Raw genomic sequence first — 61,313 nt, 5'->3', positions numbered from 1 at the left:
CGGAGGTTGGTGGGGTGGTACGTGAGGACGAGGGGGATTCTTTTTTGGTTCTTATTGCGTGGACGGGGTGTGAGGGATGAGTTGTGGGAGATGTGGGAGACACGGTTGAGGGCGTTTTCGACCACTGAGGGGGGGAAGTTACGGTCCTTGAAAAACGAGGACAACTGAGATGTACGGGAGTGGAATGCCTCATCCTGGGAACAGATGCGGCGGAGGCGAAGGAATTGGGAATAGGGGATAGCATTTTTGCAGGAAGGTGGGTGGGAGGAGGAGTATTCTAGGTAGCTGTGGGAGTCGGTGGGCTTGAAATGAATATCGGTTTCTAGGTGGTTGCCCGATATGGAGACAGAGAGGTCCAGGAAGGGGAGAGAGGTGTTAGAGATGGTCCAGGTAAACTTAAGGTTGGGGTGGAAGGTGTTAGTGAAGTGGATGAACTGTTCGAGCTCCTCGTGGGAGCACGAGGCGGCGCCGATACAGTCATCAATGTAACGGAGGAAGAGGTGGGGTTTAGGGCCGGTGTAGGTACAGAAGAGGGATTGTTCCACGTAACCTACAAAGAGGCAGGCGTAGCTTGGGCCCATGCGGGTACCCATGGCCACCCCCTTTGTCTGTAGGAAGTGGGAGGAATTGAAAGAGAAGTCGTTGAGGGTGAGGACGAGTTCGGCTAAGCGGATGAGGGTGTCAGTGGAGGGGGACTGGTCAGGCCTGCGGGACAGGAAGAAGCGGAGGGCCTTTAGGCCATCTGCATGGGGAATGCAGATGTGGAGGGACTGGACATCCATGGTAAAGATGAGGTGTTGGGGACCGGGGAATTGGAAGTTCTGGAGGAGGTGGAGGGCGTGGGTGGTGTCACGGACATAGGTAGGGAGTTCCTGGACCAAGGGGGAGAAAATGGAGTCCAGATAGTTGGAGATCAGTTCGGTGGGGCAGGAGCAGGCGGAGACAATGGGTCGACCAGGACATTCAGGTTTGTGGATTTTGGGAAGGAGATAGAAGCGGGCAGTGTGAGGTTGGGGAACGATGAGGTTGGAGGCCGTGGGTGGGAGTTCACCTGAGGTGATGAGGTTGTGGATGGTTTGGGAGATGATGGTTTGGTGCTCAGGGGTGGGGTCATGATCAAGGGGGCGGTAGGAGGAGGTGTCGGAGAGTTGGCGTCTGGCCTCGGTGATGTAGAGGTCAGTGCGCCATACTACAACTGCGCCTCCCTTGTCCGCGGGTTTTATGGTGAGGCTGGGATTGGAGTGGAGGGAGCGGAGGGCTGCACGTTCTGCAGGGGAGAGGTTGGAGTGGGTGAGAGGGGTGGAGAGGTTGAGACGATTGATGTCTCGACAGCAGTTGGAGATGAAGAGGTCGAGGGAGGGTAGGAGGCCTTGGGGTGGTGTCCAGGAGGAGGGGGTGTGTTGGAAGCAGGAGAAGGGGTCAGTAGAGGGAGGGTTAGGTTCACGGTTGAAGAAGTAAGCGTGGAGGCGGAGGCGGCGGAAAAACTGCTCTATGTCCAAGCGTGAGCGGTATTCGTTGATCTGTGGGTGGAGGGGGACAAAGGTGAGCCCTTTACTGAGGACTGACCGTTCGTCCTCAGTAAGGGGGAGGTCTGGAGGGATGGTGAAGACTTGGCAGGGCTGGGTTCTACTGTCCCCTCTGGAGCTGCTGGCTGTGGAGGCGGTGGCCGGAGCGACATCGGTGTCAGCTGTGGGCGGAGTTGTGTCGGCGTCGGCATCAGAAATAGAGAGATATGGACTATGTGCAAGCAGATGGGATTAGTTTAGAATGGCATCGTGGTTAGCACAGACATGGTGGGCTGAAGGACCCATTCCCATGCTGTATATGTTCCATGTTCTAATCTGGAGGCCCAAACCAGGATCATTGATTCAAATCTCACCATAACAGCAGATAAACTTTAATAAAATTGGAATTGAAAGTTAATCTCAGTAATGGTGATCATTGATTTGTTGTAAAACCCATCCAGTTCAATAAGGTCCTTTGGGGAAGGAAATCTATCGTCCTTACTCAGTCTGGCCCAAATGTGACTCGAGACCCACTGCGATGTAGCTGATTCTTAAATGCCCTCTGAAATGCTGTATAGACCATTTAGTTAAAAGGCAATTAGGTATAGGCACCTACGTTCCATGAACGAATCACAAAAAAACAGAATTTGATTTGGGGAAAATCAAGCAGAATTGCTTCCTGAATTCATTCCTTGATGATACATCTAAGATCATGCTGCCTTATTTGGATTCTTCCACTGTAGGAAATAGAGGAACTCAATCATTTCTGTCACTTTAAACACTTCAATTAGATCATCTCTTAGTCCTGATATTATCTTGGTGAATTTGCAATCCATACACTCGAAGGCCAAGTGTCCAGAACTGAACATAGTGCAACAGATAGGAATGGACCAAAGCTATAAACATTTGAAATCTTGAAATGCACAAGTGCTGTTTCCTCACTTTCATATTCCATTACCGTTGAGATAAAAGCTAACATTCCATCACTTTTTTAGCACCTATGCAATGGAGAACTGACATCCTCTGCAGACATCAGTTACCGTTCCTGGACAGGTATCTGCAAACTGCTGTTGACTGCACCATCTCCTTTTGTGATGAAATTTTTGTTCTGGCTTTCTTCTCACGGCTTAAGGATTCTAGAGCGCCCAAACCCTCAAATATGAGAATCACTTCTGAAGCAATGGTCCTTGCTGGCTGTCAGCACTTTTAACTAGAGATGTTTGTTTTTGACTGATGCACTGAATTCAAGTCAATTTCATTTTCTGTAGAAAGATCAATTAAATGGTCTGCCGCACAGATTTGCTCCTTCCCTTAAAATCCTTGTCCTCCTTTAAGGGCTCTGAATTATCCTTGCAGAAGTTACGTTTTTTTCAGATTAATGGGTTACAATCAAGGATTTTGACCTGCCCTTTATTGATAAACTGCGGCCACCTTGAAAACTCAGGAATAAATATGCAGCACCGTTTAATAATGAATCACACAAAGTTGGATGGTTATGCGTCTAGTCTATTTGTACTGAATGAGCAGTGGTTGGGTAGTTCAATCGATCTGTATCCCGATACTCTCAATGGTTTTTCTTAAGTCTTGTCTGAATTTTAGACTTGTGCATTTCAACATTTCAATTTGGAATGTAGCCCATTTCCTGTGGTTGGATAACCTGCTGGCATTTGGCACTCACTTTCTAAGGTTGAACCAGCCTGTTCACACCCCTATTTGATCCTGAGATGATCTTCTGAATCATAAAACATCCATTGCAAAGACTGTTTAATTCCAGTTCCCTGACATCATCCCAGTAGTTGAACTGATTCTGACGCTTTCATCTATGCCTTTATTATCTCTAGGCTTTTCCTATAATACAAAAGTATTGCAGTCATAGAATGGTTACAGCACAGAAAGTGGCCATACAGCCTGTTGTGTCTGTGCTGGCTCTTAGAAGAAGTACACCTAGAGTAGTTTCCTGCATTCTCCCCATCGCTTATACATCTTCAAATAATCCAATTCTCTATTAACACCTCCACCCAGAGCTTTTCAGATTCTAATCACGCACTGAATGAAAAAGATTTTCATATTGCATTGCATTTTCATCAATTACCCTAACTCTGCGTCCTCTGGATCATGATTCTTCCATCAGTGAGAATAGTTTCTCCCTATCCACTTCTGTCCAGATCTATCATGATTTTGAATACTCTACCAAGTCTCCTCTCAATCTTCTCTTGGACTAAAACAGTCCCAACTTCTCCAATCCATCTACAGAAGTAACTGAAGTTGTTCAGGCCGGAACCATTGTTGTGCATTTTGTCTGCACCTTCTCATATGCCTTTCCAGATTAACCAGTTGAAGCCAAATCAGGGTTTTATACAGCTGTGTCACAACTTGCTACAAAAGTACTTCAATGACTGTACAGAGCTGAGTCATCTGCTGTTTGTGAAAAGTAGGTCTTTCTTTTCTAAATTTGACTGTGCCAATACACTGGCCAACCCAACACTTCCCATCCTCTGCAAATGTAAGCTCATAAAAAACTCTGCTGTTAATATCCTAATGTGTACCAAGTTCTGTTCAACCCTATTCTTGCTTCCCTCCATGGTTTTCAGATTTCTCCATGGTGATGCCCATCCCTATTTGGGTGACTGGTCTGGCTTTACAGACCTCTGAGATCTGTGTGCTGTACCATTTCTGGTCTCGTTATTCCAGATTCTAAAGAACCTTTAGATGCCAAAGCTCCAAGCTCTGGAATTCTGTTCCTAAACCCTACCACCTTTCTACCTCTCTCTACTTCTTTAAGCTGCTCCTTAAAACTTGTCTCTGGACAAGTTTTGGTCCACAGTTCTAATATCTCCTGCCGTAGCTTGATGTCAAATTGTGTTTGATAGCAGTTCTGTGAAAAGCTTTGCAAGTGCCTTGTTGAACCTGCTTTATAATTGTTAGCATTTTTCTCCACTAAAGCATAGTTTAATTTGTCCTCTGGTCACCGATCAGTTCTCTAGTGAACCACCATGTTGAGGCTGATAAAATCAATTGTTCATTTTAATATATATTTCTTTTAAGACATTGATATAATATGAATCAAACACTTAAGTTTCTGTTTTCAGCTCATGAACACCATGGATGAAAGACATTTGAAGAAACTTGAAACTTGGAAGAATGTGTTCAGACCATCCATTTGACAGACGTAGTGCAGACATTCTGAATTATCCTCATGGAAATTTACAATGGTTTTCAAATGGATGATCAACAGCCCAATCAATGAATTTAAACTTGAAAAGCTAAATTTCATGAACTGTACTATTTAAGAGGTTGTACTTACCCATTTGCTGCAGTACAAATAACTCCAAATAGTTAAAGTAAATGATCCATATTCACAGAAACTGTATACACTTAAACAGTGAATAACCTTTACTTCATTAGGTGCATTAAGCAATCCTTACCTCACAAAATAAACAGCAAATTGTAATTTTGTGCCCAATTTTTATGCTGCTAAATAAACAAGTTAGACCCTCTCCAGCCTGTCACCATATCTAGACATGCATTCACCAGCCTGCAGACATCCATGGGGTTCTATCCAATTTTCACTAATGGTTTCATCTGAATGGACAAGATCTTCTACAAAACATTGGCATATGTAATTCAAGATTAATTCAACAACACAGGATATTATTCACGGTGCTGCACCCAGGCCAGTGAATTCACGTGAAGAACCCAAAGAGAAATCTTCATTTAGAGGACATAGCTTCACATTGGTGATGGGTGTTCAAATGGGGAGAAACATTCCAAATGGAGGTCAGAACAGATGAATGTACAGTCATGCACCTTGCGAGAATGAATATAGAAAGACAAAAATGGCATAATGTTGAAAGCATATATATGCAGAGAGTGCATGATACCTATTATTCAGTAGTATTACAGCAGACAGAAACTCCAACTATGGGAAAAGCTGGAAGAGTTAGGATTATTTCCCTTGGAATTAAATTGGTTGAAGGAACTTAAGAGTGATGAGAAGTTTTGATAGAGTAAATAAGGAAAAATATGCCCACTAATGAGTGGATCCATAACTAGATGCTTTGAAAACAGTTCAACTTACAGAACAGGAAGTGCTGGAGGTCTTAGAAAACATAAAAGTGGATAAATCTCTGGGACCTGATCAAGTGTATTCCAGGACATTGTGGAAAGTTAGGGAGAAAATTGCAGGACTCTTTGCAGAAATATTTGTATCATCTATAATCACGCAAAGTGCCAGAGGTCTGCAAGGCAGCTAATGTTATGCCTTTATTTAAGAAAGGTTGTAAGGAGAAGCCTGGGAACTATAGATCTGAGTCTGACATCTGTGGTGGGTAAGTTATTGGAGGTGATTCTGAAAGATTGCATTTACATGCATTTGGAGAGGCAAGGAGTGATTAAGGATAGTCAGCATGGTTTTGGACAAGGGAAATCATGTCCAACAAACTTGATTTGAGTTTTCTAAGGAAGTAACCAAAAAGATTGATGAGAGCAGAGCAGTAGACATTGTTTATCTGGACTTTAGTAATGCCTTTGACAAGGTTCCGCATGGTAGACTAATTAGTAAAGTTAGATCACATGGGATTCAGGGAGAGCTTGCTAATAGGATACAAAACTGGCTTTATGGTGTGAGACAGAAGGTGGGGGTGGAGGGTTGTTTTCAGACTGGAGGCCTGTGACTAGCGGTGTTCCACAGGGATCCCTGCTGAGTCCACTTCTGTTTGTCATTTATATAAATGATTTGGATGAGAATTTATGAGGCGCAATTAGTAAGCTTGCGGATGACACCAAGTGGTATAGTAGACAGTGAAGAAATATAAAGTGATCTTGTTTGTATTACCAAAATGCAATACCTCACTTTTATTCAAATTAAAATTAATCTGCCACTCCTCAGCACATAAACCCAATCGATCGAGGACAGGACTTACACATATAAGGGTCGTGCCCTAGGTAGTGTTGTAGGATGGAGCGACCTAGGGGATCAGGTAAATAATTCCTTGAAATTTGCATCGCAGGTAGACAGGATGATTAAGAAATTGTTTAACACGCTTGCCTTCATTGCTGAGACCTTTCAGTATCGGAGTTGCAACATCATGTTGAAGTTGTACAGACCTCTTCTGGAGTAGTATGTGTGCAGTTCTGGTTGCTGTGTTATAGGAAGGATATTACCAGGAATGAAATGTTTGAGATATAAAAATAGAATGGAAAGGCTGGGCCTTTTTTCGCTGGAACACAGGAGATTGAGGGATGACCTTATTGAGGTTTATGAAATCATGAGGGACATAGATAAGGTGAATGACAAAAATCTTTTCCCTAGGGTGGGGGAGTTCAAAACTAGGGGGCATACTTTTAAACTGAGAGTAGAAAGATTTAAAAAGGACATGAGGGACAACTTTTTTACACAGAGAGTAGTTCTTGTGTGGAATAAACTGCCAGAGAAAGTGGTGGCTACAGCTACAGTTCCAATGTTTCAAAGACATTTGGATAGGTTCATGAATAGGAAACATTTGGAGGGATATAGGCCAAATGTAGGTAGGTGCGACTAGTTCAGTTTGGGAAGATGGTTGGCATGGACTAGTTGGACCAAAGGGTCTGTTTGCATGCTGTATGACTCTATGACTATGGTTCTAGAGGTCATAGAACACAGAACATAGAACAGTACAGCACAGTACAGGCCCTTCGGCCCAGGATGTTGTGCCGAACTTTTACCCTAATCCTAAGGTCTATCTAACCTCCACCCCTACCTTATACTATCATCCATATGCCTATCGAATAGCCACTTAAATGCCCCTAATGAGGCCGACTCCACTAGCCTCTCCGGCAATGCATTCCACGCCCCTACCACTCTCTGAGTAAAGAACCTACCTCTGACATCTCCCCTGTATCTACCTCCACTCACTTTAAAACTATGCCCCCTCATAATAGCTACCTCCACCCTAGGAAAAAGTCTCTGGCTGTTCACCCTATCTATACCTCTGATCATTTTGTACACCTCTATCAAGTCACCTCTCATCCTTCGTCGTTCTAAAGAGAAAAGCCCTAACTCTCTCAACCTTTCCTCGTAAGACCTTCCCTCCATTCCAGGCAACATCCTAGTAAATCTCCTCTGCACCTTTTCCAATGCCTCCACATCTTTCCTGTAATGAGGCGAGCAGAACTGGACACAATACTCCGGATGTGGCCGAACCAGGCTTTTGTATAGCTGGAGCATAACTTCACGGCTCTTGAGCTCAATCCCTCTATTAATGAAAGCTAACACACCATATGCCTTCTTAACAACTCTATCCACCTGGGTGGCAGCTTTCAGGGATCTGTGAACATGAACCCCAAGATCCCTCTACTCCTCCACACTGCCAAGAATCTTTCCATTAACCCTGTATTCTGCTTTCAAGTTTGTCCTTCCAAAATGAATCACCTCACACTTTTCAGAGTTAAACTCCATCTGCCACTTCTCAGCCCAGCTCTGCATCCTATCAATGTCCCTTTGTAACCTAGAACAGCCCTCTGCACTGTTCACAATGTGACCCACCTTCGTATTGTCCGCGAACTTGCTAACCCACCCTTCCACTCCTTCATCCAAATCATTTACAAAAATCACAAATAGAAGAGGACCCAGGACAGATCCTTGTGGTACACCACTCGTAACTGAGTACCATGTTGAATATTTTCCATCCACTACCACCCTTTGTCTTCTAAGGGTCAGCCAGTTGTGAATCCAATCTGCCACATTTCCCCCGATCCCTTGCCTCCTTACCTTCTGCATGAGCCTACCATGGGGAATCTTATCAAATGCCTTACTTAAATCCATGTATACCACATCCACTGCTCTACCTTCATCCACATGTTTGGTCACCCCTTCAAAGAATTCAATAAGGTTGGTGAGGCATGATCTACCCCTCACAAATCCATGCTGACTATCACAAATCAAACTGTGCCTTTCCAAGTGATCATAAATCCTATCTCTCAGAGCCCTTTCCAATAATTTGCCCACCACTGAAGTAAGATTAACTGGCCTGTAATTTCCGGGGTTATCCCTATTCTCTTTTTTGAACAAGGGAATGAAATTTGCCTCTCTCCAATCTTCGGGCACCATACCTCTGGACAGTGAGGACGAAAAGATCATCGCCAAAGGCCCTGCGATCTCTTCGCTCGCTTCCCATAGAATCCTTGGATAAATCAGGCCCGGGGGACTTATCTATCTTCAACTTCCTCAAAATTCCTAGCACATCTTCCTTACTAACATCGACCTTCTCTAGCCTACCAGCCTGTTTCACACTGTCCTCCTCTACAACTAGGTCCCTCTCAGTTGTGAATACCGAAGAAAAGTATTCATTAAGGACCTCTCCTAACTGTTTAGGCTCCATGCACAAATTCCCTTTATAATCCTTGATCGGCCCTACCCTTTCTCTGGTTATTCTCTTATTTCTCACGTACATGTAAAAAGCCTTGGAGTTTTCCTTGATCCTATCTGCCAAGGTTTTCTCATGCCCCCTAATAGCTCTCCTAAGCTCTTTCTTCAGCTCCTTCCTGGATAACTTGTATCCCTCTACAGCCTTTTCCATACCTTGTTTCCTAAACCTTACATAAGCCTCCTTCTTCCTCTTAACCAGTCGTTTGACCTCTCTTGAGAACCAAGGCTCCCTCACTCGACCGCATCTTCCCTGCCTGCTAGGGACAAACATATTGAGCACACTCAGTATGCATTCCTTAAACAATCTCCACATTTCAATAGTGCTCTTCCCTGACAGCATCTGTTCCCAATTTATGTTACCCAGTTCTTGCCTAACAGAATTGTAATTACCCTTCCCCCAATTATAAACCTTACCCTGCTGTATGTATCTATCCTTTTCCATGACTATTGTAAAAGTAACAGGGTTATGATCACTACCGCCAAAATGCTCTCCTACCAACAGGTCTAACACTTGGCCCGGTTCATTGCCAAGCACCAAATCCAAAGTGGCCTCTCCTCGTGTTGGTCTATCTACATACTGTGTCAGGAATCCTTCCTGAACGCACTGGACAAAATCCGCTCCATCTAAACTATTACAACTAAAATGTTTCCAATCAATATTTGGAAAGTTGAATTCACCCATGACTACAACCCTGTGACTTCTGCACCTTTCCAGTATCTGCCTCCCAATCTGCTCCTCTACTTCTCTGCAACTATTAGGGGGTCTGTAAAAAAACCCCAACAAAGTGACTGCCCCTTTCTTGTTCTGGACCTCAACCCAAACTGACTCTGCAGACATATCATTCTCGAACTGCCTTTCAGGAGCTGCTATACTAGCCCTGACTAGCAATGCCACTCCCCCGCCTCTTTTTCCACTCTCCCTATTTCTTTTAAAGCATCTAAATCCCAGAACTTCCAACAACCATTCCTCTCCCTGAGTTACCCAAGATTCTGTAATGGCCACAACATCGGAATTCCAAGTACCGACCTATGCTCTAAGTTCATCCGCCTTATTTCTGATACTTCTAACATTGAAGTATACACACCTCAAACCATCTCTGTGTCCACAATTATGCTTCATCGACCGCATTTCTTTATAAACAACCTCACTCCCTGTTGTGTCTGTTGGAAGGCTGAATATCTCATCCTCTGAATTATAAATCCGGTTCCCCACCCCCTGCCAATCTAGTTTAAATCATCCTGTATAGCTCGAGCAAACCTCCCTCCCAGGATATTTGTGCCCTTCCGGTTCAGGTGCAACCCGTCCTTACTGTACAGGTCCCACCTTCCCCAGAATGTGCTCCAATTATCCACATAATGGAAGCCCTCCCTCCTACACCAGCCCTGTGGCCACGTGTTTAGCTGCACTCTCTCCCTATTTCTTACCTCGTTATCACGTAATCCAGAGATAACTACCCTGTTTGTCCTGGACTTCAGCTTCCAACCGAACTCCCTGTACTCGTTTTTCACATTCTCTGTCCTTTTTCTACCTATGTCATTGGTACCGATGTGTACCATGACTGCTGGTTGCTCCCCCTCCCCCTCAAGGATCTTGAAGACACGATCTGAGACATCACGGATCCTGGCACTCAGGAGGCAACATACCATCCTTTCATCTCGTTCACGTCCACAGAACTGCCTGTCTGTGCCTCTTACTATCGAATCCCCCACTACAATTGCTCTCCTATTCTCCCCCCTTCCCTTCTGTGCCATAGGTCATAGATTCAAAATAATTGGGAAAGCATCTAAAGGAGTTGATTAATCTTTTTGTCTCCATTCAGAGTTGTTGGGATGAAGGAACACCATACTTAAAAAGGTGGTGGTAGCTGATTTTATAGATTCAGAGAATTTTAGAAGGAAGTTGGGTAGGTTCTTGAGAATAAGGAACTTACAGGATTATGGAGAAACAGGAATTTGGAATAAATCACAGCATTCTTTTCAAATTCAAATTATCAGCACAGGTGTGACAAGCCAAATTGCCTCCTTCTGTTCCCATGATTTTAAAGAGCCCATGTGATATTATTATTTGTATGGATTAGAATGAGCCAAGCCTTTGAAACCAGCTGATTTCATAGTCCGCAATTGTTTTGGAAATACCTAATGGTTTTCAAAGTTTAATGAAACTGTTTACACAGCAAAGTATTTCAAAAAATACACTGTATGCAAGTAAGTATTGCCAAACACATTATATATTTATTTACAAATGTCTAATTGAGCGTTGGTAAAGCACTATAACTGTACTTTGTTCTTACATTAGAATTCTTTTATAGCCCTTAAAGGAGCCATTGTTAAACAAAATTAAGAATTAAATCTCCAACTTTAAAAAGTACCGTATATTTCTGACTTATTCCGATTGCTGTACTTCCAGGCTAATCTTGACCCAGTTGCTTCCCTTCAAAGCAGTTAAAGAAACAATTGTAGAAATTGACCTACTGTATCTGCCCTACAGAAATCCAGAAAATGTGATTTCAAATGTCACTGTTGGAGCTTGAGAACACAAATTCCGTTTTTGAAAATCTGCAAATATAAATGTTATTACCAAAAGGGAAAGTTGTTTAGCATCCAGCCTCTGAGCCAAAATCTCCAGGATTAAGGCCCACTTTAGGATTTGATGACCCTGGAAGGCATGTTCACACAGTAATTGACTGTAATTCAGACAATCAGGTTTATTATAAAGTTACAAATCCTTCCAACACATGCCAATCAAGAGATTGCTGGCAACCCATGTGATGGAAAGAAATTGGAGCTGCTACCATCACTATCCATAATTCCAGGCTGCAACATTCATGTCAAGGTATATATTGCCTTAACAATTTGGTGTCCGTGAGTGATCTGTAATATACACTTATCAATAAAAATGAATCACGAAACTGTGGAATATTGTAAAAACTCACCTAGTTTCCAATAAGCCTTTAGGGAAGAAACCTGCTTTCTTACCTGATCTGTCTAATTACACTCAGTCATACACCAACATAGTTATCCTCTGATGGAGCCCAGCAAGCTGGTGGTATCAATCTCTACAACTCAGTGGATTAAGATTGCCCACCATTTGAATGCGAGGTTAACCAGGGTTGGGTAATAAATGTAGCCTTGTCAGCAGTATCCATACTCTGAGAACAAATAATAAAAATCATGTATTTCTTAGGGATAAAGGATACTGTATAACATCATACAGTACAGAAAAGGCTCTTCAGCCCATCAAGTCTCCGTATCTACACTAATCCCATTTTCCAGCACTTGGCTCATAACTTCGAATATTATGGCATCTTAAGCATTCATCCACATACTGCTCCATGCAGCAGTTTGCGTGGAGTAGTATACTGCTTGCCTCTTCAGGCCTTCATCCAACTTCTGTCTTCGTCACAGCATCTCTGCATGTAGACACTGTTCGCCATCTATGTAATTCAGCAATGGCAAGCCACTTGTCTCACTGTAGCATCATGCCTGCTTTCGGACCAACTCTCTCCCTTCAGACCATCAAGTCTATTTTGAAGCTCACTTACATGACTTATATGATTAACTTGCATGATTCTGTGACATCACTGCATGTAGGGACAAATATGCATGCCATACATCGACACAGGATGCCTTTTACAGCTCTTAGTATCAATTTTTAGCACTCATTCAATTCACACTTTCTTGGAGGCTCCCAGCCTCTCTGATTTGCACTGCACTTTAGCTATTGTCTGGGTCCAAGTTGGCTGAGTTTTGTAGCATGCCCTCCTTTGCCAATCAGCAGGAAAAGGGACTATTTTTTTTCACCACTCTATGTTCCTCTAAGCAAACTGAAGAGCTTGCTTGCCCTTCTGAGCCATTCCCTTTTAGGTAATGGGGCCACCATGTGAAGGACAGTTCCTGGTTTGCGGTGGCATGCAGCTTGGGTTTAAAAATAGCATCAGCAGCATAAACTTTGCAGCAGAGAAAGCATTGAGGAGGGTGCAGAGATGTTCAGTGTGCTCTGGACAAGTTGAGTGTGTGGATAGACGAAATAGAATGTGAATAAATATGAGGGTTATCCACTTTAGTAGCAAAAACAGGAAGGCAGTTTATTATCTGAAAGGAGATAGATCATGATAGAGAGGTATGAGACCTATGTGTTGTTGTATATACCAGTTGCTGAAAAGCAAGCATACGGGTGCTGCAAGCAGTGAAGGCAGCAAATGATATATTGGCATTCAAAGCAAGATGATTTGAGTACAGGAGCAGGTTTGTCGGGCTGCAATTGTACAGGGCTTTGGTTAGACTGCGCCTGAACTACTGTGTGCAAATTTGGCCCGCTTACCTGAGAATGTTATGGTTATGGAGGGATTGCAATGAGGTTTTACCAGGCTGATGTCTGGGATGGCAGGACTTACTCATGAACAGACACTGGATCAGTTAGGTCTACACACACTGGAGTTTAGAAGAATGAGGGGGACCTAATAAAACTAAACAAGGCAAACTTAAGAAAGATGTTCCCAATGATTGGAGAATCCAGAACCAGGGATGACAGTTGAAGGGTACAGGGTAGGCTGTTTAGAACCGAGATAAGGAGAAATTTCTTCAGCCAGTGAGTGGTGGGCCTGTGCAATTCTTTGTCACAGAAAGCAGTCGAGTCCAAAATAATAAAGAAGTGTCATAGAATTATAGAAACAAACTCTTCAGTCCAACTTGCCTATGCCAACCAAGTTTCCCAAACTAGACTAGTACCACTTGCCTATGTTTGGCCCATATCCCTCTAAACCTTTGCCATTTATGTACGTGTCCAAACGTTTAAAAAACATTGTAACTGTATCTGCATCTATCACTTCTTCTGGTGGATTCTTCCACATACAAACCACCCTCTGTGAAAACATTACCCTCAGGTCCTTTTTAAATCTTTCTCCTCTCACCTTCAAAATGTGTCCCCTAGTTTTGAACTCCCTCACCTTGGGAAAAGACCAATGGTATTATCTATGCCCCTCATGATTTTACAAACCTCAACAAGGTTACCCCTCAACCTCATACGCTGTAGTGAAAAAATTCCCAGCCTATCCAGCCTCTCCTTCTAACTCAAACCCTCTAGTCCCAGCAACATTCTGATATCTTTTCTGTACCCTCTTCAATATAATTTAGGGCAGCACAGTGGCTCAGTAGTTAGCACTGCTACCTCACAGCCTGGGTTCGATTCCACCCTTGGGCTTCTGTCTGTGTGGAGTTTGCACATTCTCCCCGTGTCTGCGTGGGTTTCCTCCAGGTGCTCCGGTTTCCTCCCACAATCCAAAGATGTGAAGGCAGTTGGATTGGCCATGCTAAATTGCCCAAAGTGTTCAGGGGTGTGTAGATTAGGGGGATGGGTCTGCGTGGGATGCTCTTGAGTGTCAGTGTGGACTTGTTGGGCACAGGGGCCTGTTTCCACACCGTAGGGTTTCTATGAACTATCCAGGACCCTACCATTCATCTGCCCTTGCTCACTTTACCAAAATGCAATACCTCACATTTATCCAAATTAAACTCAGCCCATTGGCCCAATAGATCAAAATCCCTTTGTAATCTTAGATAACTTTCTTCAATGTCCACTATACCACAAATTTTGGTGTCACCTGCAAACTTACTAACGATTCCTCCTAAATTCTCATCCAAATCATTTAAATAAATGAAGGCAAGTATGCTAAATACTTAATAGCCATCCACCTGCGATGCAACTTTCAAAGAACTATGAACCTGAACCCCTAGGTCTGTGTTCTACAACACCATGCCTAGGCCCAACCACCTTCAGTTGCTTCATTAATGACCTTCCCTCCATCATTAGGTCAGAAGTGGGGATGTGCGCCGATGATTGCATAATGTTCAGCACCATTCGTGATTCCTCAGACACTGAAGCAATCTGTGTCCAAACGCAACAAGATCTGGACAATATCCAGGCCTGGGCTGACAAGTGGCAAGTAAGCGGCATCACACAAGTGCTGGGTTATGACCATCACAAATAAGAGGCAATTCAATGGTGTCACCATCATTGAATCCCCCACTATCAACATTTTGGGAGTAATCATTGATCAGAGGCTCAACTGGACTCACCATATAAACGCGGTGGGTACAAGAGCAGGTCAGAGGCTAGGAATACTGCAGCAAGTAACTCACCTCCTGATTCCTAAAAGCCTGTTCATCATCCACAAAGTACAAGTCAGGAGTGTGAAGTAATGAGTGCAGCCCCAACAAAAGTCAAAATGCTTGACATCATCAAGGTCAAAGCAGCCTGCTTGACTGGCACTGGATCCAGAAACATCCACTCCCTCCACCACTGACGCTCAGTAGCAGCAGTGTGTACTATCTACACGATGATCTGCAGAAATTCACCAAAGATCCTGTGATAGCACCTTCCAAACACACCACTACTTCCATCTAGAAGGACAAAGCCAGCAGATATATGGGAACACCATCACCTTCAAGTTCCCCTCCAAGCCACTCACCATCCTGATTTGGAAATATATCACCGTTCCTTCACTGTCTCTGGGTCCAAATCCTGGAATTCCCTCCCTAATGGCATTATGGGTCAAATCACAGCAGTTGGACTGTAGCGGTTCAAGAAGGTAGCTCACCACCATCTTCTTAAAGGTAACTAGGGACAGGCAATAAATGCCAGTCAGCCACAATGCCCACATCCTAAAAAATGAATAAAAAAAAGACAAACAACAATGGACCCTGCACTGATCCCAGTGGAACACTGCTGATCACAGGCCTCCAGTCGAAAAAAAAAAGTCCTTCTGTCTTCTACCATAAAGCCAATTTCGTATCCAATTGACAAACTCTCCCTGAATCCCATTTGATCTAATTTTACCAAACAGTCTACCATGTGGCACCTTGTCAAAGGCTTTACTAAAGTCCATGTAGACCACGTCTATTGCTCTGCCCTCATCAAACTCCATCAAATTTATGAAATACGAGTTCCCAGTCAAAGCCATGCTGACTATCCCTAATCAGTCCTTCAAATTCATGTAAATCCTATCTCTCTCAGAATCCCCTCCAACAACTTATCCACTACTGATGTGAGACTCACCAGTCTATAGTTCCCAGGCTTCTCCTTACAGTCTTTCTTAAATAAAGGCACAACATTAGCCAACCTCCAGTGGTATGGCTCTTAGGGCTAAGGGGATCAAAGGGTATGGGGAGAAAATAGAAACAGGGTAATGAGTTGGATGATCATCCATGGTCATATTGAATAGTGGAGCAGACTCAAAAGGCCCTGTTCCAAGTTTCTAAGTTTCTATTCCACGAGACACATATGTTGAATTGGTGTGGGAATACCCAACCTCTGTCCACGTCGTGCTTGGTAACAGAGTTATGGTTAAGTTTGGAATTCAAATACTTTTTAAAATTCAGATATTATTTTAACTAGAAATTGGCTCATTTCCTTACCTTGAACATAAGATTCAGGCAAAAAGATGATTCTGAAAATGATTGACTTTATTGACACTGCACAATTAAATAATCTTCAATAACCCAATGGAGCATTGCCTTTATTCTGTTAGTAGAATCTGTGCTGCACCATAATTTACAATAGTAAAACTGAACAAAATGATTCCAAGTGACTCTCAGCGACATCTGCATTCAGAAGGTGTTCAGCGTTAGTGGCTGCAATCTGGTTCCAGTGAAACGATTAAACAATTGGAGAGTGTTGGACTCTTTTTGCAACATCTGAGGAAGAGACAAAGTTGTAGAGCAACAAAACATGACACAATCTCTTATTAACACGTCAATGCTTTAAATAAGTAATGGGTAACTTTAGAAGAGGTTTGAAGTTTATTCCTGTGTTAATTTGACTTATTTGGTAGCACTCTCACTTCACAGTCAGAAGGCTGTGAATTCAAGGTCTTGAATACACAAATCCAAGCTACTGCTTCAGTGTTGCAAGGTGAGACAATATGCATAGATGTAAAAGACCCCAAGGCACAATTCTAAAAGATTCTAAAACATTGATTCTCCGATCATCTATAATTTACACACAGATTTGTACATTCAGGTCCTTGACTCCAACCATAACAGATGATCTGGTGAATTAAAACAGGAAGTGTCAGAGAAACTTAGCAGGCCTGGCAGCATCTGTACTGTGAAAGACAGGGTTAATGTTTTGAATCCAGTGACCCTTCATCAGAACTGAAAATAACTGGTAAAGAGTGATATTTATGCTGATGATGTGCTGATGATGTGCTGATGGTGGGTGGGAGGGAGGGTTGTGGTTTAAGAAGGAGGAGGAGGAGGAGGAGGTAGAGAATAGAGTGAATGTGGACCGTGCCCAGAGAGAGAAAATAAACACAGATAGACAAAGACATTGCTGATGATAAGCTGACAGAAATAAATGCTAGGTAGAGTGCTAATGAGAAGCATAAATGATTGAAAATGGTGTGGTGGGAGCAATCAATACAAACAGGACCTAAGGGTGTGGGAGTAGGTAATGAACATGGAAGAGTGTATTGACATTCTGAAATTTTTAAACTCAATGTTGAGTCCTGAAGGCTGTACAGTATCCGAACGGAACAAAAGAACCAGGACCAGGCGTAGGCAATTCAGCCCTTTAAGCCTGTTCTGCTATTTATTGCATTTACGGCTCAACTCCATTTTCCTCCCTTCTCTCCAAAACTCTTTAACCTATTACCAACTTAAAATCTGTCAATCTCCTGAGCGCAAATAGAATGACAGTCTTCATTGCAAAAGGCTGCAGTTCCAAAGTAGGGAAGTCTTGCTACAGCTGTACAGGGGATCGCTGAGATTGCAATGGACTGCTATGTATAGTTTTTATTTCTAAACTTCAGGAATGATATTTTTCCTTTGTAAGGCTCATTACTGGGATAGAGGGTGGTGCAGTGAGGAAAGACTGAGCCTCTACATATTGGAATTGAAGACTGAGAGGTGGGCTTAATGACACATAGAATTCTGAGGGGGTTCGACAGCTTAGATGTTGAGAGGATGTTTCCTCTCAACGGGAAAGCTAGAACAAGAGGATACAGTTTAAAAATAATTGGTCTTCCATTTAAGACAGAGATATGGATTGATCAACAAGAGAGTAGAGTGTTATGTGGAAGACAGGACAGTAGAATCCAGGCCACAATCAGATCAGCTGTGATCCTATCAATGGTGGAACAAGATTGATGAAGCAAATGGCCTACTCCTCTTACTTATACTAATTCCATGATTATGATTAACGATATACAGCTAAAAGGCATTGACTGACTGATTGATTGGTTGGTTAAGCTTGAGAACAAACAGATAACTTTTTCAAAAATGTGAGACAATGGCTATTGGCTTGAGAAAAGATAAGTTCTGCAATGTTTCCCTCTGTAAATAAATCCAATTTTAAATTAAAAATAAGGCTTCTTCACCAGCTGACTGGTGTTAGCCAGCTTTGTGGTGATGTCAGAGCTTATGTTCCATGCCAATTCTGGTTGATGGTCAGAAGATGCTGGATGAAACTATAATTAGAATTAAACAATGATTACATCATGGAAGAAGGCCATTTAGCCCATCATGTTAGTGTCAGCTCTCTGCAAAACTGGGAATCAGTTAGCTAGGTTGGTTGGACAGCTGGTTTGCAATGCAGAATAATGCCAACAGAATGGGTTCAATTCCCACACCTGCTAAAGTTACCAAGAGGGTTGCTCCTCAACTTCTCCCCTCCTCTGTGGTGTGGTGGCCCTCAGATTAAACCAGCACCAGTCAACTCTCTCCGATAGAGTAGCCCTATGGTCCTCTGGTTACGTTACTTACTTTACTCTGCAAGAGTAACTCAACTCTCCCTGTTGACCTGAAATTTATTTTCTCTTCAGGTGCTTCTCCAGTTCACTTTTAGGGGAAGTTACATGTGAATTAACTGGAGGTTCACTGCATAAAGAAAAGTGAGACCATACCTGTTTCCATTCAGCTTCTGTGCTATGTCTATAGCCCAGTAGATGGCAAATTCCATGTAATGTAGTCACCTGCACAAAAGTCCAAGTAATAGAAAATCAGAGAAGGGAGTCACTCCCTGTGTATCACCCTGTCACAGAGGACACTGATCAATCTGTTAGGTTTATTAAATTTATAACCCAAGACATCTTCTTCCTAAAGTATCAATACCCTGAAAATGTTAAAAAGGCTTCCCCACCCAGCGAGGTTCAGTTCCTAAGGAGGACGTTCAGAGATTGGCAAACTACCATGTACCAATGTCAGAATAAATGTGTCATTTTCAGACTGGCAAACTGATTAGTGGAGTGCTGCAACAATGTTGTTGATTTGGATGAAAGGACAGACTATTTTGTAGGCAAATGGCCAAAAGCAGGCAAATGGGACAGGTTTAGTTTGAGAAGTTTGGTTGGCATGGACAAGTTAGAACTAAGGTTCTGTTTCAGTGCTGTATGACTCTATAACAGAAAAGCACAATTTATTTAAAGAGATACTTATAAAGAGAGGGAGTATTTAAAGAGGAATCACAAAAGGTTAGCATGCAGATACAACCAATAACTAGGAAGGCAAATGGAATGATGGTCTTCATTACAAGAGATGCAGTTGAAAGTCTTGCTATAGCTGTACAGAGCATTACTGAGACCGCAGTAGAGTGCTGTGTACAGTTTTGATTCTGGGTTCATGAGACTCACCAGGCTGATTTCTAGGATGAGGTGGAGTTGGGTGATGAGGCTTATCTTAGGGGGAAAAGGTTGAGCCTCTCCTCATTGGACCTTCCAGTAGAGGTTTCATTTGCAAATTCTTGGGGGACTCAGCCAAGGTGGCAGTTCTTCATTTGCACGAGTTACCTTGACACTGTGTTTGAATAGGACAGCACATTGACTTTCATTACCTAACGGCAGCAGAAATACTTTCCAGATGAGGTTACTGAATGGTGAAGTGGAAGAAGAACTCTGGCAGAGCTTTTCTTAGCCAACTGATGATGAGACCAACTGGTTGAGGTCAATATAACTATGGCACGTAAAACAAAAACAGCTGGAGAAACCTCAGCCTTGCAGCAGCTGTGGAGCGAGAAACAAAACTGAACGTTTTAAGTCTGACATGACTCCTCTCTTCAGTTCTGAAGAACACTTCAAACTTTGTTTTATTTAAAATGTCCAGCATCTGCAGTATTTTGTTGTTTTTCAGCTATGGAACATGTTGGGAAGTGACCCAGTTATAAATTTGAAATTTGGTAAGGCAATCCACTGGTACCAGGTTGATAAGAACCGGAGAGGCAACAACATACACAGGTTATACTCAGTGATCCAACTCATCATCTTGCAATTGTGATTTTTCAAAATGGGACAAGGTTGTTGTTTCACCATTTTCAAATCTTAAATCTTCAAATCTGGAATAAAGATCAAACTAATTGATGACACTGGCAGAAAGGTCAGATTATGTCCTGAACAGAAAACGGAACAGTGTTTCCCTTGGGCCAGGGTACATCTTTTCAAATTTGAGCCTCAACTTCATTGTAGGAATAGAGAGTTTTTTTTACATTTGTCTTTGCTGAGCACATGCTGTGCTTTGTCTGCAAGGAAAGGTGTCAAATTTATACACAGACGTTAAAGAAATTCACACAAACACTGTTGAATCTTATTCACAGTGATGTAACTCACTAATTCACGTGGCTACTTTTGCAGCATTTTAAAACTGCTGTTTACACAGGTCTGGTTACATTTCAATTAAGCACAAATGTACTGGAGGAGAAATTAGATCTTCAGTGAGAATGCACAACAAGGATTAGTGAATCAGCTGCCCTTCTGCACCTTATTTGTTTTTTTTTGGTCATAGAACCATAGAGTCATACAGCACAGAAACAGACCCTTCGGTCCAACCAGTCCATGTCAAACATAATCCCAAACTAAACTATTCCCACCTGCCTGCACATTGCCCATATCCCTCCAAACCTGGTGTGACATAAAATGGACTGCCAATGTTGTAGCCCATTTTGTACTTCTGGCAAAGATTAATTTTACTCCTATACTGTTTCACAAAATTACTTTAAAATAAAAAGCACTAAGATCTGCAAATCAGTTCAGTGCTGCTCCCATAAAATTCATAAATTGAATTAGAAAAATTCTGTAAATTAAGTAGAGGTAAATTTCTCCATGGAATTCCTGTAGATTGAGGACAACTGAAAATCATTCAAAATACATACTGTTAGTACATTGTAGAAGTCTTGTCTGTGTGCTTGGCTTTCTCCGTAGATATATTCCACTCCTAGGAAGATGTCTCCTAGATTATAATCATCCTGGTGTAGAGGTTTGGGAATATCCCCTGCTCTCAGATCCTGAAAGAAAGATAGAATGGTTCATCCATCTGCTTATATAATTAATTACTCACAGGACCTTCATCTATGAGTTTCAGTCTATGATAAGGTCAGAAATGGAGCTATTCGTTGATGATTGCAGTGTTCATAATTCCTCAGATTATAAAATAATCTATGTCCATGTGCAACAAGATCAAGACAACAAGCAGATATTGGTTTGGTCATGGAAAGTAACATTCATGCCACACAAGTTTCAAGTATTGTCCATCTCCAACAAGAAAGAACCATCTCTTTTTTTACATTCAACAGTATTACTATCATTGAATCCCCCACAATCAACATCCTGGAGGTTGCTATTGACCAGAAACTGAACAGGACCATCTACACTAATACAAAAGCCACACAGCAATGTAAAGGCCAAGTATTCTGCAGCAAGTAATTTGCCTCTTGATTCCCAATATCTTTATACCACCTCCCAAAGCACAAGTCAGGAGTGTAATGGAGTACTCTCCATTTGCCTGGATGGGTGGAAGTCATGGGTGATTACTTCACTGAGAACCTGAAGTGGAAAGCTAATCTACCTCTCAATTCAAATTATATTAAATTTGTTTGAAACAGTGTGAAAGCTTCTTGTGTCATCTTTCTGAAATTGCCTAATTTACACTATCGGAAACTCCCTTTATGCAGCAATAATGAACCTAAATTAACGGCGGACCAAACAATACTAGCTAAAAACTTCCAAAACTCATGATTCATCCCAACAGCTTGATTAGCTAGTAAACAGAAATGATATGGGGAGTTTTTAATTAGGTAACCTTTTGACTTGCTCTTCAGTCCAGAATCTATCTCTGCCTTACAAATATTCAAATATCCTGATTCCACTGCTCTTTTGGAAAGGTAATTTCAAACTCATGACCCTCAGAGAAAACCATTCTCCCCATCTGTCCTAATGACAATACTATATGACACTCTTCATTGTATTTTGTAACAAAACACGGGACAATAAGTAAATAAATCAAATAAAGGGGAGACCCTTGTTTTAAAACTGTCTCCTAGCTCTAGTCTCTCCCACAAAGAGAAACACTGTTGTAGAATCTACCTGTCAAATCTCCTTTGGATCTTATATATTTCAACAAAATCACCTCCAATTCCTCAAAACTCCAATAGATACAGGCCCAGAATGTTCAAACTTTTCCTCAAAGACAAGCCCTCCATTCTAGAATGAATGCAATTGTATTGTTATGGTCCCAGCTGATGTTAATATTGGACAAGTCAGATCCCAGAGCTTAATTGGCCCAACATTTATTTTTAATTTGTGGATGTCAGTTGCTGAACAGTGATAACAATTTGCAACTGTAGTCTTAACACAAAGAATAAAAGGTTTATTAAAACAAGAAAAAACACAAACTACAATAGATTAAAAAAAAGTTTGGAATGATTTCATTCCATATACTGAAAAGGATTCAAACTCACACTAGTTTCTTTTTATGGGGTTGTTGACTTGCTCACCAAGGAGGCTTGTTTTTGTTCAGACGTTTCGTCACCATGCTAGGTGACATCATCAGTGGAGCCTCCAATGAAGCGATGTTATTCTATTCTGCTTGAAATTTATACTGTCCAGTCTGTTATGGCGAGTACTGTCATTTCCGGTTTTGATCTGTACGGGTTTACATATGGGGTCCAACTCTATATGCTTGTTGATTGAAGTATGGGTGGAGAACCATGCCTCTAGGAATTCCCACGCATGCCCACTTAAACTGATGGCCTTCATTGTCTGAATGTACAGATATTAAGGAGAGTTTATTGTGCTGTTTTGCTGCTAGCTGATGTTCGTGTATTCTGATGGCTGGTTTCCTTCCTGTCTGTCCGATGTAATGTTTGCCGCAGTCGTTGCATGGTATTTTGTAAACCACGTTCGTTCTGTAGGTTGTGGGAATGGGGTCTTTAATCCTTGTAAGTGTTTGTCGTAGAGTGGCTGTGGGCTTGTGGGCCACCATGATTCCTAGTGGTCTTAGGAGTCTTGTTGTCAGTTCCGATATGTTCCTGATGTAGGGAAGTGTGGTAAGTGTGTTAGGTCATACTGTGTCCTCCTGTTGCTGTCTGTTATTTAGGCATCTGTGGATGAAGTTGCAGGGATATCCATTTAAAGCGAGGATCTTGTATAAGTGTTCTTCTTCTTCCTGGCATAGTTTGAGCGTTACAGTGTATCCTGGCCCATTTAAATAGTGTCCTAATGCAGCTTTGTTTGTGGACATTGGGGTGGTTGCTGTGGTAGTTGAGGATTTGATCTGTATGCGTTGCTTTTCTGTATACTGAGGTTTGGAACTCCACATTTGTCAGTCGTTCTACCTTAACATTCAGAAACGGAAGTTGATTGTTGGTTTTTTTCTTCCCTTGTGAATTTAATCCCTGTGAACACGCTGTTGATGAGGTGGTAGATCTCTTCTAATATGTTGCGTTTGTCCACAAACAAAGCTGCGTTAGGACACTAAGATTCACTGTCTTTACATCCAAGTCTCTTGCTAAGGCTGACACATTCAGTTTCCTTCTGCCAAATTTCAGTGCATTAACTAAATGCTATTTCTTCAGTAGGTATCTCTCCCCAAGACACCTGAAACAAACTGCAAACTAAATTCACTATTATTTTAACAAACATACAAGTTCTCTAAACTCTTGTTTCCAGCAATTTTGTAGGATTTCTTACTAGAGAGGTTAATACTCCTACCTCATGTGGTCTCACCAATGCCTTGTATAACTTTAATAAAAAGGTCCCAACTTTTATATGTTCCATCCTGCTTGCAATAAATGACAACATTCCATTTGCCTTCCCAGTCATTTACCATACCACGTACCAACGTTTGGAATTCATGTACTAAGACACCTGGATTGCTCTGTATCTCAGAGCTCTGCAATCTTTATCCATTTAAATAGGATGCTGTTTTTCTATTCTGCTTACCAAAGTGAATAAATTCACTTTTTCTCACATTAGACGTCATCTGCTTTTTTTGTCCACTCTGACAACCTGTCTACGTCCTTTTACAAACGATTTATGTGGTTTACAACTTTTTATTCCCTATTTTTGGTGCCATCAGGAAATTTAGCAACCATCCACTTAATCTTAAACTTATCTGAGTATCTTAAAAACTGGGACAATACTTTCTTATTACAAAACATACTGTCTACAAGTAGTTGAAACAGTTGAAATTTGGAAGTATTTTAAAACATGAATGCCTCCATCAATTTCTATTCAATTAAAAACTTGAAGCAGTACTCAGTGTTACATATAATATAGACAGTGCACCCTGAGGATAAAAACAGTTTTCCATTCAGAGAAAATGCTGGAGTTGGTCAGGCAGTCTCTGTGTTGTGGGGGGTGGGTGGAAGAGAGAGATTGAACCTTCCACGTGGCTGGCCTTTCTCCAAAAGCGGTCTCCCTTGGGGTTGGTTGTGGGATCCGGCTGACAGTTTGGAGTTCGCGGGATCGGGACAGGGAGAGGAGCCGCACACCCCGGTGCCCGTTACCTGATGGAAAGGGAAGGACAGCACATCCGTAGCCGCCTCCTGCCCCCGGTACCGCCCGTTCAAGGCCTGTATCCGCTGGTCGTCCACGCAGATCAGACCCAGGTCGAACCGTGCGAGGCCCAGAATGTGGAGCAGGGTTTGAGTGTCCCGCCGGAGCCGGGCCCTACGGAACGGCACCACTTTCTGTGCGTTCCTGATCACCAGCGCCATCTGGGCCTGAGTTCTCCATGGGAACCTGAATAAGTCGGACCGGAAATGAAGACGAGAAATAGCTGCACCGGCATTTTATTTGTTCCAGGGAAGGTGACCGGAAGGGAAGGAAGAGGAAACGGACTGTGTTTATGCTGGGTGGTAATGGCGGCAGCGTAGTGAGTTTCATTGCTGGGAACTGGGCTTTCGGGCTTGATATACGAAGCCGGGCGCACTTAGAGGAGCCGATTCACTGAGGGTGGTGCCATGGATCCCGCGGGCAAGTTTCCCCCTCCCCCCTTCTTCCAGAAAGGGGACAGCGGTTTTCAGGGCCAGCAGGATGCTCCTTTCTCCAAGGCGGGGGAGGTGGGAGGTCCGCGGGCTCCGTCCGTCCTTGGTCCCTCCTTTAGCTTTAAACCTCACGGCACCTTTCCGGCTTCTGTAAACTTCGGCGCCCCGATGGCCCCCGCGTTTGGACCGGCCGAGAGCAGCTTCCGAGGGTTTGGGAAGCCGGACGCCCCAAGGCCGCGGGTTGGAGGGCTGGACAACAAACCGCCGTCCAACAAGCGGCCCTCGTTTCACTTCTCGCAGCCGCTAAGCAGCGGGGAAACGGCCCTCCTCACCGCTCCACAGTCCGTAGGCGGCCCCTCCTTCAGCTTCTCCCAACCGACCAACAGCGGGACTTCCTCCGGCCTCTACAGGATGCTCCGGCCGACGGCCACTGTCAGTTTGCCAAACACCTTCAGCTTTTCGCAGCCGGCGGCTATGAGCAGTGCTCCCGGAGGCTTCCGGTTCGTCCATCCCAGCCCCGGCAGCAGCTCAACCCCATACACCTTTTCTCAACCGAGCTCGGCCGTCTCGCTCGATCACTCTGCATCCAACAAGAAAGTAGTTGGCGAAGAAAAACAAACTCCGAAGCCAGGCTTTGGAGGGACTGATACAACACCGCAGGGCTGTCATGAAGGTAGACGCAGTGCAACGGCAACCACTGCAACCCCAGCAACGTTTGGGCTCACTTCGAAGCACGAGGGGCAGGAAGGACAGCTGACGCCCAGGAAGGGGATGAAAAGGAAAGACAAGCGAGACAGGTCACCATACCAGTTTGAATACAGTCCTGCTAAAGAACAAGTTGCAGTGCCCAAACACAGTCCGTCTCCAAGGAAACGGCTGTCGAAAGTTACGCCATCGCCGGGCGTCTTCAGTCGCACTCTTCAAGATGTGTTGAAGGGCAGTAGGAGGGAGTCTAAAAGAGTCAGCACATCTTCAGAAAGTGAAACGATTGAAAAGTTAAAGCTGCTGTCTGAGACAAGCATCCCTTTGGAGTGGCCTGCTCGATTGAGAAAAGAAGAACCAAAGAAGAGAGTCAGAGATGGTGAGTAGAAGTGTGTGAGGGAGGTGTCATTTTTGGGATAAAGACATTTCCTTGTACAAATGGAGTTTCTTTTAATTGTAGGATCTTTCCTGCTTTGATTCAGTGAAGCTACTTCAGTTGGAACAAAATTCAAAATGGCATGAAGTGGAACTGTGTTCTTAGAAATTTCTGGGAAAGAAATTCTTTCCTATTTCTGCCCTGCCTGTCCTCAAACCACAAACCAAAATGGGCAGGACCATTCTTTTAATGTCTCACTTACAATGCAGCTTGAGATCAGCTCAGCAGAGCAGTGCAGTGCAATATCAGCTGAATTTAGGAGCTCAAGGCATTACCACAAAATAAGCTTCAATATGAACATAGGCCCCCTTAGAGTGATCAGACTGTGGAAATATTAATAGGAAATCAGGAAACGACAAATTGAATAAATACTTTCCATCAGTCTTCAGGGCAGAAGACATGAACAGCATTCCAATATTACCTAATAATCAAGAACAAAAGGAAGAGAGAAAAGAAGTACAATGTGGGATGGCATGGTGGCTCAGTGGCTAGCACTGCTGCCTCACAGCACCAGGGACCTGGGCTCAATTCCAGCCTTGGGCAACTGTCTGTGTGGAGTTTGCACATTCTCCCCGTGTCTGCATGGGTTTCCTCCGGGTACTCCGGTTTCCGCCCACAGTACAAAGATGTGCAGGCTAGGTGGACTGGCCATGCTAAATTGCCTGTAGTGTTCAGGGATGTATAGCTTAGGGAGATGGGTCTGGGTCGGATGCTCCAAGGGTCGGTGTGGACTTGTTGGGCTGAAGGGTCTGTTTCCACACTGTAGGGATTCTATGATCTATGACATCTTATAGCACTGATAATAATCTTCCAGGAATCAAGAAATGCTGGAAAAGTCCCAGAGGATTGGCAAACTGCCATTGTAATACATTTATTCAAAAAGGGAAGGAGACAAAAAAACAAGTAACTTTAGAGAATTAGCTTTACATTTGTTAATTGGAAAATGTTAGAGTAATACAGACAGGTTAAGTGAGTGGGCAAAACTTGGCAGATGGAATATAATGTGGGGAAATGTGAGTTTATGCATTTTTGTAGCAGGAATAAAGGAGGTGAATAATATCATTTTAATGGAGAAAGACTGCAGAAAGCTATGGATCAAAAGGATTTGGGAGGTCTTGTGAATAAATCGCAAGAACCTAGCAGTCAATTTCAGATGATAGGAGAACAAAATAGAACATTGGCCTTTTAATTCAAAGAGAATAAAGTATAAAAATGGGGAAGTCTTACTAAAACTATGCAAGGCATGTGTCAGACCAAACCTGGAATACGGAATAGCTTTGTCCTGCTTATCTAAGGAAAGATATACTGGCATTGGAGGTAGTCCAGGGAAGGTTCACTAAGCCGATACCGGATGCGGAGGAGAGTTTGAGTCGGTTGGATCTTTATTTGGAGTTAAGATGAGAGGTGATCTGATTGAAACATAAAAGATTCTTAGAGGTCTTGACGTGGTAGATGCTGAGAGGTTGCTTGTCTGTGTAGGAGATTCAAGATTGGAGAGTGTGATCTCAGAGCAAAGGATTGTACCGTTAGGAGAGAGGTGAGGAACTTTTCTGAAGAAGGATCACTGGACTTGAAACATTAGCTCTGTTTTCTCTCCACAGTATTATAAAGATGTTGAAAATGGGTTGGATGGCTAGTGAGAAGTGTTAATAGATTTACGATCATTAAGGAAATCAAATGTTATGGAGAAATGGCAAGGCAGTTGAGTTGAGGATTTTCAGGTCAGTCGTGATCTCATTGAACGGCGAAGCAAACTCAATTTGTTGAATGGCCTACTTCTGCTCCTACGTCTCGGCATTTTATACATTGGTCCTGTTGGGTACTGTTATGGTTTATAGTTTATTGCACAATGATTCTGTATAAAAAGCTGAGCAAGACCAAAGACCTTTCTGAGAGAAGCATAGAACACTGTGGTTCTGAAACTGAATGCAAGTGATATCTCCCCAAAAGATAGTTTATATTGTAATGCTGCATGTCTTAAAAAATTCTATTCTTTTTATGGCTGACTATTAGAAATATTTTGGAAGATATAGACCATTTAAACTCTAATGTCAGCTCTGTCATTCAATAAGATCATAGCTGATCTGTTTGTTTCATGTTCCCATCCCCTGCCTGAAAGGAATTATCTACCTCCACCTTAAAAATATGCAGTGATATTGCCTGCATTATATTCTGAGGCAAAGAGCTCCAAAGTTGCATAACCCTCAAAGGAAATCCTTCTTATCTATGTTCTAAGATGTCATTAAAAAGTGTCCTTTGCTGCTGGACTGACCCCCAGGAAGAGAGAGTCTTTCCACATCCACCTTGTCAAGACCATTCAGGATCTTTTATACTTCAGTCAAATCATCCCTCACACTTCTGAACTCCAGTGGAAACAAGCCCAGCTTGGGCAATCTCATTCCATGTAGTAAACTACCTCCGATACATTTATTTCCTTCCTTAAGAAGGAGACCAAAACTGCACAGAATATTCAGGTGTGGTCTCTCAAAAACCCTGTATAATTGATGCGAAACCACCTTACTTTTACATTCAATCCCTCTTGTAATAAAGGATGGCATCCTATTATTCTTTTTGTTTATATGTTATCACTGTGTACTAACTTTCTGACACACGAATTGAACACCTCGGTGCCTCCTCAGAATTCAAGGTCATTCGTTTAAGCAGTGCTCTGCTTCTTTTTATTATCCTGGCAAAGTGAACAACTTCACATTTTCCGCATAATACTCAACTTGTCAGACTTCTGTCCACTTGCTGAACCTGCATATCTATCAGTAAATTCCCTATTGTCTTCACAACTTCCTTTCCTACATATCTATCTTTGTGATCTGCAAATTTAGTTACCATGCCTTTGATTCCATCATCTCAATCATTGTAAATTGTGAAAAGTTGAGGTCCATGTAAAGACCCATATAGGACTCAACTCATTAGATGTTGCCAATGACATGAGGGATGTTGTGGCATAGTAAAAATGTCATTGGATGAGTAATCTAGGACCACAGGTGAATTGGTTGGAATTGGAATTCAGTAAATAATCTGGAAAAAAACGAGGGGCACTGTTTTAAAATTAGGGGTTGCCCGTTTAGGACAGATGAGTTTTTTTTTTACCCTGAGAATTGTGCAACTTTGGAGCACACTGGCTCAGAATGCAGTGGAGGTGGGGTCATTGAATATTTTTTAAGGGTTAAGTAAAAAAGATTCCATTGCCTAAAAAGAATCTAAGGTACCTGAGGCAGATGGGAACGTGGAATTTGCAACAAACAGATGAGCCATGATCATCTTGAATAGTAAAGCAGGCTTGAAGAGCCAAAGGTCCAAATAAAAACCAAAAGAACTGCGGATGCTGTTAATCAGGAACAAAAGCAGAAATTACTGGAAAAGCTCAGCAGGTGTGGCAGCATCTGTGAAGAAAAAAATCAGTCTTAATGTTTACGGCCCGGTGACCCTTCCTCAGAGTTCTGAGGTCTATTTCTGTTCCTATTTTGTATCTTCGTAAGCTGCATTAATAACTTGTAAGAAGCAAACCAATGTATGACATCATGTAATGACACCAAATATTTAAGAAACTAGGAGATAGTAAGGACTGCTGATGCTGGAGTCAGAGGTAACAGTGTGGAGCTGGAGGAACACAGCAGGGCAGGCAGCATCAGAGCAGCAGGAAAGCTTTCCTGCTCCTCTGACGCTGCCTGGCCTGCTGTGTTTCTCCAGCTCCACACTGTGTTATATTTAAGAAACTAGATTGTGAAAAAAGGTAGAGAATCTGCAAAGAGACATAGATAAAGTGAGTGGTCAAAAATTTGATAGAATATTCTATCGGAGAATATGAACCTATCCCCCATTTTGGTTAGAGAACCACAAAAGTAGCATAGTTAAATGGAGAAGAGTTGCAGAACTTGGTGATGGAATGATCTGTGGGTCCTGAAATGTGAATGGCAAGACATTAGTATGCAGATAGAGCAAGCCGTTAGAAAGGGAAATGGAATGTCTATTGTAAGGAGAATGAAATGTTCCAGTGTGCAAGCTTTACTGTGGTTATACAGGGCATTATTGACAGTAGAGTACTGAGTATAGTTTAGGTCTCCTCCTTTGAAGGAGGAGAACATTGATTCAATTCATTCCTGGGTTAAAGGGCTTATCTAGTAATGAATAGTTGAACAAGTTGCGTCTGCATCCATTGGAGTTCAAAAGAATGAGAGGTAATAATATTGAAACATTGAAACAGAGCTTGATCAATCGTGACCTTATTGAATGATGGAGTAGGCTTGAAAGGCTGAATGGTCTGCTCCTGAATTGAGGGATGGTCCATGCCAATATATTTTCTTATGCTGTCCTGTAATTAAAAATAACAGCCATACAAATTGCTTTTTTTCATACATGGGACAGAAAGCCATTCATACCGGATTACCTCACTTAAGCCTATGTTTGATCACACTTGGAAATACTAATGACCTTTTGCTGACTGTAGAATCCATATAACGTTCTTTGTACTTGCTTCTGAGATCTGTTCCTTTAAGTGAGATCTCACCAACCAAAGCTCCAATCAATAAGGACATAACCAGTCCATTGAGGGACTCCAATTGCTTTGACTCCCAAGTCCCCACCAAGTGATGAGACCTTGACATTTGTGACGCTGAAAAACATCTAAAAATCTGCTTCCCATGCAGCCCCTTTTCCTCTTTGTTTCTATCATCCCCTCCTACCACAAAAAAAATCCTGCAACTGCAGGAATAGCATCCAGTAGCACAGTTGATACAACTCTGGGGTGGCACAATGACTCAGTGGTTAGCACCGCTGCATCACAGCACCAGGGACCTGGGTTCAATTCCACCCTCAGGTGACTCTCTATGTGGAGTTTGCCCATTCTCCCCATGTCTGCATGGGTTTCCTTCCACAGTCCAATGATGTGCAGATTAGGTGGATTGGCCATGCTAAATTGCCCATAGTGAATAGGGATGTGCAGACTATGTGGGTTAGCAGGGGAATGCAGTGTGATAAAGATGCTTTTCAGAGGGTCACTGTGGGCTCAATGGGCTGAATGGCCTGCTTCCACGCTGGGATTTCTATGAAGACATGTCTGGAAATTGCATTTGGTTGTTAGTAATGGCACTCAGTGACTAATGCAAGTTACTATCGCGATTCTAAATTAATAATGTAATGTACAGACAGACCCATTTTGGACTGCAGGCTTACTGCAAAATAAGAGTGTGCAACTTAACAGTTAACACTTAGCAGTATCTTCAATCCAGCAGTGCAGAAATATTTTTAGAATATTCAGTATATTTTATTGTGTAAGTAAAGTACCATATAAGGAGGTTTTTAAGATTTGACTTTTCTCCATTTTAATACTTGCTGGAAGAAAGAGAGCCCTATCCTTTTTTACGTGCATGTTTTCTCTGCTTCACTTGAAAATATCAACTTATTCTAGTGCAAGCTACCACAGGCATGTCCCTACTCTTGTCACTTGCCCAAGTGTATCGGCAGCCTATTTAACAATTGGTTTGTTACATTTGAACCTCTCCTCATGTGGTGCTTGCTAAAATAAAATTCAAGTACTGCAGATGTAAAATAAATGAAGAAATTTCTGGAATAACCCAGCAAGTCTAACAGCATCTGTGGCAAAAAAGGATTTTCCTGTCGCAGATGAAATAATAGGATAGTGTTTCACAGTTAATGTTTGTGCTGCTGGCTTGATTAATAGTCTGTTTACCTGGCAACCTGGCTGTGCTGGGAAACGTCAGTTTTTTTTTAATAAAGGATTCAGAACTGACACTAATCAATGTAGCAATCCTCCCTTATTTTTTACAAAGCAGAGATCAATGCATTAGCATTTAGTCCGTCATTTACTCTTAAGGGTGCTGGTAGAAAGTGCAGGTTGTGCCGTCTCATTCATTTATCTTCTATTCACTGTCTTATTAGCTTGACAAAGGTTGGGCTCCTGCCAAAATTTGTATTTGGTTACTTGTTCTATCTTCTCAATTTTTTTTGTTAGAAATCCCTTCTCCCTTGTGTCTGCTTCTTGATCACTTAACCTGATCTTTTTTAATTGGCACAGCAAACTAAGAGTCCTTGTAGGCATATGAATCCATCACAATCTCAATGGAGCCTGAATGATGAATGGAGCACACGTCTTGAACCTGTTTGAAGGTCCACTTTCAGTTCTGGGTTGTGTTGCAGTGTTCTGGAATAGATTCTGATTCTCTCATTTTCCTTCAAACTCTCAGATTTTGGCAGCAGGCCTTCCTCTCGGCGGCTACGTCGTGTGGACAGCACAGACAGTCTATCCAGTGTTCCTTTGTCAGAACTCACCACGATCCAGTGCAAAAATGTCCCAGTGGATCTGAATACAAAGGAAATCATCAAGAAGCACTTCTCACAGTTTGGAAAGGTGCAGCGGGTATATTGCCAAGCTAGTAAGGGACTGGCAGTGGTTCACTTCTCTGATCATGTGAGTACTTGAAGGTGATTGCTGCATTCACAACTCTCAATTAGTGTACCTGTTAACTTTATTTTGTAGCGCTTGGGCTCTTTTAACTTTTTTTGCAAGGACCTGCCTCCGGTTCCAAATTTTTATCACCGAACATCGTGATACAACTCGACTTTATCTCTCACTCGCTAAATCTTTTTATTCACAGAAAGGTTAAAAATCTGTCTTATCTCAGTCTTAAATATTATTCAATGATTGAGCATCACCAGTCCTCTGTGGTGGACAATTCAAAGATTCTCAACCCATTGTGTGAAGGAATTTCTCCATTACTAAATGATCAGCTCCTAATCCTGAGGCTATGTACTGCTGTTCTAGATTCCTCAACCAAGGGAAACGCTGAATCGTTGTACATTTAAATTACAGCACCTCTCGTTCTGCAAAATATCAGAGATTATATTAGCAGTTTACACATCCTCTCAACATGTGACGTCCCTTTCAACCCAGGAAGCAATCTAGCAAAGCTCACTGTGCCACATTCAAGTCAAATGTTCCTTAGTCATGGTGACCAAAGGCCCACCTTGTGAAACAGGCATAGTTTTACCCCAGCTCCATAAAATTAGCAAGACTTCCTTATTCTTCTACTTCATTCCTCTCGCAATAAAGGCTAGCATGCTATCTGTATTCCTAATTGCTTGCTGTACACTTTAACTTTGTGCTTTTGTCCTCTGGACATCCCATTTACAAGTGTCAGTCCTTTCAGGAGATGTCCTTTATTTCTATTCTTATTGTTAAAGTGAATTAATTTTGACCTGTCCTCCTCTTTGTCCATCTGTCATCATATTGCCTGCTAACTTCATCCCTACTTCCTGATTGTTAATCCATCCTCTAACTATCCTAATATCCAACTTCATGGCCATATCTTGCACACTGACTTTTTGTGACACCTTATCGAATGATTTCTGAAAATCCAGGTAGGTTTTGGCCCGAAGCATTGACTTTCCTGCTCCTTTGATACTGTTTGATCTGCTGTGCTTTTCCAGCCTTTCACCTATGGACTCTTAAAAATCTGATGACCTCTGTCTAATTCACTGGTTACACCATCAAAAAGAATTAATGAATCTGGAAAGTACAATTTACTTTTTGTAAAGCTATGTTGCCCCAACTGATCTTTCTGATTTCCCAAGTGCATGTTAAGACTTCTCTTTTTCTGATGACTGATGTAAGTTACCTGGCCTGTAGTTCCCTGCTTTCTCCAATTCTCTTATCTTAAATAGGGTTTTACATTTGCCAACTGCTGGTACTATTCTAGAATTTAGCATTGCTAGAACTCTCTTAATCCTCAGGTTCCCAATATTATCACTTGCACTTTTTAAATCAATCATGATCCTTAGTTTCCTGATTATTTTTTAATAGAATGCATTTTTGTTGATTGCTTTCCTTTGAATTAAAAAAAAATGCTTCCCGCTAATTTTTACTGACCTGAATTTTAATCTATTTTCTTAATAATCTTAGCCAGTATTCTCCTCCTACCTATGTAATTGACTTTAAGATTCTTGTTGTAGACTTGTCGCTTTCAAACTTAATATGGAATCTGATTGTATTGTGATTACTAAATCCCAGTTAATCTGTTACTCTGCAATTCATAATTAACCCAGCTTCATTGGATAATACTAGATCTAAAATAATTTTGTCAATAGTTAGTCCTACAATATGCTATTTAAGGAAGCTGTCATGAAAGCATCCTTACAAGTTTATCTGCCAGGCTAGCTTTGCCAGTTTGGTTTGTCCAGTCTATATGAATACTAAATAGCCCACGATTATTAAATTGCTTTAGTTACAAGCTCAATTTTTTTGTGCTTAATGCTCTTCTAAAAGTATAACTACTTTTGGAAGCTAATAAATTACCCCACTGGTGTTTTCTGACCCTTGTTGTTCCTTATGTCCTATCATACATAATGTTTCTAATTTATCATCTTCTAAACCAAGATTTTTTCTCATAAATGTCTTTATGTCACTCTTTATCATCATGACACTCCTCCTGTTCCATCCTGCTTGTGCTTTTTAAAATTTGATGTGTACTCTGGAATATTTATTTCCTAACCTGGTCAATCATGTCTCTATTTTGGCGATTAAATCAAACGTGTTTGTGCCTGTTTGTGCGGCTATTCTTTTTGCTGGTCCTGTTATGATTGCTTACAGATACATTTAGATAAGGGGGCTTTAATATTTTTAACCATTTTTTCCATGGACTTTGTTCACTGATGCGCAATTCCAGTTGTACAAACTGTCCCATCATGTTCCACTTGCCCTTTTTCAAATCACTAAGGTGCTCTATTGCCTTAACTTCTCTTTTTATCTTTCTAACTTCTCCATTGCCTGAGCCCGTTGTCCCAAAAGGCTTAAGTCCGGTTCACAGCCTTGATTGTACAGTGTGCAGTGTCATGATTCTAGTCTGGTTGAAGCAGAATGGCTCAGAAGTGGAACAGGTGCAATGCCCCGTATGCAAAACCCTTCATTTGACAACACTTTTGGAAGCACATGCTGAATTCTCCACTGCAGAAGTAAATTACTATGGCTGTTGAAAGTCTGAAATACTTAGCAGATTAGGTAGCATGTGTGAAGAGGAGTAGAGTTCTAATGAAGAGCCATTGACCTGAGAAGTTAACACTATTATCTGACTACAGATGCTATCAGATCTGCTGAATATTCACAATATTTTCAGTTTTTCAATGTCAATTTGCAAGTCCCCAGTGATTATCGGCTTTCAGATAATGCTTATTAGTTTAGAACCCAGTCAGTTTTTCTCCTCCATGGTCTTGTTGATGTGTTATTACAGTGCAACCCTCTCAGTGAGGCAAGTTATTATTTCATTTAACATAAAGGATGGATATGAAAGGATCAGGATATGTTTCATTGCATTTCTTCACTTTGAAAAGCTTTACTCAAGTCTGTAAGGAAGAAATAAGTAAGGAGTAAGGAGACCTGATATCCAGAGGACACATTCATTATAATTGGAAGAAAGAACCAGAGAGGAGGCTATAATTTTTTTTACTGTTATTTATGATGTGGAATCATAAACTGTTTGAAACATTGGTGGATCCAAATTCAATAGTAACTTCCAAAAGGCAATTGGATAAATGCTTGAAACTGTAAACTTCACTGGGCAGTGGTGAAAGAATTAATAGGACAGCTTTTTCAAGAATTCACTATTCAAGAATTTGCTGCCTTCTGTGCTGCAAAACCTTTTGGTTCATAATTTTCACCGAAATATGTAAGACAGAAGAAAATTGTAATTCATAGTTTTTCTCATCTCAAATTTCGAAGCACCCCACACAGTCCTCAAAGCCAATGCCAGCTAAAAGACTGAGTCATTGCCCAGGTCCTAATTGTTTAGACTCTCTTTTTAGCTACAGTGAGAATTAACATCTATTTTGTTATTGGATGAATTAAGGCTATCGCCTAACCTGTATTGGCAGCCCACACATAGTTTTCTTCCCCACCCAAAAACATTTGAAATCCTGATTGCCAGAGGACTGGCGAGCCTCTGCAACCTAGTTCCTGTTAGTTTGAGTATTTGCGTTTGAGGTAGTGAATGTGGAGGGTGTTGCAACAAGCCTCAATGGGTATCAGAAGAAAGTGGGAACAGAGTGCAGAGTCTGATCGGTTGTGATCATAAGTGAATGGTGGAGCAGGGCTCTGAGGGCCCAATGGCCAATTACTGGTCCTATTTTCTGTGTTTCTACATTTCTAAACACATTTCTTTTAAAGGCATCTGCGTCCAATGCAAAGAAAAAAGGAAAATCTCTCCACAAGCAACAGATTGAAATATTTTGGCAACGGAAGAAGAACAGTGAGTTACAGGGGCAGTTTCTGTTTTATTCTTTATCCCAATGTTTTCCCTTGCAGTTTTCAACCTTCCCTGACTGAAATCAATTTTATACAACACTGTTATAGCAAAGTAAACTTGACAAATCTTAAGAATATGATGCAGAAGTAGACCTGCTTTGTCATTCTGTACCATCCTGCCTGATTTAATTTTTGCAACAACTCCACTTTTCTGCTTGCACCCAATAACCCTTGACTCTCCTATTGTTGAAAAATCTGTCCAATATTGACCTTGAATGTATCTTATGATTTACCTTCCTCAATTATTTGTGGTAATGAATTCAAGTATTCGCAGTACTCAAAAGAAATTCTTCTCTATCTTAAAGGAACAATCTCCTTATTTTGAAACTATGCCCCCTACTTCTAAAATCCCCCATGACCTTCTGACATTGAGTCACCCTCTCAATCTTGTAAGTTTCACTTTACATTCTTCTAGCTGCAGGCGTGAGTATAGGTCCAACCTGTGTAACCTTTCCTCATAACATAGGCCCGTCATCCTAATACTAAACCGAGTGAACCTTACCTGAATTTCCTCCAATGCAAGTATATTCTTTGGGAAACAAGGAGGCCAAAACTGTACGCAGTTCTGTAGGTGTGTTTTGTTTTACACCAATACCCTGTATAGTTGAAGTAAGACTCCTAGTTTTATGCTCCACTCTCCTTGCAATAAAGACCAATGCTCCATTTATATTCCTAATTGCTTCCTTTGTCTTCATGCTAACACTTTTGTGTTTTATGCATAAAAAAGCCCAGATCCCTCTGTGCCACAGCATTCTACAGTCTCTTTCCATTTAAATAACATTATGCTTTTTGGTTCTTCCCATCATAGCAGATGAAAGCACATTTTCTTACTACTTCCATAATTGTAGATTCCAGAATTTTCTCAATCACTCATGTTAGGCTATCTGTCCTATAGTTTCCTGCTTTCTGTCTCCCTCCTTTCTTGAATAGTGGTGCTACGTTTACAGTTTTTGAATGCATTGGGACGCTTCAGAATATGAAGTGGATGGTCGGCCATGATGCACATTGAACAGTGAGATAGGCTTGCTGGGCTCCCATGCCCTTAATTTAGGAAACTTTAGAATATTACAACCTGCACATTCACTATCAATTTCTGACTTGAACTTAGTAAATGATTGATCTTCCACAGTCCTCTGGGGCTGAGAATTTCAAAGATGCACCATACCACTCAGAGAAATGTTTCTCTCCCCTTCAGTTCTTAAATGGCTTGCCTCTGATTCTGAGAATCTGTTACCTGGTTCTGGACTGCATAACCAGGGGAAGCATTCTTTCTGCTTCTACTTTGCCTATCCCTTTATTGCAGTATCTTGCTTAGAAGACCCCTTTATTACTTGATCTATATCCATTCCTTTAGAATACCTACTGTTAGGAAGCCTTTAAACTACTAACACCAGTAAGTCTTTCCTTGCTATTTCTTGTTTAAACCTGAATTGATTCTATATCTTTCAAGCCGAGATAATGTCTCTTTAATATTTATAACATCAGGATAATAACAAAGCACCCACCACCTTTTTCTTTCCGCTTATTCTTTCTCAATCTGAAATATTCAGTGCCTGGCTTGATCATATTTAAACAGCATGGCAACCAGTTCATGCCGACCATAATCCCAACGAAACTAGCCCCTCCTGGCTGCACTTGGCCCATATCCCACCAAACATTTCTTCTTCATGTACTTAGCTGTCATTTAAACACTTTGTAGCCTCACCATTATAATGCTTATAGTTCATATCCGTTTATTTCTGTTTATGCCATCGATTCAATAACTTGTTATAAATCTTCTCGGGTGCTGGCGTAGGTTCATCTAATAGGTCCTAATAGAAAATCATTAGTTCATTAAGCGTCATATGGGGGATTTCTGCTAAGAAATAAATCCATTCTGAATTTTTAATATGAATCAAAATGGTACCTTTGGAGTGTTTTTCATACACGTGACCCTATTTTGCTGATGTGCATATTTTGTGTGAGCTGTGTCTCCAGAGCTGATATCAGTACATGACATACGTTGTTGAGGTGGTAATGAGGAACCTTGGTGGTAAATATCACCAACCTCCTTTGATAGCACCTTTTCAAATCTGTGACCTCCAACATCTAGAAGGACAAGGGCGGCAGATGTATTGGAATACTTCCACTCATCAGCCTGACTTGGAACTAGATGTTATTCCCTCTCTGCAACTGGGTCTGAATCCAGGAACTCCTTCCCTTACAGCAGTGGGTGTCGTGACATTCCAGAGACATCAGTCCAGTATTACCTCTGTGGTAATTAGGGATGGGAAATAATGCCCACATGCCATGAAAGAATTACGAAGCAAGTTTTCTTCTGGGTAACTTCCAATACCAGTGTTAATTAACTTCTCTCATTGGTAGATTGGCTGAAACAGGAACTTTGAAGTTGTTCTGCACCAGACTGACATGCAGGAACTCCAGCTGCTATGGTATCTGCTGCATTAGTTTTTCATAAGAGAGATGTGATTATACTTGGAGGAGTGCAAAGGAGATTCAACAGGATATTGCCTGAAATGGAGCATTGCAGCTATGAACACGAGTCTCCAGTCTCTCTTGTTTTCTTTGGAACAGAGGATTAAGGGGGGAATCTGATGGTGGTATATAAGATTATGAGGAGCATGGACGGGTGGTTAGAAAGCAGCTGTTCCCTTTAGCTTAAGGGTCAATAACAAGGAGGCATAATTTTAAAGTGAAAAGCAGGAGGCATCGAGGGGATTTGAGGAAAAACCTCTTCACCCAGAGGGCGGCGAGGGTCTGCAACACACAGCCTGGAAGGGTGGTTGAGGCAGGAAACCTCAAACCTTTTAAAATGTACATGGATGAGCATTTAAAATGTCATTACAATCAAGGCTGTTGGCTTGGTGTGGGAAAGTGGGATGAGTCTAGGGTAGTGTATATTTTTGGCAGCACACACTGCATGAACTAAAGTGCCTCGTTTGTACAATATGTTTCTACGATTCTATAGAGGCGCCCTGTGACATGTTCTTTATTGTAATCAGAGTGGTTATTTGACTAAAGGTGTGTGGCAGCACTCTAACCAGTTGTTTGGTTCCTTCTAGCCTGTAGGATGGGAATGAGACTGTAAAAACTGCATGAGTATTGTGCTGAGACCTCGTATTGAGTTATGATGAAATAATGACTTATTTCTTTCTCCTACCCTGCATCTCTAGGTCCTGGGAAAAAATCTTCACTGGAAGAAGCAAAAGTATCGAAAGGCGATGAAGAGAAACACAGCAAAGATAAGGTTAATATAGAACAGTCATCTCCACGCAATCCACCTCCAAGATCTTCTACAGGAGCTCCTGTGAACAAGTAATTCTCTTTTACACACACCTCTCGAATCTCACCCGGCGTTGCTCATAGGGAAAGTGAAATTTCCCTCCGGTTCCATTAATGATGCTGGAAGTATAACTATGGACATCTGGAGTTCATGCAGCTGTAGGCCTGCCTTTATGATACCTGCTGCAATCTTCGGATAAGTGGCTGATTATTTAGGACTGGGATGAGCATTGACTTTACTAAGAGGGCTGTGAATCTTAGGCATCTGTAATCTAGAGGAGTTAGAATTTACTTAAGGTTGTGAGACTGATTTTTTGGGTGTCAGGAAATCAAGGAATTGGGGAGTGAGCAGGAAAGGTGGAGTTTGAAGATCAGCCATGATCGCATTGAATGGTAGAAGACGCTTGACAGGCTGTCTTGTCTACTCCTTCTATTTCTTAAGGGCTTCAATAGTAGATGTTCTGAAATGGAAGTACGCATCTTTGTGGGTGGATTTTTGATGGAATTAGTGCAGAGTGAGTGGTGTTTATGCCGGGGGTTAAGAATCATGACTTTCAAAATCCCAGTGTAAACTGAAAGAATCTGCAGCTCATTGAAGTCCAAATGTTGGACAAATGGGTATTGTCTAATACTGGGTCAAGTTTAACGAGAACTGAATCCTGGCTAACACTGGGTTATGCTTAAGGAGGGCTGGATCCTAGCTAACGCTGATTCATGTTTAGGTAAGGTTGGATAGTGCTGCGGCTTGTGATACCATAGATGTGTTGATTGATGAGTGCCACATTGTGTGAAAATCTTCTTAATTTGTATGATTTAGCGCTTTGTTATGGACAATGTGAAAATAAGGAACTACCTGAGGGGAGAAATATGCTGTGATTTGGGGTTTAAACGGTATCAAATGTTTGTTAATTAGATTTGCTCTGCAGATCACCAGTGAAGAAAACATCTGCTTTGAAGACTCTGCAGTCAGAGAATGAATCTCAGGATCTACAAGAGACTGAAGATCAGGTATCAATTCCTGACCGTGCGGTGTCGCTACCTTCCTCCCTCACCCATCTAGCTGGTACAGTTGCCAATACTCCAGAAGACAAATACAGGGTACTTGACCAGAGGGACAAGTTAATGAGACAAGGTAATATTGCAGCATTTGGTGAAATTCATCACTTTTAAGGATGCTAATCGACTTCCAACTATGTTGCTTACAGATTTATAAGAAATGATTTGTCCAATAGCTAGATTTGCTGCTTAGCTCAGTGAATCACCTCCTTCTTTTTCTTGTATTTATGTTGACTCTAATTTCTACTTTCTTTACCGTGCTCCTATTTTTTGTTTTTCTCTCATACACTTTTCTTCCTTTGTAGCTTCAGTAGCTCAATTTGTCAGGCTGAAGAGATGTTTAAATAGCATGAGGTGACATCATGCTAAGACTATGGCAGAGTTGCAACATATGAGGATGTTGAATGACCAGAGGGTAATGAATAAAATAATTGAATTTGTGTTGGGAACTGTCCTCACATAATGATCAACATTTAATGAAAAGATGGAGCCTTTCAGACAGTGCAGCTGTTGGGTGTGCTGCAGTAAAAGGAAGAGTTTTAATTTATGCTGAAAGAAAAAGATAATTTTTCTGTGTCTCCTTCTGTACCTTTAGCTCGAGTGAAAAGAACTGAGCTGGAGAAGGCAAAAGCTATTGTGGGGACATGTTTGGATATGTGTCCAGAGAAAGAGCGTTATATGAGGGAGACAAGATACCAACTTAGCTCTTTTGAGACTATTCCTGGCACTGATAAGGTCAGTTTCAAATTTTCTGTTTAATGGATTCACAATGGTGATCATTCTATAGTTTATGATGTAACCTGTATTTATTTGTGCAGCTTTGGTTTCTGCTTTTACAACTCTAGTTCAAACTGGCTTTGTATTTTACCTAACCATATTTAATGCGTAATTTGATTAAATAGTGTCTCTGAGTAAACTGTCTGCAGCACCCTTCTTCCTGGTGTTGAGAACAACAGAAGCCTGAGTTGTTTTACTGTTGTTTTCTTTTTCTTTGGTAAGGAAAGTGTTATTGTGGTTACTTGGGAAGAAAACAAGATATTTAAACATGGAAACAACTACTGCGCAAACTGCAGTAGGCTGTGTGAGGGGTCCCTATAGTGCTGGTGCCCCGGTGCAAGGGGTCCCTATATCGTTGGGGCCCCTATGAAACTAGTCATCTTTGCTTGAACTTTTTTTTATTTTTCTTTTTATTTCTCAGCCCTTCTGATGTAGTGCCAATTTGTGGAATCAGGTTTTCACAGAATGGATGAAGCTGAGAAAATGGGCATTCAGCCTGTTGTCTGTGCTGCTGCTTCTTCTCTCTCTTCCCCCTCGCCCACAAGAAATATTCACCCAGTGCCACACACCTGCCTTTTCCCAAAGCCCTGAACAGCATTCCTTTTCAGGTGATGTTCCATTTCCCTTTTAAATGCCATGATTGGATTTGCCTCCCTCAGTTTTGTACAGTGGATCCCAGATTCTGATCACTTGCTGAGTAAAAAAGGTCTTTTTCTTGTGTTATCATCACTTTACCAGTTATCTTAAATCTCTGCCCTCCAAATTACAACCTTTCTATCTAAGGAAATAGTTTCCCTGTATCTACCCATACTTTTTGTGGTGTTGTACTTCACGTTCGACAAACCTCCACTGAACTATCTCTAAGGAAAACAGTTCCAACTTCCTACTCTATCTTCATAACTAAATTTCCACATTCCTGAAACCATTCTTCTGAATCTTTTCTGTAGTCTCTTGAATATTTTCACAGCCTTCCTAAAATGTGGTGCTTAGACCTGGACATGATAGTCCAGTTGAAGACAAACTAGTGTTTTATACCAGGTTTGTTATAACTTCTTTGCTTTTGCATTCTGCCCAAAAATAAGGACGTTTTTATTTTGAACTTGTAAGAAACCACTGACACAGTCAATGTTTCCTGACCCTGTCAGTGGTAATAGTCTTATACAGATCTGTGCATAATTCGGTGCCATAATTAGCCTGTGCTGGACATGCATCATATTAATTGTTTAACTCTGAAACATTTATGGCTGCATGTGCCATAATGACTTACTGCTGAATTTGTTTGCCCTGACTATGTCATGTAGCTCTCAGATTTCTATTTTTGAGGTTCCAATGATTCAGTATCAATGATCCTATTACAAACAGGCAGCGATGGATATGTTTGCCATCCCACAGGTTAACCATGAAGCTGCAATCAAAGAATATAGCAGGTCATCTGCAGATCAGGAAGAACCTTTACCCCATGAGCTTCGGCCTGCTGCTGTCCTGAAAATGACCATGGATTATCTCGTGACGAAGATTATGGATTTGGGTGAAGGCAATTACCGGGATTGGTATGATTTTGTATGGAACAGAACTCGTGGAGTAAGAAAGGTGAATTTACAATGCTCAATTCATCTTTGATGCTCAGCCAAGATTTTATGCACATGTGAACATACATTTCATATCCATTCAGATTTACCATTGTCTTCGGAAAGTTGTTGACATTATCTATGGGGATGTGCAGGTGAGGTGCCAGGAGGAGTTGCTGTAAATCACTGCAACTCATTATGAATTTGCATTGCTTTGTTTTGTCTTGATGCCTTTGGTCTGGCAATGCAAGTCAAGTTAAAAAATACATTCTACTTGCAGGCTCACCGCTGTAGCAGATCAACCCAGTTTCTTTGTGATCACCTGTTAATTGCTAGGGCTAGTTAACCTGTGAATTAGTCCCAAAAAATTTGATTTGAAATGTTTTGGAGTTTGGTTGTCTTCATCCAGATCCAATCAGCGTTGGTCTGTTACACAAGTCTGTCCCTAATTCGATATTTTATTTGTTCTAATTTGGAGGGCCGTAGGGGGACAGCTATGAGAGAGAGAAATAGATAGGTAGTGATTTTAGGGCCCTGTCCAAGGTGGGGTTGGAGTCCATTCTTGGGACAAGGTAGAAGCATTTTTAGATATTTTCTTGACCTTTTTAGGAGATGTTATTACATATCCCTGGGGCATGTGGGAGTGGAACCCAGGTGTCCTGACTCTGAGATAGAGACAGTGCCACTGCGCTCCCAGAGCACAAGCAGTTTTCTTTTTTGGAAATCTGACATTATTGCACCTGGTGCTAGTAATTTTTATTCAAAGTAAATTCGATCTGCGACTCATAAGTACATTGGCCCAATTGATCAAGATCGCTTTGTAATCTTGGCTAATCTGCTTCACTGTTGACTACACCACCAATTTCACTGTCATCCACAAAACTACTAACCATTCCTCCTAAATTCTCATCCAAATTGTTTACATAAATGCAAACAATAGGGGATCCAGCACCGATCCCTGCGGAACACCACTAGTCACAGGGCTCCAGTCCAAACAAAACAACTCTCCACCATCTGTCTGTCTCCTGCCGTTAAGCCAATTTTGTATCCAGTTGACAAGCCCTCCCTGAATCCCATGTGATCTAACTTACTAAGTAGTCTACCCTACAACCTTGGTAAAAGCTTTACTAAAGTAACAATGTTTACCGCTCTGCTCTCATCAATCATTTTTGGTTTTTAGTGATTGGTGTTGATTAAGGAATAAGTTGGAGAGACCATCTGTTTCTCGTTGGATGGTACCAAGGGAGCTTGTATATCTGCCTCGATTTAATGTTTTGGCCAAAACGTGGCACCTCGTACAGTGCGTAACTGCTTTTACACATCATGAAACATTCTGTATATGTTGTGTTCATGTCCTCTTATAATCTTTTATAATGACAGACTGGAACCTATCTGCATTGAATCCCAGTACTGTACAGAATACTCCTGTATTCAGTACTTTCACACTCATACCGATGTTACAATGTGTCAGGGTAACCCAAATGGAAAAAGCAATAACTATACCTGTCTGACATGCTTTGTTTCCCTTCTGTCAGGATATTACTCAGCAGCATCTCTGTAATCAGCTAACAGTGATGCTTATTGAGAAATGCACACGGTTCCACATCCACTGCAGTCATCATCTTTGTGAAGAGCCAATGTCTTCCTATGATGCCAAGATAAATGATGAAAACTTGACTAAGTGTTTGCAAAGCCTGAAAGAAATGTACCAGGACTTGGCGACCAAGGATACCTACTGTGAGAATGAGGCAGAGTTCAGAGGCTACCACGTTCTGCTTAATCTCAATGAGGGAGATATTCTCCGGTGAGTAATAAGTCCATTGCTCCATATTTATTGCATCAGGCTCCCACATCTGATAAAATATGACTTGATCCTAACTTGGGTAATATTGGACAAGTCGGATCACAGAGTAAAACCTGACCTGTGTTTTAACTTTGCAGTTTGGTTTCTGACCATGGTGGTCAGTCACTTTGGCAACCTCCTGAGAGCATATAATGTACATCTTAACAAACGAACACAAGTTAATTCCATGAAATAATAGAAACAAAACAAATATAGCAATTTAGAAAGAACTTGTCATGAAGAGTATAAACAAGATTTGGTCCTTTTCCCGGTAATAATCTTTCACAGGCACTTCACCTGAGAAATAGCATTCCTGTCTTCACTCTTAACCGAATTCAAGTCAAGGGGACTTAAGGAGAAATTAAAGACATCTCTTCAGGAGTTCCTCATGGGAGTGTCCTAGGTCCAACTATCTCATCAATGACCTTCCCTCTATCATCAGGTTAGATATGGGCATGTTCAGCACCTTGTGTGACTCCTCAGATACTGAAGAAGTCGATGTCCTAATGCAGCAAGAGCTAGACAGCATCCAGGTTTGGGCTAACAAGTAGCAAGTAACACTGTACGAATGCTAGGTAATGACCATCTCCAACAAGAGAAAATCTAACCCTATCCCCTTGACATTGTGTGTCATACCATCACTGTGGGGATTACCGTTGACCAGAAACTGATCTAGACTATCCATATGAGGAAAGTGGCTACAAGAGCAACTAAGAGGGTAGGGATCCTGCAGCGAGTAACTAACCATCCTCCAAAGTCTGCTGTCTATTTAGATACAAGTTAAGTGTGTGATGGGCTGCTCCCCACTTATTTGGATGAGTGCAGATCTAACAACGTTCAAGAAGTTTGACGCCACCCAGGACAAATCGGCCTACTTGATTGGCATCACATCCACACTCCTTTCACCATTGACACAAAGTTGCACAAACATGTACCATCTGCAAGATGGGCTTAGAAATTAACCGAGGCTCCTGAGACAGCATCTTCCAAAGTCATGACTGCCATTTAGAAGGACAGTGACAGCAGATACAGGGAACACCACAGTTGCAAGTTCTCCTCCAAGCTATGCACTATCCTGACTTGGAAATACATCAACATTCCTTCAATGTCACTTAATGACAATCCTGGAATTCCCTCCCCTAATAATATTGTGGTTGTAGCTACACCTAAAGGGCTGCAGCATTCAAGAAGGTGGCTCTTCACCACTTTCTCAAGGGCAACTAGTGATGGGCAATAAATGCTGGCCTAGCCTTTGAAGCTTACTTCCCCTGAATACTGATAAAGTCACTTTCAGATTTCTGCACATTCTTCAAATGTGGTTCTCTATTATTATCTTGTCCTGAAATATAGCCACAAGTTTAATCACTGTACTCTGAACTCTTAAGATAAAATATAAGGCTTTCCCAGCTATGTCTACTTTGACTATTAAATACCTTAAGACTTCATGAGATTGGCCTGGAGACTGCCAAAACTAACTTGCAGAAGGACGACATTGTTGCCTCTCTTCTGCGTCTCTCTGGATCATAAATTTTAAATGCGTAAACTCTTCAGCAATTATCTCACCAGGTGGCTTGCTCAGGCATTTAGCTGAAATCACAGGATTTCTTTCAAAGCTTGTTTAGAACTAATGTAGAAAAAAAGTCTCTGACCCATTAAAAAATCCTCCTGGGAACTGTAATGCAAAACCTTAGTTTCCAAATAATAATATATTATAAACCTTCATCACAGTGGATGGTCATTTGATTATGAAGATGCATGCATCAGGGGGTGGATCATATCTCAGTTTTCTACATTGACAAGTATAGATGTGAAAAAGTCAGCCAGGTGGACTGCGTAGAATATACGTTCCCTGATTGGGCTGTTAATCTGAGCCTTGGCTGACAGATATAAACCGGAGTGTCAGAAGTTCAGATCACTTAGAGTTGGCTCTAAGGAAGCCAGACCGCTGTCAAGTACTACGCATATGTAAATAAGGGGTGACTTGGTGAGGGGATATTAGCCTCTGTGGAATTATTTGAATAGGGATGTCATTAGCTTCCTTAAAATCTCAACTCCCAACACATGAATTATTCAATTTCTAAAATACCAGAAATTGCATTGGTGAGTTGCAGTAATTTGTGGTAACTCCTGTCAGCACTAGGATAGAGAATGTGTAAGAGGTACAATGGAGGAAAGTTCTTGGATAACCTCAGGTCATCTCAAAATGTTTGGAAGTGCTATTATTTGGAGATTTAGCCCATTGTGCTTTATCGCCGAGATTTTTGAGATATTGTACATTTTTTAAATAGATGCACAGCAACTCAGTGAAAAGCAACAGCTTCACCTCTAATATTTTCAGTCACTTGGGCCATTGATTTCACAAAACCTATATCAGAAAATCATGGAACTCAGAAGGAAGCCATTTTACCCACCATCCTGGTTCTTTGAAAGAACTATTCAGTTAGTCCCACCTGCACGCTTTTATTCTAATGCCCTGCAGTTTTTTTCCTGTTATCTCCCCTTATCTTTTTCTGCTCTCAAGGGGAAATAAAACAGCCTTGCTTGTTCTTCCATAAAACTAAATGACCTCACCTTGATATCATCCTGATAAATTTGTTTTGTGCAGTCTTCAGGTCTTGACTTGCTTCCTAATGACCAAAACTGAACACAATCTAAACCAGGGCTGACCAGTGTTTTATAAAGATTTTCAAATGCCTTGTACCCTGCAAAATCAAGAATCCCAAATGGCTTTTTACAACAATAGCAGCTACAGTTTGGATTTATAAAGCAACTTTAATACTATACAACATGCCAATGAACACCACAAAACTGTTGGTAATCAAAGTTCAATAGCAAATTAAGAATATTAAAAACTGGCAAAGTTTGGTGAAAAAGATGAATTTTGGGGGCCATCTTAGAGGAGAGGGAGTTGGAAAGGTATAGGGAGCGCACTCCAGAGTGTAGGGCTGAGGTAGCTGAAGACATGGCTGCTACTGTTAGAGTAACTGAGCACAGAGGTATGGAACATGCCGGAATTGGAGGAGCTTTGAGATCTACAAGTCTGGTAGGACTGGAGGAGGCGAAATGCTGGAGGCCAGCTTGGAATTGGTAAGCTTGGGAATGAAGGATGAACCAGACTTGGTGTGAGCTAAGATGAGGTTATCAGAGCCTTGGATGAGCTCAGTTTTAGTACGTAAGATGGGGCACCAGCCAGGACCAGGATTGCATTGAAATAGTCAATCTAAAGGTAACAGTTATGGGATCATTATTTCTATATCAGGTGAACAGAGACAGGGTCCGAATCTGAGAAGTTTTTGTTATTGACTGTAGTTGCCCCTTTATTAGATTCAGCTCTGGCACCTCAGTGTACAGGTTTTAAAATGAGTGATCTACTATTTTCATGTTCTGTACTCTTACAGAGAAGTCCAGCAGTTGCGTCCAGTTGTCCGGAACTCCCCCGAGGTGAAATTGGCAGTCCAGGCTTTTGCTGCTCTTAACAACAATAACTTTGTGCGGTTTTTCAAGCTGGTTAGATCAGCCTCCTATCTGAATGCTTGCATTTTGCATCGTTACTTCAAACAGGTATGGCCAATTGCCCAACAAGCTGAGAAATGTACTAGCTTATGAGTCTCTTTTTAGTGGTGATGGTGCATTGTGTGAAAGCAAGGAATTGTGATAATTTCACAAAGCTGCTGGTTGCGGCTGACCATGATTTTGTGGATTTTTTTCTTTGCTTTACTGTAAAATTTGATGCAACTGTCTGATTTTACCCATTCAGCTATTATTGTTCTACTTTCCAGTTTTGTTCTTTCCATGTGTTTACCTCTTCTTAAGATGTTGAAGTATATTTGGTCTCCATAGGTATCAGCATTTCTGTACACTGCTGTCACTTGTTTATGTGGAAATCCTAATGAATGTTACTGTACTGTTCAATCGCAAAGGCTTTATGTTTGAGCCTGCTCTTCAGCTTGTCCTTCACCTGTACAACCCAGCTAGGTGATAATCAGGAGAGGAAATCTGGTTGATTTTCCAAATCCCAGACCAAAAGAAGCCTAGAAGTAAATTGAGATGTTCTCAATCACCATTTTAGTCGTACATTTCAGGAAGGACTGACAATCTATGAATTGGGAATAGCATGGCTTCAACAGCAGATTGATTTGGAAACTTAGAATGATTACCTTTCTGAAAGTTCTGTTGTCTTTTGATAAACCATTTACCCAGAAAATGGAACACCACCTATTAGTTTAGCAAAACCTTTTTTCTGCAAGTCCTTTCCTGCTATTAAGTGCTAATGCTCTTTTCTTTCTGCTTCATAAAGTAACTACTGTAGCCTCTGCATTGAGTTGGTTTGCCTGCTACATTAGTGCAGTTAGTTCACTGCAGAATAATGCCATTACATTCTGGTCTGTTCTTGAATTTTCAACCTGAGTGCTAGTTAGGATCTTGTTTGCTCAGATTTTGAAATCTAAGTTCTAGTCCAGATTGATGAGAGAAAACTGCTGTCTCCCCATCCTTTGCTGCTGACTATGAGGACCCAAAGCAAATGAGGTCTGAGGCAGCCTTGTTATGCATCCACAGTAACGTCAATCTATTCGTTTAACTGCCCATTGGGACTCGTGTGCAAATCTTCATGATAAGATTGGCTGGCCAAACAAAAGGTGGCACTGACTCTTTAAAACAAAGTAGTCTTCAGGTACAGTCAATTGAGTCTTAAGATCCAGTTTGCTTTCTTCACCGAATCTTGATTTACTTAATGTTAAGCAAATCTCATGACCCAAGCTGACTTGGATCTCATTTGGATTCGGTCCACTTTCAAGTTGGATCCTGCCTCTGAATTCATTTACAGCACTACATACTGACACTACAGCTATAGTAGAATGTCGTTTTCTTTTGTGCGGAGCTTCTGATTTGAGAGTGCTTGATGTTGAGTGCTGGATGCTAAAGCTGGAGAAGTATTTTGGCCCTAGATAGCCATCACCCTAATCTGTACATGACCAGGCTCCAAATTGATTACTCCAAATTCCTGTCTACCCACAGAATCATTGAAAACCTTCCTTGCTCACCAAAAAACAATGTATCTCTGCCTTAAAAATATTCAATGACTCTGCTTCCACTGATGAGACTTCAAAAGACTTTCCATCTGCTGAGAAATACATTTTCTCCCTATATATCTTAAATGGGTCATCCCTTCTTTTGAAGCAGTGACTCCTAGTTCTAGAATCTCCATCTAGAGAAGGCATCCTTTCCTAATTCACCTGTCTAGACCCCTCGGGTTCTTTTATATTTTAATCAAATTGCCTTTTACTCCCCTAAACTGCAGCTGATACAAGCCTAGCCTGTACATCCTTTCTTAATAAGGCAACTCTGTCATTCCAGCAAATCTTTTCTGAACTGCTTTCATTGCATTTATGCCTTCCTTAAATATGGAAGCCACTGTTGCACACACTACTCCAGATTGAGTTTCACCAGTGCCCTGGATAAGTGAAGCATAATCTTCCTACTTGTAAAAACCGAAAGAACTGCGGATGCTGTAAATCATGAACTTCCTACTTGTAGGATCTTCCTACTCGTGTTCAATTCACCTCACAATAAACTATAACATTCTTTTCTAATTACTTGCTGTACAGTACTTTCATGATAACCTTCTGTGATGCATACACAAAGTCATCCAAATTCAAAGCATCCAAGTTCAGCAGTTTCTCACCACTTACATAATGTGCTCTTTTATTTTTTTTCTGGTTGAAATGGATAATTCACATTTCCTCATGCTTCTGTTGCCACGTCTTTGCCCACCCACTTAACCTGTCCGTACCTTTTTGTAGCCTCCTATGTCCTTTTCACAAATTACTTTCCTACCTATTTTTGTGTCATTGGTAAATTTAACAGCCATATCTTCTGTCCTTTCATCATGCATCATAGTGTTGAAGGTTTGCATGGTGAATAATTCATTTAAACGTGTGTAAGAAAATTTTCTTTATCAATCTATCAATGTTCCTACTGGAGGAGCAAAACTTGATCTTCTCTTGGATAGTAAGGCACAGCAAATGACTGAAGTGATAGTAGGGGAACACTTTGGGTCTAGTGAGCATAATTCTATTAATTTTAGAGTAGTTATGGAAAAAGATAAGCCTTCCATAAAAGTTAGTTTTAATCGAAGCAAGGCAAATTTTCGTGGTATAAGACAAGAACTTTCAGAAGTTGACCAGAGTAGACCATTCATACGTAAAGGGGTGACTGATGTGTGGGAGGCTTTCAAAGGTGTGATAACGAGTATTTGGAGGCATTATGTTCCTGTTAGAGTGAAAAGTGAGGCTTGTAGGATTAGGGAGGAAACTGGAGTCCCTAGCAGAAATACTTGCGTTATCTATAACTAAAGGTGAGGTGTTGGATGACTGGAGAGTGGCTAATGCTGAGTCTTCGTTTAAAAAGGGATGTAAGGAGAAGCCTGGGAACTATAGACCAGCGAGTCTGACTTCGGTGGTAGGTAAGCTGTTGAAGGTGATTCTGAAAGATAGCATTACGTTCACTTGGAGAAGCATAGAATGATTAGGGTAGTCAGTACAGTTCTGTGCAAGCGAAATCATGTATCACAAATTTGGCAGAGCTTTTAGAGGAAGTAACCCAGAAGATTGATGATGGCAGACCGGTGGACGTTGTTTACTTGGACTTTATTAAAGCCTTTGACAAGATTCCACATGGTAGACTTTTATTATTACAGTTAAATCACATGGGATTCAGGGTGAGCTTGCCAATTGGATGCAAAATTGCTTTAATGGCAGGAGACAGAGTGGTGATGGAGGGTTGTTTTTAGGACTGGAGGCCTGTTGTCAGCGACGTTTCACAGGGATTGGTGCTGGGTCCACTTTTGTTTGTCATTTATCTAAACGATTTAAATGAGAATTTTGAAGTCATGGTTATTAAGTTCGTGGATGACGCCAAAATTGGTGGTATAGTGTAATGGACTGTGAAGAAGGATATCTGAGATGACAAAGAGATCTTGATCAATTGGGTCAATGAGCTGAAGATCGGCACATGGCTTGAATTTGGATAAATGTGAGGTTATTGCATTTTGGTAAAACAAACAAAGGCAGGACTTATATAATTAAAAGTACGGCTTTAGGTAGTGTTGTAAAACAGAGAGACCTAGGGTTTCAGGTACACAATTCTTTGAAGTTTGCATCACATATAGATAGCGTAGTTAGGCATTTAGCACCCTTTCCTTCATTGTTTAGTTTTTTGAGTATGGGAGTTGGGACGTCATGTTGAGGTGAGGCCTCTCCTGGAGTATTGTGCAGTCCTGGTTGCCCTATTATAGGAAGGATATTATTAAGCTAGAGAGGGTTCAGAAAAGATTTACCAGGATGTTGTCGAGAATGGAGGGCTTGAATAATGAGAGGCTGGATAGGCAGGGACTGTTTTAGCTGGAGTGAAGGAGGTTGAGAGATGACTGTATAAGGTTTATAAAATCATGAGGTATAGGTGCAGTAAATGGCAGGTGTCTTTTCTCTAAGGTAGGGGATTTCAAGACCGGGGGCATATTTTTAAGGTGAGGAGAAAGATTTTGAAAAAGGACCTGAAGGGCAACGTTTTTACACAGTGGTTCATATGTGGAATGAATTTCCAGAGGAAGTAATTGATGTGGGTATCATTACAACATTTACAAGACATTTGGATAAGTACACGGATAAGAAATGTTTGGATGGATAGTGAGAACTGGTTAGCACTGCTGCTTCACGGTGCCAGGGACGTGGGTTTGATTCCACCCTCGGGTGACTGCCTGTGTGGAGTTTGCACATTCTCGTGTCTGGTTGGGTTTCCTCCAGGTGCGCTGGTTTCCTCCCACAGTCCAAAGAAGTGCAGGTTAGATGGATTGGCCATAGTTTCTAGGAATGTGCAGGCTAGGTAGATTAGCCATGGGAAATGCAGGGTTACAGGGATAGAGTAGGGAGGGGGGTCTGGATGGGATGCAGTTCAGAGAATTGGTGTGGACTCCATGGGCTGAATGGCCTGCTTCCACATTGTAGGGGTTCTATGATATGGACCAAGTGGAAGCAGGTGGGCCTAGTTTATTTTGCGATTATGAGCAGCACGGATTGGTTGGACTGATGGTCTGTTTCTGTGCTATATGACTGTATAGGACAATATATTTATGCTCAGTGCAGCTGATTTTACTTGTTGGCTGACTTATGATAAACTATTGTCTTTTCTCCCACATTGTATTAATGAACTCTCAGGATCAGGCAGGTGCAGACAATGAAAAAAGCATTGTTTGTGTTGTTGCTTTCTCTCAGGTACGTCGTGAGGCTTTGAAGACTTTGACTTTTGCATTCACAGTCAGTTCTCAGCGATCCACAATGTTTCCAATGGAGACTCTTGTTCGAATGTTGCTTTTTAAGGATTGTGAAGAGGCAGAAGAATTCACCAGGGACTACGGTCTAAGTTTAAGTGATGGGTAAGTGTTAAAACGATATGGGGTATTTAGTGTTTTTAAAACATCTTCCTTACTTAATTTTCTTCTCAAGGCATATTTTGTAGGTATAACAGATACAACAATTGTCATTTTGTTGCTTCCCTCCTTCATCCTAATGTGCTGACTACTCAGTGTGATCTCCATTCTGTCCAGTCAAACTGAGATCAGATGAACACCAGAATGGTTCTCAATTCCATAAGGCCTAGAAGATTTTCTGCTCCATCTTGCTTTTCTAACCTTAACATCCTACATTGCTCTATCTTAGCTTGATGGAAATGTCAGGCGTACTCTTTCCTTATACTTGGCATTCATTATCTCTCTTGACTGAATATTAAATTTGAGGGCCTTGCTGTTGCCCCTGTGTTCTTCTTGAAATCTCCCAGTGTGTCTTTCTTACTTTGTGTCTTTTGTCTGTTTTTATGCCATTAGCAATATTCGTTTTGCTTTTAAATACTTCACTAACTCCATCCTGTCTGTTAAACTTATATGGTGGAGGGTTGTCTAAGCTGTTTCAACGTGCATTGACTGGAGCCCTTTGGGCAGTGTTTCATATTTAGGTAATTTATTCCTTTCAATTAAATTTTACTCTCGTTTTGGACATGTTGTGGTATTCTGATTTGGAGTTCATCCATCAGTGAGGCAAAAATGCTGAGAAATGTCCTTCGCAACATCTGTGTGCTCAAAATTTAAATGAACCAAATTGGAGAAGATGAGACAAGTATATATGAGTTGTCTGGTTTTTGAAGATAATTAGGATTTTGTTTTAAAATTTTAAATGCATTAATCTGATGGTTATTGTTTGCACATTGATGAAAGTTTTGAACACTTTTAAATTTGTTCTGTTTACCTATTCTTCCCAAATTGTTTTCATGAAATGCCCTGACTTGACTTGCCCCTTTACAGTTGTGAAAAAACCTACTTCAGATCATGGTCATGTGACAATAAGGAAAACTCTGAATACGTATCTCTTCGTCACTATATTAACAATATGACATCCATCCTCATCCTCATCTGCAGAGAATGCCTCCTTGTTGAACTGTTCCTGGATGTTTGCCTTTTGCTTTGGAAAGCTGACAAACATGAAATGGAATCTCCCATACCTCTGCAATGTCCATTGTTTGTTTTGAACATGGTTTTCCACTTGCTGTAGTTGTCCATTTCACCTTGTCTCCAATTGACAGCAATTTTAACTGTCCACAGGCTAAACCATACTTGAAGCATTTGAGCAACTTTCACACAAATTTGGAATGATGTATGGCCTGTGAATTTGTACTGTAGCATGGTCAAACTGCTCCAATTAGTTGGCACAGTCACATGACAAGTGTGCAGGAGTTCACCATGCAGAGTTACCAGTCTGGAGATTTGGTTTATGGCTTATCTTTCTAGTAGTAGTTCTGCCAGTGAGAATGGCTGACAACTTTTCCACAGCTGGAGTTTCATGCTATCTGAATTTTGCTCTTTATGATTTCACTGTATGATAGGAATCCTTATTTTTCTATCACCATTATTAAGCTGTTCAGCTTAAAGTTCGCTGAGCTTGATCTAGCTCTGTTTTTAGATGCAACAATCACAGCAGCCAGTCTTCAGTCTTGTGGCATTCCCTTTTTATATGTTTAAATGTCCATAAACTTGTTGTATGCATTCCTTAGTGAGATATTTATTTGTTATTTACATAAATGATCTGGATGTGAATGTACGAGCCATGATTAATAAGTTTGCGGGCGATACAAAATTAGGAGGCATTGTTGATTGCGAAGCAGGTAATCAAGAATTACAGAGGGATCTTGATCAGATGAGGATTGGCAAATGCAATTTAATACAGATAAGTGCGAGGTGTTGCATTTTGGAAAGTCAAACCAAGGTAGGACTTATACAATAAATGGTAAGGTCCTGAGGAGTGTTGTGGAACAGAGGGACCTAGAAATACAAGTACATAGTTCGTTGAAAGTGGCGTCACAGGTGGACACGGTGGTGAAGAAGGCATTTAGCATACTGGCCATCAGTGGTCGAGGCATTGAGTCTCGGAGTTGGGATGGTATGTTATAGTTGTATAAGTTGTTGGTGAGGCTGCACTTGAGAGTATCGTATACAGTTTTGGTCACCCTGTTATAGGAAAGACATAGTTAAACTGGAACGTGGACAAAGAGGATTTACAAGGAAATGGCCAAGACTAGTAGGCTAGAGTTATATGGAGAGGTTGGCCAGGATAGGACTTCATTTCTTGGAACGTGGGAGAATGAGGGTGACCTTATTGAGGTATTTAAATCATGAGGGGTTTAGATAGAATGAATGCATATAGTCTTTTTCCCAGGGATGGGGAATTGAAAATTGGAGGGCATAGGTTTAAGATGGGTGGGAAAAGATTTAAGAAGGACCTGAGGGGCAAATTCTACACACAGAAGGTGGTGTGTATATGGAATGGGCTGCCAGAGAAAGTGGTTGAAGCAGGTACAATAGCAACATTGAAACAACATTTGGACAGGTACGTGGATGAGAAGGGTTTAGAGGGATATGGATTAAATGCAGGCAATTAGAAGTAGCTGAGTGGATATCACGATCAGCATGGACCTGTTTGGGCCGAAGGGCCTGTTTCCATGCTGTATTAGTCTATGGCTCTATGTCCTCATTTCCTTTTGTTAATTGTGCTTGAAGAATACTCTTACTATTCCTATTTATATTGCTTTATCATTCGGTTTTGAAGTTTCTCTTTGTCTTTCCTTTTCTTTTGTATTTCATTTTGTTATATTCTCCTTTGTTCATTTATCCCTTTTCTATCCGTGTCACATCATGATTGATTACTAGTCGTTCTTTTCAGGTGGGTTTATATTTCAACTATTAAACATAATTTCAAGTGTTTCCCACTGCTGATCTACTAGTTCATCAGTAATTTTTTTTCCCAATTTATTTCTTCTCTTGCCATTCTAATCTATTTAGAAACATATAAAATAGTACCAGGAGTAGGCTATTTAGCCCATCGAGCCTGCTCTGCCATTCAAACTGATCATGGCTAACCTTCTATCTCAATGTGCTTTCCACATAATCCTTGACACTTTTAACCTCTATAAATCTATCTGTTTTTTTCTTAATTATATTCAGTGACTTAGCATCTGCAGCCTCTCTGGTAGAATTGTCTCCTCATTTCAATTTTGAAATGGCCTACTGTATATCCTTGGACCATGACCCCTTGTTCTCCCCTCTCCTCCCGACCACATCCATAAAAGACCTCCAAATCTAGTCTGTCCAACTTTGAGAATTGTAGGAGTTTCAATGAGATCTCCCCTCGCTGTTCCAAACTCCAGTGAATACAAGCCCAGGCATTTTAATTCTGTCACAATGACAAATCAGCCATCACAGGAATCAGTCTGGCGAGCCTTTGCTGCACTGTCTCTATGGCAAATATATTTTTCCTCAGAGATCAAACCTGTACAGACTACAGTCACCAAGACCAAGTACAGCTGCAGCAAGTCTTCCTCGCTCCTGTACTCAAATCCTCTCGCAGTGAACGCCAATGCATCATATGCTTTCCTAACTGCATTGGCACGCTTACTTTTAGTGGCTGCTGTACAAGGACATGCAAGTTCCTTTGTACATCCATGTTATATTGTATCTGCCATGCAGTTGTCCAACTAAATTATGTTACCCCAACTTAATTTGTTTCTCTATGCCTAAATTATGTTGGGTAATCGTTCGTCATTGGATGAAATTGAACCACCTTGTAACAAGAACAAAAGAGACTATACAACCTAAGCAGTCTATCCTTTGTAATTGTCATGACATTTAATATGTTGCAGATGTGTTGAATTGAACCGATCAACGTTATCTGATCCAGATTATCCACTGTTGCCGAAGAAGTCCTTGTTTATTGATCAGAAACGGACTACACTGATTGGGGAGGTTGTGAATGGAGGACCTCTACCACCATTTACACCGCACATGCCTGTTTTGAGCTTTGATGGTCAAGGCCGATATATTGGGGAGAGCCGTGAATCAAGCATTCCTGGCCAGAAACCAATCCTGAGTGAAGAAGGTAAATTATCACATTATTTAATTTGGGTTTTTCAGATTAATTTCCTTTGATCAAAATAGAGTCTTTGCATGAATTTAATGAAGATGGTAGAACTCAAAACTGAACAGTGAACTGTTCTTGACCATGTTTTTAAAGTATAACATTCAAATTCAAGCAAAATGCAGACCAAAAATTTGAAAGGAGCACTGGAGAAGTAGAATTAAAATGCCCAAATTCTTGCTTGTTGATTTTGATCTTGTGAGATCTATTTTAGCATTCGACCTGCTATTAAGCACTCTGTCAGTTGCAGCATGAGTTAGCTACAGAGTATAAACTAATGTCCTGTAAAAAACAATATGTCTGCAGACCAATGTCAGCGTATCTATTGGCACACATTTTTTTAGTTTGCATACCAGCCTACCTTGACCTCTATCTCTCGAGTTGGATTGTAACTGAAATCCCATCTGCCTTGTGAAAGATCCCACAACATGTAACTTAAGTAAGAGCAGGACTACTATTTCCAGCAATGTGATTGATATTTCTTGACCAACATCACTAAAAATAAATAACTCTTATTGCTGTTTGAGAGCTTGTGCATAGTGCAAATCAGTTGTTCCATTTCTCTTTCTCCTTGTTCAAGATGGTTTTTCTGTTCGCATCTGTTGGAACTGAATTGAGATTCTGAAATTTCATGCAGGTTTCTAGCAGCCAAAAGACAGGGGTTTTTCATTTCATCAATCTGAGCTGAACCCAATGAATGAACAAATGAAAAAGTGCAGCACAGGAACAGGCCCTTCGGCCCTCCAAGCCTGTGCCAACTGTCATGCCCTAATTACTCTCAAAACAACCTGCTATTTTTCGATCCATATCCTTCTATTCCCTCCATATTCATGTATCCATCTAGGTGCCTCTAAAATGTCTTCAATGAGTCCGCTTCCACCACCACTTCTGGTAGCGCATTCCAGGCTGCTACCACTCTGCGTGAAAAACTTCCCTCGCACAACTCCCTTAAACTTTCGCCCTCTGACCTTGAACCTGTGCCCCCTTGTAATTGAAACTTCAACCCTGGGGAAAAGCCTCTGACTGTCTACCCTATCTATGCTGCTCATAATTTTGTATACCTCTATCAAGTCTCCTCTCAGCCGTCGTGTTTCCAGTGAAAACAATCCTAGTCTTTTTAACCTTTCCTCATAGTCAATGCCCTGGAGACCAGGCAACATCCTGGTGAACCTTCTCTGCACTCTGTCCAAAACTTCCACATCCTTCTGGTAGTGTGGTGACAAACTGCACACAATACTCCAAATGCGGCCTAACAAAGGTTTTATACAGCTGCAACATGTTTTGTCAACTCTTGTACTCCATGCCCCAGGCAATGAAGACGAGCATGCCAGATGCCGTCTTAATCACCTTGGCTACCTGTGTTGCCACTTTCAGGGAACTGTGGACCTGCGTGCCCAGATCCGTCTGAATGTTAGTGTTCTTAGGGGTTCTGCCATTTACAATAGAATTCACACCTAAATTTGATCTTCCAAAATGCATCACCTTGCATTTGGCTGGACTAAACACCATCTGCCATTTCTGTGCCCAAGTCGTCTGTCTATATCCTGTTGTATCCTTTCACAATCATTGGCATTATCAGCAACTCCACCAATCTTTGTGTCATCAGCAAACCTGCTTATCAGACTACCCACATTTTCCTCCAGATCATTTATATATACTACAAACAGCAAAGGACCTAAGACCGACCCCTGTGGAACACCACTAGTTACCGGTGTCCATTCTGAAACACATCCTTCCACCACTACTCTCTGTCTTCTATGACCAAGCTAGTTTTGTATCCATCTGGCCAACCCACCCCAAATCCCATGTGATTTTAGTTTTTGTACGAATCTGCCATGTGGGATGTTATCAAATGCCTTACTAAAGCCCATATAAACTCCATCCACAGCCCATCCCTCATTAATTATCCTTGTTACCTGTTCAAAAAATTCAATCAGGTTGGTGAGACATGACCTTCCCTGGACAAAACCATGCTGCCTGTCACTAACTAGTCCATTTTCTTCCAAATACACATATATCTTGTCCCTTAGTATCTTCTCCAAGAGCTTCCCCACCACAGATGTCAAGTTCACCAGTCTGTAGTTTTCTGGATTATCCCTGCACCTTTCCTTAAATGAGGGAACAACATTTGCTAATCTCCAGGCCTCTGGAGCTTCACCTGTAGTCCATGAGGATGTGAAGATATCTGCCAATTCCCCAACCTCTCTGATAAACCTGGGCTACATCCCATCTGGTCCTGGCGACTTGTCTATCTTAATGCAATTTAGGATTCCCAAATCTTCGTCTTTCAATATGTTGACGTGCTCTAGTGAGAAAGAAGAGCAGTTTAAGATGTTGACAGTCCTTGCTTTTTTTTGACAGGAAATCTAAGATTAAGCAAAATTATGTCAATTTTGTTTTCACTTTTAGGTGGTCAAGAAGCAGCAAAAAAAGTTGAAACTGAACTTCCTCCATCGTGTATTGGTAAGTAATGAGATTCTCTTGATTGTTTTGTAGCATTGTTGTACAGAATTAATGTCATGCTCTTGTAATATTTTGAAATGAAAGTTTTGTGTTTATCGAGCAGAGGAATGCAATACCTTGAGCTGATCCTAGGTGCGGAGCAAAGCTCTTTCTGTACTGACCAAACGATGTACCCTGAGCTTCACACAAAGATGAATGTTACCCACTGTATCTGTGTGGTATTTTATACATTATCTCTTTTATCTTGCCATCAGTCAGGCACTTCATCTATATGCCCTATGTCTGTATCCCAGAACTCTGATGTGAAAGGCTATTGTATAATCCACGCCAACATCTAGCCCCTGAAACATCATTATTTTGATATGACCCACTAAGTCACAAGTATTGCTCTGTTCTCAGCTGGAATCGCTAGTTGTAAGTAACTTATTACTCGGGTGGAGTTAACTTGTATATGGAACTTTAAAAGAATAAGGTGTAGATTTACATTACCTTCCAGCTGGTGTGGTTGCTCACATTCTTTGAATATACGTTAAGTTTCACATACAAATCGTTCTCTTTAGAAGTCCCTTTGTTTTCTCTGTCTCTAACCTGATGTGATTTTAGCTAAGTTTTTAATTGCTTTGTAACATCAGATATAAAATGATCCCTCTGGCCTGTAGATCACTAGAATGCTACATAAAATTCATTTTATAAAGTTATTTTATGATTTTCACTTGTTGGACATGGTCATTTGCCTGGCATTTGTAGTGTAAAAGTTACTTGTCACTAAAGTGTATAAATAACCCAGTGGCTGATTTTTTTTTTTGGTGGGGGGATTGCTTGCCATGAAAGGTGCATAACCAAGCAAAACCCAAAATGATTCCAAGATTTTTAAGCACAAAACAGAAATAACTCAAACATATTAAATAGATTGAACAGAAATAACAACTATGCATCAGAATCCTTAAACATTGGCGCACCTCACAATTTCGTTGCAATTCCAAGAACATTTAGTGCTCTACCAAGAACAAGACCCACTTCAGGTAATTTCCAAGAGAGAGACTTTTTTTAAAAATATTTTTGGGCTTGAAGTAATTAAGATTTAATTTATCTGCTTGATCTGTAGGTAACTCTTAATTATTATGATGCGCCTGACTTGGCTTCCTTCCAATGCTATACTATCTTTGCAGCTTTAATTTCTTTTTC

General features: G+C 41.3%; 3 protein-coding genes across 4 annotated transcripts in view; 2 read left to right on the top strand and 1 right to left on the bottom strand.

Annotated features, from left to right (window-relative positions):
• The window catches only part of zgc:112416 (uncharacterized protein LOC550509 homolog), an 80,043-nt gene extending 75,086 nt beyond the window's left edge, over positions 1-4,957 (top strand). For both annotated transcript variants that reach the window (XM_048599469.1, XM_048599468.1), the window contains exon 9: positions 4,595-4,957. The gene's annotated coding sequence lies outside the window, so the exon portion shown is untranslated. The remainder of the gene's footprint in view (positions 1-4,594) is intronic.
• An 11,396-nt stretch (positions 4,958-16,353) lies between these two features.
• Positions 16,354-24,987, bottom strand: LOC109932034 (ybeY metalloendoribonuclease). Its single transcript, XM_020531290.2, has 4 exons — positions 24,680-24,987; positions 21,047-21,178; positions 18,810-18,878; positions 16,354-16,602 (listed from the first exon to the last, which is right to left on the bottom strand). Exons 1-4 carry the CDS (start codon positions 24,887-24,889, stop codon positions 16,516-16,518), a joined length of 498 nt encoding a protein of 165 aa, XP_020386879.2. The 5' UTR covers positions 24,890-24,987; the 3' UTR covers positions 16,354-16,515.
• A 13-nt stretch (positions 24,988-25,000) lies between these two features.
• Positions 25,001-60,136, top strand: LOC125483464 (minichromosome maintenance complex component 3 associated protein). The gene is made up of 12 exons (XM_048598677.1): positions 25,001-26,240; positions 32,516-32,739; positions 36,487-36,568; positions 39,798-39,939; positions 40,833-41,038; positions 41,558-41,697; positions 43,132-43,329; positions 44,843-45,111; positions 48,549-48,711; positions 53,421-53,581; positions 57,391-57,626; positions 60,075-60,136. The coding sequence occupies exons 1-12, from the start codon at positions 25,136-25,138 to the stop codon at positions 60,134-60,136; spliced, it is 2,988 nt and encodes a 995-aa protein (XP_048454634.1). The 5' UTR covers positions 25,001-25,135.
• The last annotated feature ends 1,177 nt before the right edge of the window (positions 60,137-61,313 follow it).

Source organism: Rhincodon typus, chromosome 7 (genome assembly GCF_021869965.1).
Source record: "Rhincodon typus isolate 14 chromosome 7, sRhiTyp1.1, whole genome shotgun sequence".
Classification (NCBI taxonomy): Eukaryota; Metazoa; Chordata; class Chondrichthyes; order Orectolobiformes; family Rhincodontidae; genus Rhincodon; species Rhincodon typus.
The sequence above is the reverse complement of the archived record's forward strand: the minus strand, read 5'-3'. Positions and strand labels throughout refer to the sequence as shown.

What these genes read in the sequence shown, in the direction of transcription:
- LOC109932034 (XM_020531290.2), bottom strand. Translation starts at nt 24,889, where the DNA reads ATGGCGCTGGTGATCAGGAACGCACAGAAAGTGGTGCCGTTCCGTAGG. An exon ending in ACTTCTACAATGTACTAACA is followed by an intron (nt 18,879 to 21,046) that starts GTATGTATTTTG and finishes ACTTTTGTGCAG; the next exon opens with GTGACTACATTACATGGAAT. An exon ending in CAGAAGCTGAATGGAAACAG is followed by an intron (nt 16,603 to 18,809) that starts GTATGGTCTCAC and finishes TCTCTTCCTCAG; the next exon opens with ATGTTGCAAAAAGAGTCCAA.
- LOC125483464 (XM_048598677.1), top strand. Translation starts at nt 25,136, where the DNA reads ATGGATCCCGCGGGCAAGTTTCCCCCTCCCCCCTTCTTCCAGAAAGGG. An exon ending in AAAGAAGAGAGTCAGAGATG is followed by an intron (nt 26,241 to 32,515) that starts GTGAGTAGAAGT and finishes TCAAACTCTCAG; the next exon opens with ATTTTGGCAGCAGGCCTTCC. An exon ending in GGACAAGTTAATGAGACAAG is followed by an intron (nt 41,039 to 41,557) that starts GTAATATTGCAG and finishes CTGTACCTTTAG; the next exon opens with CTCGAGTGAAAAGAACTGAG.